Genomic DNA, 72,089 nt, shown 5'->3' with positions numbered 1-72,089 from the left:
GACGAAATTTATTTTAAAGGGGGGAGAATTATAACATCCCTATTTGTATAGCCTGGTATATTTCACTGTTCCGGTGACCAGTGTCAGTCCGAATAATTAAGGGGATTAGAATCACATCTAAGACACCTAGTTAAGCCCTGAACACAAATAATTAGTAATTATCAAATAGTTAAGTATAAATAAGAAAAACAGAACACAAGAAGTTAAATGAGCTGGGAGTCACAGCGATGGGTGACCTTCTTGGGAAGGACTACGAGATCGATTTAAACTCAAATTTCAAACCGTAAAATGCGACACCGCGGTCCTTAGGACTATTGCGAACACAGTGGAAAAGAGAAAATCAAGAAAAAGAGTTGTTAAGCAGGTCAAATAATTAGGTCAGGGATCTGAAAGAAATATTGAATTAATTGCAAACCGGATCGAACCGGCGAGGGGTAATTCACCCCTAGAGCTTACTCCTAACCTAACTGTCCAATAAAATCAAAGAAAAGAAAATTTCGGGATCAAGAATTAAATTGAAGAACTAAAGAAAAATAAATGAAAAAAAAAAAGAGAAAAAGAAAAAAGTTAGAAAAGTTTATTACATCATGCATGACATCATGCATGATGCAATAAACCTAATAATTAAATATTAAAAATTTGTGGGATAATTATGTATTAATTAAGCTAAAATTTAAAAGAAAAGAAAAAGAAAAAAAAAACACTCTTCTTCCTCACCATTCAGCTGGCTCACCTCTCATCTCTCTCTCTACACATTTCTTCATCTTCTCACTAGATTTCTCGCAAGTCTTCACCATAAAACACTTAGTAGTCTTCATAAAAAATTATCCTAACCTCTTAAGAAATCACTTGGAAGCATAAAGAAGAAAGGAATTGGAAGTAACAAGCTTGAAGATTTTCCCAAAGAGAGGTTAATGCCCTTTAATCTATTATTTTCATGTACATTGTAAACTAGCTTAAAGATGATAAAATAAGTAAGAAACTGAAGGAAATTATGGGTGAATTTGAGAAGTGTAATTTTCAGCCATCAAGTAGTGAACTAGGGTTTGCTTGAGTTTGATTGAATTATAGGTGAACATGAGCTTTAATGAGTTGAGTGATTATGTTTATATGCTTTGATTTAGTAAAATGTAACAATTAGTGAGTTAGGGTTTTGGCACCTAGGGTTTTGGGAGGAAAAATGTGAGAAGTGGCCAAATGATGTGTTTGACCTTGCTTGAGTTGAAAAATGGTCATGTATGACCAATTGTGGTGTGTTGGAAGTGTTGGAATTAAGTTTGAATTCATATTGGTTATGGTCATTCTGCAGGCAGCATGACCAAGGTCCCTTTCAGGGATCAAAACTGAAAATTTGAAAACCCAATTGGTGTGAGGCCAATTGGGAATGAAACTAGACACAAAATGGCACATTTTTCATTTAGGAATCATGCCCAGAAAGTGACCATAACTTAGTGAACAAATTGGCCAAATCCAGATTAGGCAAACTGACCTATACAAAAATGAATGGATACCTATATATTTGAGCTAGCTAGCCTTGTGATGTGACTTCTCATAAGCCTCTGGCTATTGAGATGATTATTGTTTCGAATGGCATGATAGAACTGTGTGTTTTTATGAAATTTTTTTTGAGACTTTCGAAATGAAATTGTTTGGATTAAAAGCTTATAAATCATGTTTGTATTTATTTCTCATATTCAGTTCAATTTTTTAATAAGTATTATTTAAATTCTGCATAATTGTTATTTTAGTATGTTGTGCACCACTGAGTCATAGTACTCAGCGATGGCTGTTATTGCTGTCGCAGATATAAAGACTAAAAGAGCAGCAGAGTGAGCTGCTAATGATTGTGGAGCCACCTTCCCTGAAGTTTTATCGGGTATATTTTATACCCTGATTGTAATAACTATTTTGATGTATGTAAATGTATGTACAAGTAGAACTAGTCATGAGCAGTTGTATAAAGTTTGTAATAATATTAGTTTAGATTTTTCTAATGTAAATTTTGGATGAATGTAATTTGTTTTAACTTTAATGAAAAATGAATGAAAGTATTTTGTTTTAATTTGAATGAAATTACTTAGTATTATTGTGGATGATATTTGAATTGGAAATTATTGATTTGAATTTTGGAATTTGAGAAATGATGTTGAAATTTATCGTGGTGGACGTTTAAGTTGTTGAATTGATGAGATAAATCATTGGAAGTATTTTTTTCAGGTATTTGAAGAACGGTTTTATCAAAATACAGACGGCACTCTGCCGAAATTTTTATAAAATTTGCGAAAAAATAAAAAGGAATAAAAATTTTAATTAGTTTTCACACTCTAATTAAATGTTTTAATACCTATTAGAAAATGCTCACCACTTCTAAAAAGTAAGAAAATAATTTTAAAATCCCTTGTAGGGTACTTAATGAGTTATCGGTATGTGAAGTTTGGTAGTTCATTAGGTATTCTACGGGATCATGTTATGCCTTACAGTGGGGTAAGGTGTGACACAATATCTTTCTTCTTTAAGTCTAGGACTTCTGACAATCTGATGTAGCTTTTAGTCTGTTTGAATAATCCTTATTTTCTTTCACTATCGTTCTGTCACTTTTGTTCATTCATTTTTTTTCCTTATAAGGTGACCTTATTAGCCATATCAGAAATACTTATCTAATCCTTGGCCACAGACCTCATAACAGCTATCTCGCCATCTCTATTCCTGACTGGCCTATGTGCCATGTTGCACCATCTTGTTCACTTTTATTTAACTTACTACTCATTAATTCACTCCTTTATCTTCCCCACAACTCAACTTTGGTTTCTTTATTATTTAGTCTTATTCTTTTTCTTGACCCAACTGTCGTGTCAAAAGCAAGTACCTCTTATCATCTCTAATAAATCCTCTACACTTTAATATTACTCTGAATTGGTCTTCTAACCATTCTAGTTAGCACATCTACTAATACTCGTGGCATCTCTTTATTACATTTAAACCAAATGTTCAAATTTTCACTTCTTCATTTTATTTTATCTATCGATATTCTGTGACTTATTTTTCACTGATTTGCAATCATTATCTTCTCTCTTTTACTTAACTATAAACTATTCTCTAATACCTTAAGAAGGGAGTCTACGGGACTCTTTTTTTTTCCCATACCATTCCAAAGTTTCGCACCAATCATAATCTGATCCTTATGACCCTCACAATGAAAATTATGCCCTCCCTAAGGAATACTTAGGCCAACTATTTACTATCGCACTACTGTTTCAGTTAGAACATTATTTCATAAATCATTTTTTTAGTGGTACACTTCAATTTGTAAGAAAATATGACTATACTCTTGTAGTATAACTAAATGCAATAGAATACTATATCTACTGCCTTACCACAACTGTATAAAACTATCTACTCTCTTTTCATACAATAAATTCTTTAAAGTATTATATTCCAAGTTGTGAACATCAGCTATAGCATCCTGTCTCCTTCAGAGGAATAAAGTTGTACCTTATACGTTGCTGCTACACAAATAAGAAATTATTTTTCACTAAACTTTAGGCAAAAGGTCCATTGCAATACCAAAACAACTGTAAGACCCCATATCAGAGAACGAATGATCTCATCCTATAGGTGTTACCTTTAATTTATGACTATACTAAAATCTATAGTCTCATAGCAATTCCTAATGTACTGTGGTTCATGTTAAGGTAACTGAGTCATTGACTCTAGCCACCTCACAACTGTAACCTTCAGATATTCTAATTCTAGGGTTTTAAATTCCGAGTTAGGATTTTCAAATTCATTTTCAGCAATAGAACTCTGCTCTAGCATCACTGTACCAAAGCAGAAGCCATTTGCAACTATTTTTATCTTGGTATACTATCGGGCAGTACGTAGCTCTATACAATAATCCTAAGTCAGTACTGTAATATGCAGCCTACAGCATAAACATTAAGAATATTGCATAGTTACTACGATACATCCCAATAAATCAAACATTCCTATATCTTATCCCTCTCGAATCCACTGATATCTTAAACTTATTCTAATTATGGTATCCACTGACATCTATCGACAGTAATACCTTTGCCCTCATATAAGGCAGCTTCATTGTTATAACTCACTTTTAGGTTCTCTTGCCTTACACTAAATAGGCACACTAATTAGCTCTATAATTTATCGTATTCTAGGAGATGTCTCTCCTTAACAAAATCTTTCAAAACTGACTCCAATCACACTTATTACCGTAGTTCTTATCCTAAAGGACTAATCACTAATAAATCAAAATTTATTTCCATGCAAAGGAATAGTAGCAGAACATATAATTTTAGCACTATCATGTGAATGAGTAGAGCCAGAATCAAATAGTACATAATCATTCCTTTCAAAAATTGAGAACATACTGGTAACTACGTCTGAAGTCTCTGCTTCTTTCCCTTGGCGCATAGAGTACACCTTGGCTAGTGCACTACTCTGTTCAAGTTGGTTCACTGTGCCTTGGCTTTCAGTAACACCGCCTCTACCTCTGTCTCTACCCCTACTAACTGTAGGGGGCACAGATCTACGGAAATGCCCGATTTTACCACAATTGTAACTCCAGTGGTGTAACACCTCTCTGTAGCAACTCCGTACATTCTACTGTTTTGGTGACCACTGTCGGTCCGGACAGCTAGAATGTCCGAAAAAATATTTAAACTAAAGTGAGGAATCATAATTAACTCAAATATTAATAAGAAAAATTTAGAAAAAAATTTTAGAAATAAAATATAACCAAGTTAAATAAGCTGGTGCCCTAGTGATGAGTAATCCGGTGGGAAGTTGCGGTTCTCCCAACTAGGAGCCCTAGACCCAAGGAAAAATTCATAAAATAATTTTTAGGACTCCAAAGAAGGGTCATTGAGATTTCTATGGCATTAGAATGCCAAGAAAATGCTTAGAAAAATTTTTAGATAAGTACAAACGATTTTAGCTCAATAAGCTAAACGGAGGGCATTTTGGTCATTTCGTCTTTAGAGATGATTTTTGGCCAACTTGTCCAGTTAAATAAATAAATTATATGACATAAAATATGAATAAATATTGCTTAAAATTAAATTGAAAATGAGTAGAAAAGAAAAGAAAAAGAAAAGGATAAAAAAAACTCAAATTTTGACATCATAATGATGTCATTAAAACTCCCATCCAATTAAAACTTGACAAACCCCTTTTTAAGACATAAAAGAGAATAAATGAAAGTAAAAATGAACCCATCTTCTTCCTTTCTAAAGGCTAGCTGAACCAGCTCCATGGACCCTCCACCATAGTTCCAGCTTCAAAGCTTGAAACCCTTGCTCATCTCACCCCAAAACCCTAAACACCCTTCACAAAAATTAACCCCCACATCAAGAGTAAGGTTTTGATTATCATAAAGTGAAGAAATTCCAAGGTTTATACAAGCCAATAAAGAGACCAAAGAGGTTAGTGCATGTTAATTACTTAATCTTGTTTATTTCTTAAAATTTAGTTTGAATATGAACAAATCATTAAGAAATTGAGATAAATCATGTGTGAAATTGAGAATGGAATTTTGGCTAGCTTTATGGGAGTGATAGTTGATGGTTTTGATGGATTTAAAATGGCTTAGAAATGGTGTTGATGTGTAGACATAAATTTGAAATGGAATAGTATGCCTAATTGGCATGTGTTGTGTGAACCTTGAATTGGAGCGAGGGTTTGGACACAAAAACTTAGATCTTGTTCATGTGTTGGTGAATGAAAGTTTAAATGGTCAATTAGTGACCATTTGGTTGTGTATGATGAAGAATTGAAGTGAGTTATAGCTTGGGATTTGAGTTTGGTTGAGCTGCCTTGTGTGACCTGCAGGTCTAGATGTGAGTCTAGCCTGTTTGGGCAGCTATAACTTGGGTTGTGTAGGTTCAATTGGTGCAAGGCCAATTGAACATGAAACTAGACACATAATGGCACAACTTTGGTATAGAAACCTTCCCCAGAAAACGAAACCAAGTTGTCCTAAAAATTGCCCTAATCCGGGTGACTTGCATTCTGCCTGGGCAAAATAACCATATAAACAGTGTTTATTTATTTGGTCGTTGGTCATAACTTAATGTAGAAAGGTCCAATTGACCTGAAATTTTACCAGCAGAAAGCTGAGATATAGACCTACAACTTTCATGAACACAAATCCAAATTCTGACCATAACTTAGTCAAATTGCCAACCAAACTTAGGTTACCAAATCTGGCAGAACCAGTTTTGCCCAGAATTTTGGATTCTATCCAATCTAGTCAGTTATGGTGTTTAGGCCATAACTTGAGCTACAAAACTCCAAATAGAGTGATTCAAAAAATGAAATTTAACTAGATAAAATAAGGAACAACTTTCATGAAGACAATTTTTCCAAATTCCTACTGTACAAATGACCAATGGAACAGTAAATATGAGGCTTGAAATCTGAAAATTTTGAATAACTAACACTAAGCTTATAAATGGTATTGGCAACCAATACCAACAACTTTAGAATACAAAATGTGGTATATTGAGAGTATTAGAACCAATGTACCTATTGTCTATGCAAAAGTCAACATTTTAGTTGACTAATGAAATGAATAGTAACACCTAAACTTAAATTTCAAGAATTGAAAATTTTAAAAGTGTAACATTCCCTAGTACCCCTAGCAAGATTGGTTTGGATAGGTTGGCATGCCAATAGGGTTCGGTTAGCAGTACTGCACATGGCATTATGCCATTCTGTGATTTTATAGCTTTTAGCCATTCTGACATTGTGATGATACTTGGCCTTGTGCCTAATATTTATTACAGCTCATTAGTTGTTCTGTTGCACATCGGGAGATACATATGTGACCGATGGTGTGACGGCCTGAGGTACTTGATACCCAGTGCCAGTTTACCCGTTTATCCAGTCCAGTCATCCAGTATAGGTTACTTGGGCAACTAAAAATGGAAGTGGATAAATTTAATGAAATTATGAATATAACAAGTACAAAATAAATAAGATTACCAATAATGATCAAAAAATTGTCTGCATAAGACATCAAAACATGCACTCCATATTTACTTTCTGTTATTTCTTTTTATTTTATTATTGGAATCACTAAGCATTATTGCTTAGCGCGTTGCTTTTTACCACGCGTAGGTTCTGGAGAGACCGACCGAGAGCTCAGTAGACCACAGACTGGGTGAGACCTTCTGCAGATCTGCATAGTATCTGTGTCACCTCACCGTCATCAGTGCATTGGTAGGACACTAGGTTTTATTTTGGCATTTTGTAATTAACTTTTATTTTCTCACATGTAATTAAGACTTATGTAATGTATTTTGGGTATTGATGTAAATAATGAAAATTGTGTTTATGAATGAAAAAGTGAATATTTATTTATGACTCTTATATGAATATCATATGAAATGAATGAATGAGAAATGGGAGTATATTTGAGAAATATTGAGATTTTGTTGATGAAATGGAGTTTGGGATTGATTGAAAATTTTGGAAGTGTTTTTCACAGGTTCTGAAGAACTGTTTTATCCATTTTTAGCCGGCACTCTGTCGGATTTTCTATAAAATTTGCGAAACCTCAAATAAATTATAATTTCAATAAATGACTTAAATGAATTATATTTCACAAATTGTACTTCATAACTATGAAAAAAATAAATTAGGAAGAATAAAAATGATTGAATTAAAATAGGGTGTTCCGGTACACTGCGTGGCATATCTTGCTCGGCTACACTATAGACGGGTAAGGGGTATCATAAGTGGCCTTATAACAAATACTCCCATGTAGCTTACCACTTGTCTTAGAAGTACAAATTGATAATGCTTCTCTGATCATTTGCTTATTAGTTTTGGGTGACCTCTGTGCTGCTAATCTGTCTCTACCATATCTATGAATACTAGGCCCCCCAAAGTCTTTTCTCTTTCTCAAGCTGCTGCCTGAACTGTGGCCAGCAAGTTTCACACCCTTCCCCTTTTCATGCTGCTTTTGTAGGGGTTGGGTTTGTACTTAGGCTTGGGCCAACATATTATTAACCATTTGTTGAAAGAACATTGTCATCTACTAGGCCATTTGTTTGTATAAGTGGGACTGGAACAGCCAGGCCTCCGACACTCTGAGGAGTTGAGGCCTCACCTTGTACATCAGCTGCAACAGACTGTTCTACTGTCTTATCCTTCTCTTTCATATCTTTTCACAAGATTTTCTATCTCCTGAACAACCAACACTAGGAGATTTCTCCCCGTCAGTTCATATTCATGATGCACATGTACTATATGTATCAAACATTTGAGCAGTTGTACTTATCAAAAAGTATTTTGATTTCACAATTCAAAATTTACATTAAAAACTAGCTCTGATACCACTAAAACATATTACACGTTACCCCTCCGTAAGATGTAGCATGATCCCATATTATACCCAATAAATTACCGAACTTCGCCTATCGATAATCTATTAAATATACTACAATGGATTTTGGCAAAAGAAATTCATTTTTCAAGTTTGGCGTGGTGATAAAAAAATTAATTGAAGTGTTTTCAATTCAAGTACGTGTCATTAAACTTATTTAGAAATAATTAAGTATTTTTAAAATTTTACGAAAAGTCCACGTGGTTACGGCTAAAAATACAATAAAACAGTTCTTCTAAACCTGTAAAAATCAATTTATAAAAATTATGTCATACTCAAATTGAACTTAATCAACATCAAATCATTTCATTTCATTCTCAACAAAACTCATCATAAAGAAAATAATTTATTATTTACAAGACTCAGAAAGAAATTTAAATATTGGCATTCATTGATGTAACAAAATTAATTTTACAAAAATATACATGTAAATAAAATCTCAAAATAACATTACAATAATTACGATCTCATAATTTTATTACAGAAGTTTTTATGCAATTGCTCAATATTTGTACAAACTTACATATAGCTATAAAATACATCAAAAAGAAATTACCCAGGGTACACCTATAATATACCCACAGCTAATCTGACCACAGTCTCAACACGACTTCAAATCATAGTTTCAAGTAATCTCACTCGGTTGTTCAATTTTTTCTTTCACCTGCGACAGCATACAAAGCTATTACTGAGCGGTGAACTCAATGGTGCATAACTTGTCACACCTTATCCCTGGTAAGGCATGATTTATTCTCGTAACATACCTAATGAATTACCGAACTCTACCTACCGATAACTCATTAGTTATGCTACAAAGGATTTTAAAACAAATTATAGCTTTTTATCTTATCAATTCTTTTGCGGAAAACTACATGAGAATAGTTAAAATTTCATGCAAACATTCATTGGAAATAATAATAGACTAAATATTGCAAAAGTTACATTTTCATAGGTCTCAAAGTAAAATACAAAATAGTTACAAACTCAAAATGTGATAGCAATGCAATGCTTTTAAATATAAACTACTCAATGTCCATTCATTCATACATATAGGTACAAAATACATTAAAAGGAAATTATAGGGGTATACCTATGATATATACCTACAATCAAAACCAAAATGCTGCTCCCAAGTCTCTCACTCAGCAGCCTTCTCCTTTCCCTTTCCTGCGACAGCATAAATAAGCTATCGTTGAGTATATCACTCAGTGGTGCACAACTAATAACTTTAAAACTTAAAATAAAGTAAAACTAGTCAAGGCATAATAAATCACATCTTTCTTAAGCATTGAAAGCTTCACGATAGTTCATAAGAGCCATTTATTGGAATAACATTTCAAATGAGAAATCACACTTCATAAATCACAATTCACAAGGCATTAGTGTTGCCAACATCAACACACAGTTTAGGCCATGACACAAAATTTCACGATCAGTGCCGTGTTGTACACCACGACAAAGCAATATCAACCTCACTAACCATTATTAATGAGGGAAGGGTTAGCTAGCTGATGAGTACTCATGTAATCTTACCCCACTAACCATTATTAATGGGAGACATAATCAATATCAATTATCAATCCCAAGTAGCCGTTACTACTGGGGAGTTTCGAAAGGGACTGTCATGCTAACTGTACTTTCAAAATAGTTTCCAAAAATTTCTCACTCAAAAATCACATTTATAAACCAATAAACACATTTAAATTCATCATAATATCCAAATAAAGGTGGCAACACCCAAATTTCTCAAATGCAAGAGAAAAACTATATTTCAGTTAAAGTAAACTTGTTCAAAGCAAACTCATTCAAATAAACACATTCTAAACATTTTACAAGTTTAAAAATGAAGAAAATGTTAGTCATCCACAAACCTTCAATAATTCTCCTTCCTTGTTACCTACTTCTCCTTGTCCGTTCCAACTTCTTTTTCTACTGAAAATACAAAAATATAATAGCTCAATACTAATCTCAATTGCTGCCAAGAACTCATTACATGAATGTTTAATGTATCCCAAGTTAGCTTTGCAAATTTTAGAAAGTTTTGGTTTTGGATAGCTTAGTGCCCCAATCTTTGAACTTAATTTTTACCTAGTTTCGATCATATTTTGCTGAGGTGTTCTTCATGAAAATTGTTCATCTGGGTCTTAACTTTGTTTCCCTTTTTGAATTGCCTAATTTGGAGCTGTGTAGCTCAAGTTATGGCCAAAACACAGTTACTATTTATGTTACTGTTCACCTGCAGTTTCAGTTCTGGCAGATTTAACGATCCATATTCGTTCAGCAATTTGATCAAGTTAAGTCCATAATTTGGTCTAATGTTCTTCATACGAAATGTTCTACTATGTCTTAGGTTTCCATCGATTCAAGAATCGCCTAAATTGAAGTTTTCTAGAAAGAGTTATGGCCATGCAAAATTTACTATTCATATGATGAATCTGTAAATTCTAGATTTTCTGCAGATTTGATGATTCTACTTTGCTTAGCAATTTGATTGGGTTAAGTCCATAATTTAGCCTTAAGTTCCCCATATGAAATGTTCTACTATGTTTTAAGTTTCTATCGGTTTAAGAATCACCTAAATTGGAGTTTTTTAGAGAGAGTTATAGCCATGCAAAGTTTACTATTCACGTGCCTAATTCTGTAGGTTCTAGAATTTTGTCTCCAAGTTCAAGCCAAGTTTTAGGCAATTTCTGGGCAGTTTCTGGGTTGGGTCTCTTCATGAAAATTCTAGCCCTATGTCTTAAGTTTCATTTCCAATTGGTTTTAGACCAATTAGAGTTGTGTAGCTCAATTTATGAGCTGTCAAACACACTGAACTCAGTGTGCAAATTCTGCCCTAGGTTCAAATTTTTATTTCTTCAATTATTCCCACTAACCAACCTCAATTCACATTTAATTCACCCAAAATTACTATAGTTTAGTATTGACACATCAATGGTACTTCCTAGCACAAACCTCACAATTTTTAAACACCAAAGTTTGCAATTTTCTCTAATCCTACTATTTCATTACTTCCATTCATCAACCCAATGTCAATTCAAAATAAACCTCAAATGACCATAATTTAACACCACACACACCAATTTCACTCTCTAGCACCAAAACCCAATTTCCCCATGAACCCTAATCTTTCATAATTCAATTTATGCAATCCCATGAAATCTTACTACTACCAATCATGTATACTACTTCAATTTAACTTAGATTTACTATCAATTTAACTAAAATACATCAAAAGCCTAATTTTCCCTAAGTTGGCCAAAACCCTAGTTTAGATTTCCATACATGTTTCCTTTCAATTTCTCATGTTATTTCATCACACCCAAACTTGATTTAAAGCATACTTGGTAAATAAAGCATGAAAGAGAGAGCTTACCTCACTTGATGATTTTTCCCACTTCCAACTCTTCCAAATCTTGTTCTTCTTCTAATCTCTTGTTTTCCCTTGCTTTTAATATCTAAATTAAAGATTAATTTGATGTTCTCTACCAACTAGATGGAAAACCCATTGAGGACAAGTGGGGAGATCATGGGTTGGGAGAGATTGTGAGTGGAAGATTGAAGAAAGAGGAAATAAAAGAGAGGGAGAGGGAGAGAATATGGGGCGGCAACAATGGGAAAGAAAGGGAAGAAATGGCTTTTTAATTTGTCTTATCTTTTATATATATTTATTCCCAAAATTAGTTTATTTCAATTAAAAATTTTAATTGTGTCAAAAATATCATAAAACTTACAATTTTATTTCCTTTCATTTCTTTTTACATTTACACTAAATTTTCCTCAATATTTCTTCATAATTCAATAATTTATGTTCCATTTATTTTTAGTCCTCAAGGTGTCTTTGAATAGTACTAGTCACATACCAAAAATGGTACTATTCAAAACTCGGAGGTTCAGGGTGTTACATAACTAATAATTCAAAATTTGAATACAAATCTACTTTGACAAACCATAACAAAGAGCTTGAAATTTTCAAATTCTTCATAATTCATAAAATCAAAGTCAATATTTTCAATCATGCAAATCGTTTGTTTAAATAACATTTTGATCAAGCAATCACAATTTATCTCATCACAATAAAGCATTTAAAATGTTCACATTTCTCTTGAACCATGAAAAAAATATAATATTTTACAACCATTAACACACATTTGTTTCAATCCCATTTTATCAAAATATGCATAATTTAAGGGTGTTAAAAACATTCACACAGTTTAGAGCATGATACTAAAACAATGTCGGGTTGTACAACATGACAAAGCCAATTCTCCCAATAACCAAAGGCTAAAGGGGACACAAGGGCTAGCTAGCATATATGAGGACTCATTTAATACTTCCTCAACTAACAACACACCACAACACTTCAGCTAGAGAGGGAAAACTCAACCCCACAAGTGAAGGACATCACAATCAATATCATCTCACTAGGCAAGCTAATGAGGATTACAAATTATGTTGCCATGCTAATTGTGGTTTCAAAACAATTTCAAACAATTTCCATTCAAAGAATCATATTGCAAATCAAGTAAATACATTTCACAATTACAAAGAAAAAGCATAATTCATTCATACAAAGTTCACTCAAATCAATTCCAAATTTAAAACATAGTAAAAGAATAGTTGTGCACAAACCTTCTTTGACTATTCTTTTCTTGGCTTAATCCTTCCCTTCCTTGGAAGTTTCTTTGTCCACTGAAATCACACAATTTCTAAGCTTCAATACTCATTTCAATTATCTTCAATAGTTTATCAACTAAATGCCTAAGGCATCCTTAAGTAGATTTTGAAATTTCAATGTATTCTGGGTCCAGAGCTGTTCTAGACCCTGACTTTGCAACCCCATTTTAACCTAGTTATGGTCATAATTTGACGAAGTGTCCTTCATGAAAATTGTTCCTCTATGTCTTAGTTTTATTTTCCAATTTGAATCACTTCAATTGGAGTTTTTTAGAGGAAGTTATGGTCTAATAATCATTCGGAGGTCACAGGGCCAATTTGCCAAGGAGCAGGAATTCCAGATTTAGGATTCCTGATTTATCCCAACAATTCCCTTATCTTGTCCTATGAACTGGGTTCTGGTCAAAAAATAAAGTTTGTAGTCCTATGTCTTATGAACATTTTGGTTATTGAATCACCTAATTTTCATTTTTGTAACCCAAGTTATGGCAATTTTTCCAAAACTGGTAGAATGGGCAATTGTCCAGAATTTTCAGGTTAGTCCAGAATCAGGGTAGATTTGCTAAACCAAATTTGTCTAGCAATTTGATCAACTTAGTGTCATAATTTGGCTCTATGTTCTTCATAAGAGTTGTTCTCCTATGTCTCAGGTTGCCATTGGTTCAAGATTCACCTAATTTGAAGTTTTCTAGAGTGAGTTATGCCTAATTTACTAAGTACTGTTTATTTGGTCATTTTTTGTCAGGTCCAGAATTGCAATCCGAATTCAAGCCAAATTTAGGGCAACTTATGGTCATTTTCTGGACAAGATATCTTCATGACATTTCTAGAATTATGTCTTAGGTTTCATCTTCAATTGGCCTCACACCAATTAGAGCTATGTAACTCAACTTATACTTATTCAAACCTACTGGACTCAAGGGTCCAGAATTCTGGCCATTCAACACACTACGAATGCCTTAATTCCTTTCATCAATTCCACACCAAATCACATCCACTGTGCATTATTTGACCTTAATTTTGCCTTAGGAACACTAATTGCACTACATATCAAGGAAACCTTAATTTCACCAAAACCCTAATCTTCATCTTGCCAAATTCATACAATTCCATGTAAGCTCACTACCCCAAATATATATACAACATCATTTAACCAAGAATTCATGTTCAATTCATTTAAAACACATCAAAACCCTAATCTCCCATGGCTGGCTGAAATTCATTGCCCCCCCCCCCCCCCCCCCCATACATGCATGATTTTCATGCTTTCCCATCATTCTCCCCGTATTCAAACTCTATTCCATGCATATGTAATTAATTTAAAATTATAAAACACTTACCTCTAAGGAAGCTTTCCAATCTTCAAAATCTTTCACTTGTTTCTTCAATTTCTCTCTTCTAATCTTCCACCCAAGGTAAATTATCAAGTTTTTATTAAAGTGGCTCTGCAAATTATGGAATAAAACTAGGGTTTTAAGAGCTTAAATTGATCATTAATGGAGGAAAATGGAGAGAAAGGAAGAGAGGGATTTGGCTGGCTGGTTTTAGAAGGATAAGATAATGTGTTTTACTTTTATTTTTATGTCTTATCTCTTATATTTATCCCCAAAATTAATTAATTTAAATTATAATTTTTATTGGTGTCATGCTTAGGTCATGATGATGTCATAATGGAATTAAAATTAGAATTTTTCATTTCTTTTTCTTTTCTTTCCCTACACTTATTCATTTTTAATTCCTTTTTTAATATTTGATCTCTCACAATTTAATGGATATTTAGGTCAAAAGTCATCTCTAGGGGTGAATTGACCAAAATGCCCATCATCGGGTTATAGTCCATCTTTTAATAATGCCTGATGAGTCCTTAGGTTCTAATTCATTTATTTATACTTATTCTCCTTTCCTTTCTATGATTTTCTCATTCCCAATAATTTCACAATTAACCCTTAATTAAAGATGCCATGGGATCCCATACGTATTTAGGATAGCAACTGAGTTCGCAGCCGTTTCTCGGATCGGTCACCCATCATCAGCACTCTAGATTCATTTAACCTATTTATGCTTCATTTCTCTTATTTTAATTCAACCTCATTTGATCTTTATCAATTTTATTTATGTCTCTTCTGTGTAAATTAAATATAGTCCTAAACATTCTAGCCGTCCGGACAGACATTAGTCACCGGAACAGTAGGATGTACAGAACTGTCCAATGTGAGGGTGTTACAAAATATATAAAAATGTATTTAGTTATGTGACACCCCTTACCCGACTACAGTATAGCCGAGCAAGTTATGCCACTCAGTGTGCCGAGCACTCTATTTTATCTTAATTCATTTTTATTCTTCCTTTTGAATATAACTTGTGAAATATAATTTATTTAAGCCATTTATCGAAATTATAATTTATTTGAGGTTCCGAGAATTTTATAGAAAATCCGGCAAAGTACCGGCTAAAAATGGAGAAAACAGTTCTTCGGAACCTGTGAAAAACACTTCCTATGATCATATTCAATCATCTCCTCACTCTCAAACTTCAATATCAAAATCTCAACATTTTTCAATTTCAGTTCTTAACAACCTTTTCATTTCTCAAACATCCATTTCTCATATACAAACAATAAATAAATGCTCAAATTTTTCATTCATAACCATAACTTTCATTATTTACATGAATATCAAAGTACATTTCATAAGTTCAACTACATTTGAGAAAATAAACATTATGTTACAAAATACCAAAATGACACCTAGTGTCCTACCAATGCACTGCAGGTGGTGAGGTGACACGGACACTATGCAGAACTGCAGGATGGACTTACCCAATTTGTGGTCTACTAGCTCTCGATCAGTATCTTCGCACTACGCGTTGCAAAAGCGACGCGCTAAGCATAAAGCTTAGTGGTGCAAATAATAAAATAGAAAGAAATAATATACAAATAAAAATCATAATTTCTTAGCCATTGTGTTCATAAGAACTGAATAATTACCAACTTAATGTTTAGTCGAGGGCTAATTACGTTTTATGATATTAACTTCTTCATGCATTTTGTTTATTTATTTTCTTCATGATCTTGAGTTTCTTTGTATTCTATCGTAATCATTTCTGATATTTTATTTTCGTATTTTCTTTAACAATCGGTTCAATTACGCTTATACTTTTCCATGCCCAAGTAACCTATACAAATTGACCGATGGATAAACGGGTAAACTAGCACCGGGTACTGTACCTCGAGTCACACACCATCGGTCACAATGTGTCTCCCGGTGTGCAAACAGAATGGCTAATAAGCCATATAAGCAATAAGGCATAAAGCCAAGTAAAACATCATAATCAGTATAGCCATAGGCTATCACATCACAGAATGGCAATGAAGCCATACATCATACGCGATCGCTATCGTAACCCTATTGGCATGCCAACCTATCCAAACCAATCACATTAGGCCTACTAGGGCATTTGATACTTTTGAATTCTTCAATTTTTGAATTTCAAGTTTTTATGTCACTATTCACTTCAATAGTCAACAAAAAGTTGACTTTTGCATAGATCATAGGTGCATTGGTTTTAACACTCCCAATGTACCACATTTTGCATTTAAAACTTGTTGGAATTAATTACCAAATCCATTTCCAAGCTTATTTCAAGTTTTCATGTCACTATTCACTTCATTAGTCAACTAAAATGTTGACTTTTGCATAGAAAATATGTACATTGACTTTGGCACTTCAAACATACTACATTTTTCATTTAAAACTTGTTGGTTTTGGTCACTTTCTCAAAGCTTAGGTCATTTTGGCAAAATTGCCAATTTTCGATTTTGGTGCTCCGAAGTTGCACTATTTCATTGGTCGATTTACTGTTGGAATTTGACAAAACTTCCTTCATAGAAAACGTTCCTTATTTTGTCTAGTTGAATTTCTTTTTTTGAATCACTCCATTTGGAGTTTTGTAGCTCAAGTTATGGCCAAAATAAGTTTCATCGCTCACGTGTAATCGCTCTCACGAGATTTTGGGTTTTGTGATTTTGGTCCAACTTTGGTCAGTAATTTGACCAAGTTAAGTTCATAATTTGGTCTAACTTTCTTCATATGAAATGTTCTACCATGCCTTAGGTTTCCATCGGTTCAAGAATCGCCTAAATCCGAGTTTTCTAGAGAGAGTTATAGCCATCCAAACATTACTGCTCAAATGAAAATCTGCAGAGTTGCAGGTTTGAGCGATGAATCGTGACTGCCATTTGGGTTAGGTTCTGGTCATAATTTGGGGTAGGTTTCTTCATGAAAGTTGTTTGTCTATGTCTTAACTTGTTTCTGTAAAAATTTCAGCTCAATTGACCAAATCTACAGTGAGTTATGGCCAAATTGGTCATTCTGCAGGGGCTGTTTGCAGGGTATCCGTATTGGGGCCAAGTTTTGGTCCTCTTGCTTTGGTCTTTTGGGCATGGTTTCTTCAGCAAAAATGTGCCATTATAAGCCTAGTTTCATGTCCAATTGGACTAACACAGCCCAAGTTATGGCAGTGCAAAGGACTGAATTTTCACCCCTATGTCTTGCCCTAGGGCAGCCTGCAATCCTCACTTTGCAATCTCATTTTTCTGTCCATTTGTTGGTCAAATTACCTAAAATGGTCACTAATTGACCATTAAAATGCTCTCTAATAATTTCCTAAGCCAAGTCACATTTTCACCTTTCCAAACCCTAATTCAAATTCATGGTTTATGCCATGTATCTTAGTAGCTACCAATGCATTGCTCATATGTTTATCACTTCAACATGGTTTCTATTCCACTCTAAGCTCATCAAAACACTTCCCCCTATTCCATAGCTAGGGCAGCCAAAATTCAAGATGTTATACACATAAGTTTTTGTTAATTTAAATCACAATCCTTACTAGTTTCAAGTCTCAAACCATGAAAATAATGAGTTTTTAAGATATAAATGCACTAACCTCAAGTGGCAGAATTTTTCCCTTCCTCAAAGTCTTGATTTCCTTTTCTTTTTGCTCCCACAATAATCACCAAGATGATAGAATGAATTTTTGTATTGGTAGTTAGGGTTTTTAGTGGAAGAAAGCTAAGAAAGATGAAGGATGAAAGGTTGTTAATGGTGGAATGGGTAAGAGTGAGTGAGTGGGGTGAAGAAGAAGAGAGGGAGCTGGTTTTGGGTCTCTAGAATTCTGCCTCATTACCCATTTTTATTTCATTTTAATGGACTTGCTTAAATTTGATTGGCCAATACACTTTTAATTACCTAAGCATGACATCATAATTCCCAATTAAGCTCCTTTTTCTTTCTTTTCTTTTCTATCAAGTTTCAATTTAATTTCTAGCAATGTTTCTTCATATTTTATGTCATATTAATTATTTACTCAACTGGACAAGTCGGCCAAAAATCACCTCTGAAGGCGAAATGACCAAAATGCCCTCCGTTCGGCTTAACGGGTCAAAATTGTCTGTACCGATTGAAAAATTTTTCTAGGTATTTTCTTGGCATTCTAATGCCATGGGAACCTCAATGACCCTTCTCTGGAGTCCCAAAAATTATTTTACAATTTTTCCCCCGGGTCTAAGGCTCCTCGTTGCGAGAACCGCAACTTCCCTCTAGGTTACCCATCGCTTGGGCACCGGCTCATTTGACTTGGTTGTATTTTATTTCTAAAATTTTTACTAAATTTTTCTTATTAATATTTGAGTTAATTATGGTTCCTGACTTTAGTTTAAATATTTTTTCCGGACGTTCTAGCTGTCCGGACCGACACCGGTCACCGGAACAGTAGAATGTACGGAGTTGCTACGGGGAGGGTGTTACAACTCTTCCCCTCTAATTTAAATTTCGTCCTCGAAATTTACCTGACTTAAGTAATCGAGGAGTTGCTACCTCCTTGTTTCTTCACTTCCTTGTATCGCCTCATCAGTGTCTGGGTTTGGCTCTTCCTGAGCTTCCATAGCATATACTTGTGGTGCCACCCTGACTTCGGGCTTTTCAACTGTCTCAGAAACAATCTTCTGTGTAATGTCATCCGTTTCTACTCTACCCAATCTTTTACCCCTTTGAACTATAGGGGAAGGTCTATCAACTTGTACCGGAGCTATTGAACCACTCCTCTGAGGGCAATCTCTTATGAAATGATCCGTAGCCCCACATTTGAAACACTCTCCAGTTAACAGTCGACACTCCCCTCTGTGTCTTCTACCACAATGCATACATTCAGGCTTTGGGGTTGATCCCCTTGTTATTGTTCCCGGGGAACTAGCTATAGATATTCCAATCTGGCCTCTGTGGCCCTGTGTCTGATCTTGTGAACTAGAACCCTTAAACTTCTTACTATCAGTTGGTATACTTGACTGTCCTGGGCCCCTCTTCTGCTATCTCTCCCTTCTGGTCTGCTCACTGATTCTTACCTTTTCAACCTTTGTTGCAGCTTCCACTAGCTTGGTAAATTCTGTGATTCCTAAGGCAGTGAGCTGGATCTTGATGTTGTCATTTAGTCCCTCTTCAAATCTCTTGCACCTTTCGGCTTCATTAGGGACTATCTCCCTTCCATATCGGCTCAATCTTACAAATTCCTTCTCATATTCGGCCACTGACAACTGTCTCTGCCTCAGGTTAATAAACTCTCTTCTTCTCTCTTCTAGGTATACATTACCCACATATTTCTTCTTAAATTCTGAAAGAAAGAAGTCCCAAGTTCTGACTTTGGCTGCACTTCATCGACACAGTGTCCCACCATTCGTAGGCATCGTCTTGTAACAAGGATACAAACTTCTAAGTTACGCCTGGGTGCAGTGGAGTTGTTTTAAGACTCAGCCTGTTCAACCAATTTTCGGCTGCAACAGAGTCATCTTCTCTCTTGCCATAGAAATCCACTGCTCCAAACTTTCTTAGCCTTTCCAGATGTGATTTCTGCTGTGGAGCTGGTGGTGGTGGTGGTGCTGGCATTACCCCGGCCATTTGTCTAAAGAAATCGGCCATTTGCTGAAACATGGCCTGTGGAGGCTGAAAGGTGCTCGCTTGAGTGGCGGAGCATTCTCTCATGCCCCAGTCTCACCGGGCTTTGGTGGAGCATGACTCTCCACTTCCTCCTCGACTGCTCTCTGAGATGAAGGGTCCATATCCTATTCAAAATAAGAAAGATAAACAGATCTGCATTAGTGTCACCTCGACTCTTACAAATGCAATGCATGGTATGGACTCAATCTAGGCCCAGAAACGCCTAAACCGTGCTCTGATACCACTAAATATGACACCCCTTACCCGACTACAGTGTAGCCGAGCAAGTTATGCCACTCAGTGTGCCGAGCACTCTATTTTATCTTAATTCATTTTTATTCTTCCTTTTGAATATAACTTGTGAAATATAATTTATTTAAGCCATTTATCGAAATTATAATTTATTTGAGGTTCCGAGAATTTTATAGAAAATCCGGCAAAGTACCGGCTAAAAATGGAGAAAACAGTTCTTCGGAACCTGTGAAAAACACTTCCTATGATCATATTCAATCATCTCCTCACTCTCAAACTTCAATATCAAAATCTCAACATTTTTCAATTTCAGTTCTTAACAACCTTTTCATTTCTCAAACATCCATTTCTCATATACAAACAATAAATAAATGCTCAAATTTTTCATTCATAACCATAACTTTCATTATTTACATGAATATCAAAGTACATTTCATAAGTTCAACTACATTTGAGAAAATAAACATTATGTTACAAAATACCAAAATGACACCTAGTGTCCTACCAATGCACTGCAGGTGGTGAGGTGACACGGACACTATGCAGAACTGCAGGATGGACTTACCCAATTTGTGGTCTACTGGCTCTCGATCAGTATCTTCAGTACCTACGCGTTGCAAAAGCGACGCGCTAAGCATAAAGCTTAGTGGTGCAAATAATAAAATAGAAAGAAATAATATGCAAATAAAAATCATAATTTCTTAGCCATTGTGTTCATAAGAACTGAATAATTACCAACTTAATGTTTAGTCGAGGGCTAATTACGTTTTATGATATTAACTTCTTCATGCATTTTGTTTATTTATTTTCTTCATGATCTTGAGTTTCTTTGTATTCTATCGTAATCATTTCTGATATTTAATTTTCGTATTTTCTTTAACAATCAGTTCAATTACAATTATACTTTTCCATGCCCAAGTAACCTATACAAATTGATCGGATGGATAAGCGGGTAAACTAGCACCGGGTACTGTGTACCTCGCCGTCACACCATCGGTCACAATGTGTCTCGGTGTGCAAATGTAATGGCTAATAAGCCATATAAGCAATAAGGCATAAAGCCAAGTAAAACATCATAATCAGTATAGCCATAGGCTATCACATCACAGAATGGCAATGAAGCCATACATCATACGCAATACTGCTATCAGAACCCTATTGGCATGCCAACCTATCCAAACCAATCACATTAGGCCTACTAGGGCATTTGATACTTTTGAATTCTTCAATTTTTGAATTTCAAGTTTTTATGTCACTATTCACTTCAATAGTCAACAAAAAGTTGACTTTTGCATAGATCATAGGTGCATTGGTTTTAACACTCCCAATGTACCACATTTTGCATTTAAAACTTGTTGGAATTAATTACCAAATCCATTTCCAAGCTTATTTCAAGTTTTCATGTCACTATTCACTTCATTAGTCAACTAAAATGTTGACTTTTGCATAGAAAATATGTACATTGACTTTGGCACTTCAAACATACTACATTTTTCATTTAAAACTTGTTGGTTTTGGTCACTTTCTCAAAGCTTAGGTCATTTTGGCAAAATTGCCAATTTTCGGTTTTGGTGCTCCGAAGTTGCACTGTTTCATTGGTCGATTTACTGTTGGAATTTGACAAAACTTCCTTCATAGAAAACGTTCCTTATTTTGTCTAGTTGAATTTCTTTTTTTGAATCACTCCATTTGGAGTTTTGTAACTCAAGTTATGGCCAAAATAAGTTTACTGTTCACGTGTACTGTTCCTGCTGAGATTTTGGGTTTTGGCAGATTTTGGTCCAACTTTGGTCAGTAATTTGACCAAGTTAAGTTCATAATTTGGTCTAACTTTCTTCATATGAAATTTTCTACCATGCCTTAGGTTTCCATCGGTTCAAGAATTGCCTAAATCCGAGTTTTCTAGAGAGAGTTATAGCCATCCAAACATTACTGCTCAAATGAAAATCTGTAGAGTTGCAGGTTTGAACAGTAACTGTGACTGCCATTTGGGTTAGGTTCTGGTCATAATTTGGGGTAGGTTTCTTCATGAAAGTTGTTTGTCTATGTCTTAGCTTGTTGCTGTAAAAATTTCAGCTCAATTGACCAAATCTACAGTGAGTTATGGCCAAATGAACAGTTACTGTTCATTTGGTCATTCTGCAGGGGCTGTTTGCAGGGTATCCGTATTGGGGCCAAGTTTTGGTCCTCTTGCTTTGGTCTTTTGGGCATGGTTTCTTCAGCAAAAATGTGCCATTATAAGCCTAGTTTCATGTCCAATTGGACTAACACAGCCCAAGTTATGGCAGTGCAAAGGGACTGAATTTTCAGTCCCTATGCTGCTGTCCTAGGGCAGCCTGCAATCCTCACTTTGCAATCTCATTTTTCTGTCCATTTGTTGGTCAAATTACCTAAAATGGTCACTAATTGACCATTAAAATTCTCTCTAATAATTTCCTAAGCCAAGTCACATTTTCACCTTTCCAAACCCTAATTCAAATTCATGGTTTATGCCATGTATCTTAGTAGCTACCAATGCATTGCTCATATGTTTATCACTTCAACATGGTTTCTATTCCACTCTAAGCTCATCAAAACACTTCCCCCTATTCCATAGCTAGGGCAGCCAAAATTCAAGATGTTATACACATAAGTTTTTGTTAATTTAAATCACAATCCTTACTAGTTTCAAGTCCCAAACCATGAAAATAATGAGTTTTTAAGATATAAATGCACTAACCTCAAGTGGCAGAATTTTTCCCTTCCTCAAAGTCTTGATTTCCTTTTCTTTTTGCTCCCACAATAATCACCAAGATGATAGAATGAATTTTTGTGTTGGTAGTTAGGGTTTTTAGTGGAAGAAAGCTAAGAAAGATGAAGGATGAAAGGTTGTTAATGGTGGAATGGGTAAGAGTGAGTGAGTGGCGTGAAGAAGAAGAGAGGGAGCTGGTTTTGGGTCTCTAGAATTCTGCCTCATTACCCATTTTTATTTCATTTTAATGGACTTGCTTAAATTTGATTGGCCAATACACTTTTAATTACCTAAGCATGACATCATAATTCCCAATTAAGCTCCTTTTTTTTTCTTTTCTTTTCTATCAAGTTTCAATTTAATTTCTAGTAATGTTTCTTCATATTTTATGTCATATTAATTATTTACTCAACTGAACAAGTCGGCCAAAAATCACCTCTGAAGGCGAAATGACCAAAATGCCCTCCGTTCGGCTTAACGGGTCAAAATTGTCTGTACCGATTGAAAAAATTTTCTAGGTATTTTCTTGGCATTCTAATGCCATGGGAACCTCAATGACCCTTCTCTGGAGTCCCAAAATTATTTTACAATTTTTTCCCCGGGTCTAAGGCTCCTCGTTGCGAGAACCGTAACTTCCCTCTGGGTTACCCATCGCTTGGGCACCGGCTCATTTGACTTGGTTGTATTTTATTTCTAAAATTTTTACTAAATTTTTCTTATTAATATTTGAGTTAATTATGGTTCCTGACTTTAGTTTAAATATTTTTTCCGGACGTTCTAGCTGTCCGGACCGACACCGGTCACCGGAACAGTAGAATGTACGGAGTTGCTACGGAGAGGGTGTTACAAGTTAACTACCTTATTAGAATTTGATTATATTATATATTTGGATGCAATCAACCTTAGGCAACTGACATGGAAATCTATTGGCTCTTGCCTACTGTTTACATAGTTTGGTTGCTCAAGCTTGAGGTTTTGGCTACCGAACCTACATTTCCCAAAATGCCCATTTTGGGTTTATTTCTTTATTCTACCCTTTCAATCATTCTAACATTTATTCTCAAGGTCATTATCATCATTTTTTTTTTTAGGTAAACTTTTTCCCTAAAATTACTAGTTTAATCAGTTTATTCTTTTTCTATATCAATTAATCCATTTAAGCCCTAGTGTTAAATATTACTTTAATATAATCCTACAATCCTATTTACTTTTATTCTAGTTTCCTAATTAAAAGAGTATGAATATAAGGGATTCTTACTTGTAATACTCTAAGGACTTCCTATTTTTTTGTATTCTCCCCTTTTTCTTTAAATTCTCCTTTTTTATTCTTTTTAGTAGTCTTAAAACTATGGTGCATTTTGGTTTCTCTTATTTTACATGCAACCACACTTTTACGTATCAAGCCAATAAATTATTATAAGTTCTCCATTTTATAGTTTTTTTTTTCTGTTAAGAATAAAATATTTCCCATCTAAGAATTTTTGATATGTGGATAAATTCCAATTGCCTCACCATAATGCACTAAGATAGGTCTTCAAAAAAGGTTAGGAATATATAAGAGGTATGAATCTCCATCTATAATTAAATATCTAAAACCTTTGATGTAACACCCCAAGGTTCGGTAATGCGTTCTACTGCTCCGGTGACCAGTGTTGTCCGGACAGCTAGGATGCCTAGAACTACACTTCAATATGAGTGAGGAGACATAAAATAATGAAATACAAGAAAAGAAAATACAAGAAAAACAAAGGAAAAATAATAGCAAAGAAAGGTAATCAAGTTAAACGAGCCGGGAAACCTAACGATGGGTGACCGCACTGGGAAGTCACGGCGTGGACCGTTGACTAGCCCTGGACTACGGGGAACCCTGGAAAACATTTTTAAGACTTAAATAGACCCTTATTGAAGTATAAATCTCATTAGAAAGATTAAAGAAAAATTAAATAATTAGTACAAAGAAAAGTGAGAAATCGAAAAACAGACAAAACCCGGTATTACCGAAAAATCGGGAACGTAAACCAAACAGGGGCATTATGGTCATTGACACCCCGAATTGTCTTTTGACCTAAATGTCCATTAAAAATAAATAATATTACACTTAGAAAATAAAATGAAAAATTAGTTTAATGGTACTTAAAGTAAATAGTTAAAATCATGGGTTAATGTGGGATTAAGTGAACAATTAGATTATAAAATGATTAAAATTGTGAGTGGACCACTAATGCATAAATTAAATACATAATAGGGCAGCTGTAACTCCACTAAACCAGCAGAAATATTCATCTTCTCCAAAGCATTCAAACTTGCCGAATTGAAGGAAAGGAGAAGAACTCCATGGGCGTTTGCATGCAAGCTTGATCCATCCTCCATTTTCAACTCCAATCTCTTAGGTTCCTTCATGAAAAATGGTCTACACATCACAAGGAAGATATTGATACCAAATTTGAGAAGTTTGGTGAAGGTTTAGCAAGTTACAATTAAAGGTAAGTTTACATTTTTGAGAATTCCTTTGTTAAACTTTATGTTCATGTTATGGGTGTTAGTTTTGTGAAGGAAATTTTAAAGTTTAAATAGTTATTGAGATAGCCATTTTTGGACAGCCATGGGGTCACGCATTTAATGATTTATTATGCATATAATTGATGAGAAATAATGTTGATCATGGTAATTTAAAATCCTAGTGAATTATTTCACATATATATGGTGATTTATGCACTTGGATGGGAATTGGTAAATTGTAGGGCACTTTGATGTTGAAGGACAATTTTCGGCAGCTTGGGAACACTTGAGTAAATGTATGTACTCATGGAAGTGTAGGCAGAATATTGACCTAGAAGGATTGATGGATATGTATGGAGATTGATATTGTAAAGTGTATGTAAGATTTGTAATGGTTAGGTGTGTATGTAATGGTACTTAGAACTTGTAAATGTGAATTATATTTGGTGTGTTAAGGGTAATTATAATCTGCCTAAAGTAATGTTAGTGTAAAGTAGAATATGCTTTTGGTAATGTACCAAAACAGATTGGTAGAGAAGTAAACAAATTGCAAGGTAAATGTGTGTAATTGATGTGTGTTAAGCAAAGTAACCAAGGGCAGTGTACATTTTAGCCAATAAGTTTAAATGTGTAACCTCAATTGGTATGAGACCAATTGGAGGTGGAACTAGGCACAAAATGTGCCAACTTTCATTGAGAGAACATACCAAAATTCTGCTTGCAAGGTGATGTGAAAAATGACCAATTCGGATTAGGTACACTTGAGACCTAAAAACTGACCATTTGGGCAGCAGTGAGTGTTTAGGCCATAACTCACTCAAAACAAGTCCAATTGACCTGAAATTTTAACCATGAATAGTTAAGACCCATACCTACAAGTCTTATGAAGACACCAAAACCCAGAAATGACCAGAAGCAAGTCAAAAAGCTTGCACAAGTTCGGGTCCAAAAACTGGCCGAACCAGAGTTGACCAAATTGACCTAAAATTGACCTAAATTGATACCATTTGACCAGCAATAGTGTAATGACCATAACTTGGTCTACTTAACTCGGATTGACCTAAAATTTTGCACCGCGGTCCATAAGACCTAGCTCTACAAGTTTGTAGTTTCGATCGAGACCCGAAAACTGAGGGAACTAGATCGTCCGGCTAGGTCAAACCAGTGTCCCGGAATCTAGCAAATTGCAAGAAAATGCACTAAACAAGGAAATGAGTTTGGTAAAACGTACCAACCCTAAAACCCTATCGAATGTGACATATTAAGGACACCAAAACCTAATTTACCTTAAACGCATCGAGGGTCGGTATATTAGGTAATTGAGCAAATAATAGCCTTCAGTGAATTACTTATCGAACATTATCGTTAGAGACAGTTTAATTTAGTACTGAAACACTTCAAATTGTGTTTCTCAGTTACCAAAGACTCAGGAAAAGGGAAGGAAACACTGAGTCCAGACCAGGAGACAATTATCAGAGGTTTGTGCACAACTAGTTTTTAACTGATTTTACTTTGAATATTTCATATGATTAAATGACATATTTTTCTTATGTATTATGTTTAACAAGCATTGGATTTAATTCAATGATTATTGAAAATTGTTATAGTATGTATGAATTCACTTTGTGAAATGGTATTTCCACAAGTATTAAGCATTGTTATGGATTGAATAAATTATGTTTTAGAAAATTGTGATAGAACATGTTTTGAATTGTGATGGCAATTTTCATGGAAAAATGCAATTGTATGATTTGAATTGTGATGAGCATAAAACTTTATTGGATATTGAAATTGACTTTGAATCGAATTGTATTGTGATTTATGCTCACTAAATGGATTGTGATATTATTTTATATCTCACTATAGATGCTTGACTAGGTTATTACCCATCTCTCTCATTTGTTGAGAAGACAATGGAGTTAGTTGTGTTTTGATTACCATGGTACATGCACAGGCTTAGATTTTCCTCTAATTTGAGGTTAGATCTAAGTTTATTTTATCGTTATGGCCCTTGCGGAAGATTCATTATTGTGATGGTACTGTGCACGATGATTCGACCTCCCCGACCATAGGGAGTTAGAATCTGATTCGACCTCCCCGACCATAGGGAGTTAGAATCACATCGAATATGGCCCTTTCGGATTAGTCTTGCATGATTAGTGAGATAAAGAATGATTTTTGAGATAAAGAATGAGTTTTGAGATACAGTATGATTTTTGAGATACAATATGATTTTTGAAATACATAATGATTTTTGAGATACAGAATGGCTTTTGAATGGTAAGAAATTGTGATTTCAATTATGGTTTATGTATAATTGATTTTGTTGAATTACTTAAATGGTTAGTCATGGTTTGATAAATTGAATTTTGTGATCAAAGTCATTTATAAAAATGATTTACATTATTGGCAACGAATATTTTGAGTTTTGAAATTTGATGAGTATTCAGATTCCTAATTTATTTACTGTAAATTTTGTCAATGTATATTGTACTATGTTTTAAATTATAGTTGTGCACCACTGAGTTCACCACTCAGCGATAGCTTTGTATGTCGTCGCAGTAAGAAGAGCATAGAGCGATAAGTAAATTTCCTTGAAGATATATTCAGATCACCTGGGTATATCATAGGTATACCCATGTACATAGGTTTTGATGTATGCATGTAATAATATGTATGTAAATTATTTGAGCAGTTGTATAGAAACTCTTGTAAAATATTTTGGTTTGTAATTAAATGTACATTATTGTAAATGTAAATTTGAGATTTCATTTACTTGAATAGTTTTGTATTATATTTCTTGTATCTCAGTCTTTGAAAAATCACTGCGGATTTGAGTTGAGAAAAATGTTGTGTTGAGAAAAATGTTGGAGTTGAGATTTGCAAATACATATTGAAGTGCTTTTACAGTTTTTCAAGAATCTGTATCCAAAATACAGAGGGCACTCTGCCAAAATTTTTACAGAAATTCCAAATAATTTAAATGTGTCAATTCTATCACTTCAGTTCAAAAAGGTTTTAACACCTGTAAATAGTGCTCACCACTGTAAAAGAAGTAAGAAAAGTTTTGAAAATCCCTTGTAGTGTATTTAATGGGTTATCAGTAGACGAAGTTGGTAATTCATTAGGTATACTACGGGATCATGTTATGCCTTACAGAGGGGTAGGGTGTGACATTTGACATGAGATTTATTCATGGCTAGGTTTACTGATTGTCATTTTGATGAATAAGTTTTCATGACATTAGGGGGAGAGAATAAGTAGCTAGAAAAATAAATTATTAGAAAAGTATTATCACATTTGTTATGTGACACCCCTTACCCGTCTACATTATATCCGAGTAAGCTATGTCACACGGTGTACCGGAACACTCCATTTTATCTTAATTATTTTTATTCTTCCTTAATTAATTTTTATCATAGTTTTGAATATAACTTGTGAAATATAATTCATTTAAGTCATTTATTGAAATTATAATTTATTTGAGGTTCTGAAAATTTTATAGAAAATCCAGCAGAGTACCGGCTAAAAATGGAGAAAACAGTTCTTCGGAACCTGTGAAAAACACTTTCAATAATCATATTCAATCATTCTCAAACTCCAATATCAAAATCTCAATATAATTTTTATTTTCAACAACATCTCCATTTCTCAATCATTCATTTCTCATGGTACTCATATATAAGCAATAAGTAAATACTCAAATTTTTTCATTCATAATCACAATTTTCATTATTTACATGAACATCAAAATACATTACATAAGTTTCATTTACACAAAAGAAAATAAAAGTTAGTTACAAAATACCAAAATGAAACCTAGTGTCCTACCAACGCACTGAAGATGGTGAGGTGACACGGACACTATGCAGAGTCACAGGAGGTCTCACCTACCGTGGTCTACTGTGCTCTGGTCAGATCCCGGAACCTACGCGTGGCAAAAGCAACGGGCTAAGCAATAATGCTTAGTGGTGCCAATAATATAATAAAAAGAAATAACAGAAAATAAATATGTAGTGAATGTATTAATGTCTCATTGTAAATAAATTTTCTTTGAGTATTTGTAGTCGTACTTATTTTGTACTGGTTATATTTGTTATTTCATTACATTTATCCACTTTCATTTTTTTGTTGCCCAAGTAACCTATACTGGACGACTGGACTGGATAAACGGGTAAACTGGCACTGGGTATCAAGTACCTCGGGCCGTCACACCATCGGTCACATATGTATCTCCGGCAGTAAACCAACTAACAAGTGTAATAACATCAGGCACAAGGCCAAATCTCAACACAATGTCAGAATGGCTAAAAGCCATGAAATCACAGAATGGTATAATGCCATGTGCAGTACTGCTAACTGAACCCTATTGGCATGCCAAACTATCCAAACCAATCTTGTTAGGTATACTAGGGCATTTGATACTTTTGAATTTTACAATTTTTGAATTTCAAGTTTTGGTATTACTATTCCCTTCATTAGTCAACAAAAATGTTGACTTTTGCATAAAAAATAGGTACATTGGTTTTAACACTCCCAACATACCACATTTTGCATTCAAAATTTGTTGGTATTGGTTAACAATACCATTTCTAAGCTTAAAATTAATGGAGCAGAATTTTTAGTTTTCATACCCAATTTTTACTGTTCCATTAGTTGCTGTTTCAGTGAGAATTTGGGAAAATGATAAACATGAAAGTTGTTCCTTATTTTGTCTAGTTGAATTTCTTTTTTTGAATCACTCTATTTGGAGTTTTGTAGCTCAAGTTATGGTCCAAAAACCACAACTGGCCGGATTGGAATTTTTCTGGACTGACCATATCTACAGTGCAGTGAACAGTGATTGCAACTGCCTTGTTGGATAGATTCTGGTCATAATTTGGGGTGGGTTTCTTCATGAAAGTTGTTGGTCTATATCTTAGCTTGTTGCTGGTAAAATTTCAGGTCAATTGGGTCATTCTACACTGAGTTATGGCCAAATGAACAATCACTGTTCATTTGGTCATTCTGTAGAAATTGGTTGCAGGACACCCGGATTGGGGCAAGTTTTTGGTACACTTGGTTTGGTCTTATGGGCATGGTTTCTTCACCAAAGTTGTGCCATTATGTGTCTAGTTTCATGTCCAATTAGCCAAACACCAATTGAACCTACACAGCCCAAGTTATGGCTGTCCAAACAAGCTGGACTCACATCCAAACCTGCTGGTTTCACTAGGCAGCATACCAAATCAGTTTTCTAATGCTACAATTCACTCCAAGTTGTGGTCAATTTACCTCAAATGGTCACTAATTGACCATTAGAATGTTCATATACCATTTCATGAGCAAACCCTAATTTTTTTCGAGTCTCCAAGTTCTCAAAGTTTAATTTATACATTAAACTTGCAATTTCAACTTAAATCATATCCTTAAACATGAATTGAGTGAGAGAGAGAATAAATTGGGCACTAACCTTGTTGTGTGCCAATCCAAGCTTGAAAAACTTCTTTATTTTCACTTCTTTTTGCTGCCCAAGTATTGCACAAATTGTGATGACCAATTTTTGTGAAGGGAAGATGGGGTTTTATGGTGGGATGAAGGGAGAAATCAAGCTTACAAGGAAGCTTTCATGGAGGTTGAAAGAGGTGAGGGAGAGGGCTGCCGAAATTTGGAGACGAAGAGCAGAAAGTTTGTTAAATTTTTAACTCATTTCTTTCCTTTTTAATTGGTTTAAGAGTGCTTGTTAACATGTGATTGGTGGAGGCCTTTTTTATGACATCATTATGATGTCATAATTCAAGTTTTCATTCAATTTCTTTTCTTTTCTCTCCTACCCATTTTTAATTCAATTTTTAACAATATTTATTCATATTTTAGATCATAATAATTATTTACTTAACTGAACAAGTCGGCCAAAAATCATCTCTGAAGACGAAATGACCAAAATGCCCTCCGTTTGGCTTAACGGGTCAAAATTATCTGTACCAATTGAAAATGTTTTCTAAATATTTTCTTGGCATTCTAATGCCATAGGAACCTCAATGACCCTTCTCTGGAGTGCCACTAATTATTTTATAATTTTTCTCTCGGGTCTAGGGCTCCTAGTTGCGAGAACCGCAACTTCTCACTAGGTTACCCATCGCTAGGGCACCGGCTCATTTAACTTGGTTGTATTTTATTTCTAAAATTTTTCCTAAATTTTTCTTATTAATATTTGAGCTAATTATGCTTCCTCACTTTAGTTTAAATATTTTTCCGAATGTTCTAGCTGTCCAGTCCGACAATGGTCACCGGAATAGTAGAATGTACGGAGTTGCTATAGGGAGGGTGTTACATGTTATCTTGATCTTCACATAAGAAAGTGTGAAATAGAAGTTCAAAAGATAATTTATTTACAAAATTTTGCAAATAAAGTTACCAAACATATTTACTAGCCCAAAGAAAGTAACTAAATCTCATCGACAAGTTGCAAATGCTCGAATTAGAATTAATTTCCTTGAATGACAAACTGCTTGTGCTAATGAGTCTATAACATGCCTGAAGCATGGCCAACCTATTAGTTATAAGGATAAAAAATCCTCAAAAATGAAAAAGGTGCAAAATTTCAAGATGGTCAAACTCTAAAAGAGATCCTAGACATGATGATGTGGACCACCGCAAGTGCACAAGTCGTTCAAGTAGTATAGAAAAAGATATTATTCCCATGAAGAGTTTTTTTTTCAATTAAAATTTTTTATATAAAACAAACTATGTTAAAATTTTATTTTAATCAAACAAATAAAAGAAATTTGGAAATTTGAAGTTTAAGATATGAAAATGCAAAACTTAATTCAAATAATGACTAATTTAATAATGTCACACCCTACTCCTCCGTAAGATGTAACATGATCCTGTAGTACACCTAATGAATTACCGTACTTCGCTTACCGGTGACCCATTAAATATACTACAAGGGATTTTAAATCAATTTTGGTGAAACTTAAATCATCAATTAAAATCTGGTGTTATAAAATTTTTTAAAATTTCGACAGAGTGCCGGCTGTATTTTGAGAAAAAAGTTCTTCAAACTTGAAAAGCAAAACACTCCCAATATGTTTTCTCAAATACAACTCCAATAAACTTCATTTCATCTAATAATTCAATCTCAATAATCAAATCATTTCATTTTCAAACCAACCTCATCATAAAAGAAACATTTCATTGATTACAAGACTCAAAAATTAATATTACAAAACTATACAGGTAAATGAAATCTCAAATTTACATTACAATAATTTGTATTTAATTACATGCCAAAATATTTTACAAGAGTTTTTATACAACTGCTCAAATAATTTATATACATATTATTATATGCATACATCAAAACCTATGTACATGGGTATACCTATGATATACCTGGAGTTGATCTGAATGTGTCTTCAAGGAAGCTTATTCACCTACTTTATGCTCTTTTCACCTGTGACAGCATGCAAAGCTATCGCTGAGTAGTGAACTCAGTAGTGCACAACTATAATTTAAAATATAATACCATATATATGTTGACAGAATTATAATAAATAATTTGGAAATCTTGAACTTCATAAAAATTCTAAAGGTCAAAATAATCGTTGCTAATAATATAATCATTTGTTAAAATAACATTGATCAAGAATTTCAATTTGTCAAATCACAACTAAACAATTAAAGTAATTCCAGCAATTTATGGAAATAAACATTAATTTCAATAAAATCAAATATACATAAATCATAATTGAAATCATAATTCTTTACTATTCAAAAACCATTCTTTATCTCACTAATTATGCAAGACTAATCTGAAAGGGCCATCTCCGAGGTGATTCTAACTCCCTATGGTCTGGGAGGTCGAATCGGATTCTAACTCCCTATGGTCGGGGAGGTCGAATCATTGTGCACAGTACAAACCACAATAATGAAACTTTCGAAAGGGCCATAACATAAAAACTTAGATCTAACCTTTAATAAGAGGAGAATCTAAGCCTGTACACGTACCATGATAATCAAAACAAAGCTAACTCCATTGTCTCCTCAACAAATGAGAGAGACAACCTAGTCAAGCATCTATAGTGAGATATAAAACAATATCATGAATCTCTTTGTCCTTTTTGTGAGCATAAATTATAACACAATTCGATTTAAAGTCAATTCCAATATCCAATAATTTTTATGCTCATCACAATTCAAAACATATTCTATCACAATTTTCCAAAACATAATTTATTCAATCCACAACAATGCTTAATACTTATTGAAATACCATTTCACAAAGCTAAATTCATACATATTATAACAATTTCAATAATCATTGAATTAAATCCGATACTTGATAAACATAATACATAAGGAAAATACGTCATTTAGTCATATGAAATTTTCAGAACAAAATCAATTAAAAACTAGTTGTGCACAAACCTCTGATGAGTCGCCTCTTGGCCTTGACTCAGTGAGTCTTTTCCCTTCCCAGTGCCTTTTCTAACTGAACACACAATTTAAAGTATTTCAGTACTCATTTAAATTATTTATAATAATAAAGTTTAATAATTAAATTTTATTAATACTATTCCTTTCATTAGTCAACCTATAATGTTGACCTTTAATGCACCCTAGGTGAATTAGTTTTAAAGTCACTAATATGTTTCATTTTTCATTCCTCACATGTTGATATATGTTGCCAATTTCATTTCAAAGTTTATTGCAATTATTTAGATTTCATAGCCAATGTTTACTGTCTATTGGACCAAGCTACAGTGTAAATTTAATAGATTTCTCTTTATTAAATTGTTTCTCATTGTGTCTTCTTTAATTTCCTTTTTGAATCACTCTATTTGGAGTTGTATAACTTAAGTTATGGTCAATTAACCATAACTAAGTCAAATATAAATTTTAGTTTCCTTTTTAGGCATTTTCAATTTTGATTTTACTAATTTATTTGGACTGTTTGTAATCACATTGAGGTCTAGCATTCTCCATAAGTATTGTTTCCCTATGTCTTAGGGACAACCAGAAATTTTGCTTACCATTTTTCAAGTCTTATAGAATTCTTTATAGACAAATTGTTAACTTGGACTCAAAGGTCCTATATTGGCATGGTCCTCAATTAGGTCAATGGCTTTGACCTTAAATTCTGACCTTATACATTTATAATTTGAGAAAGTTGTCTAAAACAATATTTTAGGTCTCTTTCTTAGCTTTCCAGATTGGTATGGCTCATTACATTAGGAGATTTCTTGTGGGAGATATGCCTATTTGAATTTTCTGGACTTAATGGTCAATTGTACTAATTCCAGATTTAGTGTGTCAACTTAATCAACTTAATTGACCTAGTTTTCTTGTTTTTTGGGTTTTGGTCAAATACCAATATTGTAGATCTATGTCTTATTGAAATTTTGGAACTGATTTCATGTCATTTGGAGTTCTATAGACCAAGTTATGGTCATTTTACTATTGCTGGTCAAGTTGCACTTATATTGCAAAGTTTAGGTCATTTTTAGGTCAAAGTCAATTCGGCCAGTTTTTGTAACCTAACTTTGGCGATCATTTTGACTTGGTAATTGGCATTTCTGGGCTTGGTGGTCTTTACTAAAGTTGTAGCCCTATATCTAAGCTTTCCAACGGTATAAATTTCAGGTTATTTGGACCAGTTTTGAGTGAGTTATGGCCAAAATACTAACTACTATTCATATGGTCAAAATTCTGGATTTTCATGTCATGCAATTCCAGATTTGGTCATTCTTTTAGGTCACTTCTAGGCAGAATTTGGGCAACACTTCCACATGAAAGTTGGCCTATTTTATGTCTAGTTTTGCTTCCAATTGGCCTCATACCAATTGGGGTCACACAAATTCACTTATAACCTAAAATGCATACTGCTCTTACTAACCATACTTTGCATTGAAAATTGGCACTTCTAATGGACATCATTCACATTACATTTGGGTTAATTGTCCAACAATAACTCAATTGTTCAATATCCAGCAACAAAATATGTGATCCAATAATATATATTTACTCAATCCCAATCCAATTAGGTCAATTGTTCAACCAATCATAAAATTCTTAAATAACCAAATCAAAACCTAAATTCAACTAATCAAAATGAACCATACACATGACATCAAGTACTAGTACATGAAATTAACTTAATGAACTTCCCAAATAGTAATTTACATATAAGAATTAAATAATCTCCTATGTCTTTCATGGCTGCCCAATTCAGCATTGCACAATCCTTCAAAATCTACTTGAAAATTCTAACTCTAAACATCAATTCCTCACTTACACATAACATCATAACCTAATTAACTTCATTACCCATTAATTACATGTAAAAAGAAATCAAGCTCCTTCAATATACATGGCTGCTAAAAATAGTACGCATCATTAACTCCTCAAATCCTTCAAATTTCTTCACCATTTAACACTTCTCAACCTCCATACAAACTTTAATGAAGCAAGGAAAGGAAAATGGCACTTACCTCAACTTGTGCTTCACAAATCCGTGGAATTTCTTCTCCTTTTTGCTGTCTTTATGTTGCCCATGGTGTGTAGACAAGATTTAGTGAAGACACTTAGGAAGAAAGTGACTTGATCATGGGTAGATTGAAGTTTCTTTCATGGCCGGCTGTGGAGGAACCTTAAAGAATTTGAGAGAAATGGAATTCGGCTATGATGAAGAATGAAGAAGAAGATGTTAGTGCTGCCCTCTTTGTCCACTAATGGCTTTAAATATGTCCACTAATTCCCCCACTAAGTATAATTAACATTATAATAATCCAAGTTTTCCCTAATTGCAATAATGCCCTAAATTTTTCACTATTTACATTATATGTCAAATTTCTTATTTTCATGGCATTTTCAAAATTTAATACTACTAATTTTTCATGGACATTTAGGTCAAAAGTCAACTCTAGGTGTTAAATGACCAAAATGCCCCTATTCGATTTGTATTCCCGATTTTTCGATAACACCGATTTTTATCGATTTCTTGATTTTTCATTTTTCTTTGGACTAATTCATTAATCTTTCTTTGATATTTCTAATGTCAATTACACCTCTATAAGCCTTTAATTATGTCCCAAAAATTATTTTTGAGAGTTTCTCACGGTCCTGGGGTCGGCAATTGCCTTTGCCATAACTTTCCGGTGCGGTCACTCATCGCTACGGTACCGGCTCATTTAACCTGGTGTTGCAAGGGTTTTGCGGTTGCCTGGACGAACACTCACCGAAATTGGAAAAGTGAGGAGTCGCCACTTTAATTTTTAGGGAAATTAAAGAAAACCATTTGTGAAAGTAAATTAAAATGAAACCACTTCAAAAACAGAGATTCTAGGTTTGGGGTCCGTAAACGGGTGGGGAAGGTGTTAGACACCCCACCTCGTCCCTCAAAGAGGGTAAGCAAATTTAACTTCACGTCCTTTATAAATTAGAATTGATAGTTAGGAGGGTTTGAATGGAAATGTTAATCCTTTTGACAAAAGGAATATTTGATCTTTCACTAATCCGGATTACTCAGATACATAAATAAATGAGACAACCTTAGTGAGTGGCTGTTGCATATTGGTTTTATTTTGGGGATTATTGTGCATATAAAGAATTCGGTTTGAGAATCGGATAAGAACTCTCCTCCGACCTCTTTCATATATTCATTAAAGATCTTGATTGAGAATCGGATAAGAACTCTCCTCCAATCTCTTTTAGATTAAAAAATTTTGATTGAGAATCAGATAAGAACTCTCTTCCGATCTCTTTTAAAATATTTATTTAAATTTTGGATTGAGAACCGGATAAGAACTCTCCTCCGATCTCTTTTAAACATTTTTTTTTAAATTTTAGATGAAGAACCGGATAAGAACTCTCCTCTGGTCTCCTTTTAAATATTTATTAAAATTTTAGATTGAGAACCGGATAAGAACTCTCCTCCGATCTCCTTTTAAATATTTATTAAAATTTTAGATTGAGAACCGGATAAGAACTCTCCTCCGATCTCCTTTTAAATATTTATTAAAATTTAGATTGAGAACCGGATAAGAACTCTCTTCCGATCTCTTTTATTTTAATAGGAGTCGGATAAGGACTTTTCCAATCTCTCAAAATTTGATTACAGCTACCCGTCACGAAATCCTAGAACTAAAGGTTCTGGCATTCAAAGATGCCGGGGCTCGGAATAAGGCTTCTTTTAGCTCATTGGTACCTTGTGACTAGTCAGGGGATACCAAACTGAATTTTCCGACCTTCCTATGTGGTCGCCTTACCAGTACCTTTTGATACCCGATCTATCCCATTTATTTATCTTAAGGTTCTGTTTTACTCTACCTTGTGACGTCTTACTCAATTGTCTTTTGTGTTATTCTAGTGATTCGACCTTACTATTTTCTGACTTATTATTCAGACCTTTCATTATTTTAAAGAGACCCTTAAGATACAGTTGCCTACATTTTATCCAGCCACTTATACGCTACTCGAGACTAGAGGACTTACATTCAGGAATAACAAAGATTAACAAAAAGAATGGACTGGTCAACAAGGAAGTAAACTCGAGAATGACCTTCTTCGTGTTCTTTAGCGCAATATGAACTTGGAGAAAATTATATATATATATATATATATATATAAAGAACAAAGGAAATATGTAAAATAAGAACGAGCACTTAATAAAAAAGCAATATGAGCACTCACCTGTAGGGAGTCGGATCTATTGAACTAACTACGGGATCACAGAACGTAATGGGGCCGCGGGCTGGTAACCTGAAGACTAAGGTTTGCCTTGAAATGAAGAATACCTTGCTAAAATGCAGTCCGATCAAAATTATAACCGAGTATGAATGAAGTTGAGCTTGGACAACGGGAGTGGAAATAAAGATAACAAAGACAGAAAGTGAGAGTGTCACAGGATAATGAACGAACTGAAAATGAAGAGTTTCAGTATTCAGAAATCCCTTTGCAAGAAAATACTTCAGAAAACTGGTTTCAAAAGTTTTTCTTATGAAAGCTCAAAAATAGCAGAGTAACGAGCTGAATTAAGTTTCAGAGTCCTTCCGCTATATTCACTATTCGTCCCCCCTGAACAGTTTTCATGCAGGTATTTATAGGAACTGGGTGCTCCCTATGAAGGGTCAGGATTTGTTTTGAGGGAGATGGAGGGTTAAGATTTTGAAGGACATGATCTAAGGCTCGGGAATTAAAGAGAATCAGAACGGACGGCTGAGATCCCTTCCGGAATATTTGTCCTTTCTCTCTTTTAATCTGACGGCCCAAAATTTTCTTGTCAAGAGCGATCCAAAGGCTAGGAGTGAAAGGCGCTGGTCTTGTCGTCTTCTTCTTTGATCCAAGGGCTCCGGGCTCGTCCTTACAAATGAGATTAACGGTGGAGATTGGGATGTACAGCACTGTCATGACATACTCTGGCATTTGTCAGTAATGCGGGTGATTCTGAGGCGTGTGGTGGGGATCTCGTTTGCAATGCTTTAACTACCTCGGCTCTGATTATGACGACAATTAGCGGAAGTTGTCTTATTCTCTTTACTATCCGACCTCCTCTCCTTTCCGGTCTTCCTAACACGCTCCTTTTCCGATCTTCCTAACACGCTCCTTTTCCGATCTTTCATGCCGGCCTCCCTTCTACCGATCTTTATCATTCCGGTCTTCCCTTTTATCGGGTTCGGTCCAGTCAAAGCATTTATTTCCCTCAATTCTCGAGGCGCCCGCCTCGTTTTCTGCTTAGCAATAAATGCTCAGACCTCCTCTATATATACCTTCAACGGGGAAACCTTCTGCATTTGATTTTCTCCCCTTCTCTCCTCATTTTCCTGTTCCAGCTGCTCTGGCAACACTCACGGACATGATGACCGCTTTTGATCTTTTTCCGATTGCCCTCTTTGTTCCTTGCTTAAAAGTTTACGATCCCGGTGATTGAGGAATCATGATGACCCTATCTGATGACAGTGAGAGAACCAGACTAATTAACCGATCTGGATCGAGGACTTCGATTGTGTCGATCTCGAGTCGTTTGACCGATATGATCGGAGAACCGATTTCGGGCGAGAAGACTGCTAATATTCCCCTTAACACCGATGATTGCTCCTTGGCGTTCATCTGGCTTCTCACCACACTGGGTGTTCCGATAGTGGCTCGGTTTCGAGCGGTAACTTTGATGACGACCTCTCTCATTCTCATGAGAGTCATAGTCCCCCCATCTAAGCTGTACATCTATCCAATGTCAACAGTCGGTCTCCTGGTCAAACACATCTTTTGACTCAGCCACAAGACTAGGCTTTGACATAGGCCTTTTAGGTAGGATGTTCCACCGATCTCTAAAGATCACCCTTATGATGTAATCAGACCTTTAATGTAATCCGATCTCTAGAGATCGCCCACATGATATAATCAGACCTTTAATGTAATCCGATCTCCTGGGAATAAAATTTTATTTTGTCAATTATCATTTTTATTATCATTTTATTGGTTATTCTCTGATCTCAGAAGTAGTTACCCGATCCGACTCTTAATTTGAATGACCTTATCCGATCCATAATTCAAAACACCTTAATCTGCCGCTCTATAGTTAACCGATCTCTTTATGGAATCTTCGGAATATTCGTGAGACGTGTCAGAAAAGACTGGCGGATCTTGTTGACCGATGCGCTGCTTGGGACACCGTGAGCATTAAATGCTCGGACGGGTATAAATAGGGGAAGGGTTAGCCAGTTGCTCCCTTATGTCATTTTCAATCTCTCACAAACAACTTCAAAATTCTCTCATTTTCTCAAGCTCTTCCGACACCGATCAGACTCCGGTAAGGGTTTTGATCTTTCTTTTAGTTTAAATTCCCTATTTCCTTTGAAAATGAGCGGCGCCGAGGGTCAGAGAGCGGCAAGCCCCCCTTCCGTTCAAATCTCGTGGTCATCTGATGAAGTGGAGGTGGTCGGCCCAAGCGTGCGACCTGAACCTTCTAGGGTCCCTGTTCCAGCTCGAGGGCAAGCAGCACCATCAAGGCATGTACCTTCTTCAGGGAGGGAGAATCTTCCCATGGACGAGTTGCCATCGGTCCTTCAAGAAACCGATCTGCAGTTGTTCAGCCAAGAGTATAACATTCAGCCTGATTCCTACGAGTTGATTAGGTGTCACGGCGATCTTTGTTCCGATCACTTCTTCGAGGAGAACGATATGATCATGATCTACGAAGAACAATTAAAAGCCGGTCTATGGTTCCCTTTGGACGACTTCTTCAAGGAAGTTTTAAAATATCACCAAGTGTGCATCGCTCAAGTTCACCCGAACTCGTGGCGGATCTTAGTAGCCTTCCGAGGCCTATGCCGAGCTAAGGGGCTCCGACTTACAGCTAAGGTGTTTGCTGAAATGCACAGGCTAACTCATCGAAAGGACGACGAGTATTGGTTCTTCCAGGCGAAACCCCATTGTGGGCTTTTTACCGATTGCCCTCCTCCCTGAAGAATTGGAAGAACCGCTTCTTTATCCTGAGGAGTAAAAATCCAAACGGCTTTAAGGGCTTCCTTCGCAGCTAGCTGCACCAGGGCCCTGTACTTCCGAAGCGCATCACCTTAAATAGAGAAGAAGGCCTGATAGTGATGGAGCTAAAAGATCAGGCGGGCAGAGAGAAGTTCTCTTGTTTGGACGCAGCTACTGCCGAACGGAATTGATCACTGGCGAAGATCGCGGGCTTCAGCTCTCTGACCTCGGCCTCGGTATTTTCTATATCTTAGATCTTTGGACCTTAGCGATCTCACTGACCTCTTCTTTGTGCAGGTATGGCAAGCGGTGAAGCCTCAAAGGAGAGCCGGAAGCGAAAGAGAGAGATCTCCTGGAAGGTACGGGAGATGAAGCGAGCTAAAGCCCTGCAGACACCCAGCCATGAGCCCGGGGAAATACAAGGAGGCTCATCTCAACCTTCGGGGCAGCCGATCCCCGAGGTAGAAGTGATCCGATCTCCTCCTCGCCAAGAAGAGCCACCTCCACCTCCTCCAGTCGCTTCGAGTACGGAAGGGGGTCCTTCCCAACCTACCTCAAGGACCCTTTCCTGCGGTGCTCAATTGCTGATCCATTCCCTAGAGAAAAACCAAACTGTTCGGGAGAATCCGGGTTTGGCCAAAGTTTTGGGGGCTTCTATTTGCCTTCGGGAGGATCGGGACAGGTTGTCCCCGGACAATCTTGATGACATCCTAACCCGATCCATGAGCCTGAACGTGGAGTGCTTGGTGAATCAGCACATTGTCCGGGAGAAGGCTCACCGCTTGGGTAAGGAGGTCGAGAATATGGGTCATGAAGTAGCTTCCCTCCGATCCCAACTCTCATCCGCTCATAACTACATATCTGAAATTGAGGGGCGGATGAAGTTCTACGAAGATAAGCTAGCCAAGCAAGTTCATGTTCTGGCCGAGCGAACTCATGTCCTTGAAGAAGTTCAGGCGCTCCGAGCCGATGAAGTTGCTCACCTCACTGAGGAGCTCAAAGCAAAAGAAGAAGAGATAGTGACAAGGGAGGCTGGCGCTTATGTGAATGCTCACAGGGATCTCCTGGCCGAGCTCAAGAAGCGGTACCCCGAGGAGGACTTCTCTTGGATGGTAGATCTGGCTCCCCAGGACGAGGGTGAGGATAGCGAGGAGGAGGCTGAGGGTGAGAGAGGAAATGAGCAAAATGTAGATCAGGCTGGGGGCGATCCTCCAGCCGAATGACTTGTACAAACTTTAATATGAAATGAAATTCGCTTTTTGTTCAGTGAATGGATGTGATCGAAAAATCTCTAAATTACTTAAGCACTTGATTGTCTGAGCATATTAAAACAACTAAAGGTGATTATTAATCTAAGTGTAAGAGGTCGGAAAACACAATAAGCATGAGATCGGCAGGGAACCAACACTAAACGGGACTTGATTAAAATTGGAAATTTGGCTTGAGCACTTAAGATCGAGATCGCCATTAAACCGGATTGGAACCTTAACTTGATTATTCCTAAACTTTTAAAATGAAGATCTAGTGCTGGTTCAGTTTCATCTGACAAGAGAGATCGGGAATGTAATTGACTATTCAAGAGATTTGACAATTGGTTTGAGAGATCGGCAAGGCTTTAAAAGACATGGGGACTTAGTATTGATTTGATTCCTTTTGAGGAGAGATCAGAAATGTGATTGTTCGGTAAAGAGAGATCGGAAATGTGATTGTTCGGTAAAGAGAGATCGGAATCGGGAATGTAATTGACTATTCAGGAGATTTGACAATTGGTTTGAGAGATCGGCAAGGCTTTAAATGACATGGGGACTTAGTATTGATTTGATTCCTTTTGAGGAGAGATCGGAAATGTGATTGTTCGGTAAAGAGAGATCGGAAATGTAATTGGCTAGCAAAGGGAGACTTAGTGCTGGGGATCAGTTTCGAAATTTATTGATTTTGGGGATAGGCCAAAATATGGTGTCGACACCTAGTTTCATTTTCTCTCTTTTATTTTTTCTTAATTTTTCTTGCATTTTCTTATTATTTATTTTATCATTTTATGCTTTCTCACTATCACTGAAGTGTAGTCCCAGACATCCTGACTTGTCCGAGCAGACATTAGGTCACCGAAGCAGCAGAATTTACAGTCTACATAAAGTGAGGGCGTTACAAATAATCGGCTAAATAAAGAAAATAATAGTATTAATAATGAAAATTGATAAAATGAGATTTAACTAAGCATTCAAAAGTGAAATTCCAAGCAACAATTGATAAAAGATGATTCTAGAGTTAAGAGATCATATTTAAGTCATTTTTAGATTTTCACTAGTTAGCCCAATCTATGAAATTATGGATTTAAAGGAGATCAATTTTAAAATCCTTTGAAATCTCTTTCGAGTAAAATAAAGTGTGCCTTGATTAATTAAATCCTACTTTCACAGAGTTTAAAACTAACCCAAGCCCATTAAAATCTTTAATCAACCTATAAAACTCTCTTAATCCTTAGTTTATTTCTAGAACTAAGCTAATTAAGTCTAATTTCTTGATTATCTATCACTTGGTTTTCTCCTTTCGATTTTTCAATTAAGGATTAAAAATATAACTTAATGGGACCCTACATTAAACATGTCAATAAGCCCACAAGAAATAGATTAAACCTCATCAATTTCATTAAATTGGGATTAACCCAGTTTAAATCCACAAAATAACTCAAATATTACATCCCTAACTCCAAAACCAAAGAAAACTACTCACAATTCATGTTCACTACAAGAGATTTTGTGTGGAAGAAGAAATAAAACATGAAAAGTAAACTTAAAACTAAAACCCCCATGTTTTGTGTGAAGAATCTGGTGAAGAGGAGTTAAAATCCCAGCTGGTGTGTGATAATAGTGTGTCTACTCTTCTTTCTCTCTCTTCCTTTAATAATTTTCTTCTTATTATTCTCCTTCTAGCAGAAAGTGATGTAAGGATACTTAAATACCCCTGACAAAAACCCTAGAATTGTCTAAAAATGGTGTGAGGTGAGGTCACTACAAGTGTGGGATGATTTGCCACTTCAGCCAATTAATGAGAAAATGTATGGCTGGAACTATGCCTATGCAACATCTTGTGCAGAGTCAAGTTTGGAAAGGATGAGTGAAAATGGGTTTGCATGGCCATGCAGGTCCCTGTGCACATTTCGACAAGCTCTAAAGGTTCCCCGTGATACTGCACAGGCAGGTGCACAAGCTATGCAGGTTTCAGTGAGTCTTTATAATTTTCTAGTCTACTACACAAGCAGTTGCATAAGCTGTGCATAGGGTTGTGCATCTTTCGATGGATCTCAATTCGTCTTCTGTGATAGTGCATAAGTAAATGCATAGATTGTGCAACATCCTGTACAACTCTCTATAGGTTTTAGCTATTTTCCGAGCTCACGCATAAGCAGGTGCACAAGCTATGTACTATCCTGTGTAACTTTCGGTAGGTCTATAATTTCTCTATTTTTTTATATGCGGATTGCATAGGCTGTGCAGCTCTTTATGCAACTTTTGGCAACCTTCAAATTTAGCAATTTTAAGACTTCATTTTTAACATCTTTGTACTTAGAATTCATCCTTCAAATGTGCAATTGACTCCTAAACCCTCAAAAACACCTTTTAACCTTCAATTCAAGAACAAGTGCAAAAATTAAACTAAAATTAACAAATATGAAAAAATAATTAAATGACCAATAAAATTAACTAAAACTAATCAATAAAAAAGTAAAATGACTATAAAATCTAGCCTAAATAAGTATATGATGTGCATATATCACATGACTAATAAATTTTCAAAAGAAATTTAGGTACCTAAGTCAATGAACATGAAAAGATCTCGATAAATTATTTGTTGTTAGAACAAAGATAAAAATAAAATGAAACAAACCTCAACTATATTTTGCATATAATGTATCACTTAATATTGTGAAAAATAATGAGGATCTTGAACCTAAATTTGTAGAAGAATGTAAACATAGAAATGATTTGCTAAAATGGAATAACATAATCAAGGCAAAATTAAATTCACTTGAAAAATGTAAAGTTTTTGGACTTAGTTTAAACACTAGAAGATGTCGAGAAAGTAGGATACAAAATGGGTATTTGTGCGAAAAATGGGAAAAAAATGAAATCATCATATTAAAAAGCATGATTTGTTGCATAAGGTTTTTCGCAAATATCTTACATTGATCATGAGGATATATATTCTACTATAGCATATGCAATTACATTTCAACATTTGATTAGTTTGAAAATTCATGAAAAATTTGAAATGCATCTAATTGATGTATTGATTGCCTATTTATATGGCTTACTTGATAAAGATATTTATATGAGAATATCTAAAGGATTCATGTTGCCTAAACCCACCCCTCCATAATTTAAGTTGCTTGAAGCACACAATTTAAATTCTCCAAAAAAAGATTTAGTCAATCGTATAGAGTTTTATATAGATTAAATTAATAAGAATGCATGTGATATAAATGCCTTAATGAATATTTATTGAAAGAAGGTTATAAATATGTGTCCATGTGTTTTTATAAAAAAATTTGCATTTGAATTTGCCATTGTTGTAGTTTATGTTGGCGATTTAAATATTGTTAGAACTCTTGAAGAGCTTTCAAGGACTGTAGATTATTTGAAAAAAGAATTTGAGATAAATAATAAAAAAAACCTTAGGAAAATAAAGTTCTATCTTGGCCTGTAAGTTGAGGATTTTACAAATAGTCTTTTTCCATCTATCAACTTATATACCAGGTATTAAAATGATTCTATATGGATAAAGCACACCCATTAAGTACACCACTCATTATGAGATCACTTAATGAGAAAAGGAGCTTTTTTCGATCTTGAGAAAAATATAAAGAAATTGTTAATTCTAAAGTACCATATCTTAATGCAATAGATGCAATAATGTATCTTACTTGTTATATTCGACTTGATATTGCATTTTCTATAAATTATTAGCAAGTTATCGTTATTCTCCAACATGAAAACAATGGAATGAAGTTAAGTATATATTTTGATATCTCTAAGGTACAATGGATATGGGTTTATATTATACTACCATATCAAAATTAGATTTAATTAGTCATGCAGATACAAGTTATTTATTTAATCCATATAATGATAGATCTCAAACAGACTATTTATGTACATATAGAAGTATAACTATTTTATGGCATTCAACAAAGTAAAATATAGCTTCTACTTCTAACCCTATAGAAATTTTAACAATTCATTAAGTAAGTCGAGAATATATATGCTAATATTAGTAATTCAACTTGTTCGAAGTACTTGTTGTCTACCTGCCAGGAAAGAGAATCTCCAATAATACTATACAAAGATAACACTACAAGTATGAATTAGTTGTTGAGTGGTATATTAAAAAATACAAGATAAAACATGCTTCACCAAAATTCTTTTTCACTCATAATCCCCAAAAGAATGGTGAAATTGGTGTTGAACAAATTCTCTCAAGTAACAATCTTGTTGATTTGCTCACCAAAGCATTTCCTGCAGTAAGTTTGAAAACTTGGTACACAAAATTGGAAAGGGAAGACTCAAAAATTTGAAGTGCTATCTTCATGAGAAAGAGTAATGCATTTCCCACTGAATTTTCTTGGTAAAAGTTTTTAATGAAGTACGATGAATAATGTATTATTTTTTCTTCGCTAATTTTTTTTTTCTTTTAAGGGATTTTTTTCTAATAAGGTTTAACAAGGCATATACTTAATATATAGACATCTAAGAGGAAGTATTATGAATAATATAATAATGAATGTCCTTAACCCCAATAATTTATTAACAAATTGAATTTTATAACTCCCAAAATATTACATTCACATAATTAGATATATACTATTTTCTGCATGCAAGTAAATTGCAATTGATAGCATTCTCTCATTTTTAAACTATTATCTTTTTGTCTTCTATCAATTTTCTCTTTATATATTTAATGAAACTAACTATTTGGTCCTTATATTTTGAAAAATCTATTTAATCCCTATATTTTATTTTCGTTAAACTATTTAGTCCCACTATCAAATTTTTTTATTAGTCAAATAGTGATTAAACTACTATTTAGTCTCTCTATTCAATAAAACTAATTAACTAATTCTTATATTTTGGAAAAATATATTAATTAGTCTCTGTTATTTGATTCGTTGACTATTTAGTCTTATAATTATTTTTTATACCTAAACTACCTTAATTTTCTCCCTTTTATTTTTCTCTTATCCTCCTTTATTTTTCTCTCTATGTTTCTTCTTCTCTACATCCACACCCTTCTCTTTTTTCATCTATTGATAAAACTGGTACAAGTTGTCTATACAAATATGTTGATTAGTTTCTTTAAACTTATAAGTAATCAAACAAAATTATTTCTAAGTAGAAAAAACACAAAATTATGCCCAAGGAATTGGAAATTAAAAAATATATATATAAATTTAGACTTACTCTTACATAGTAAAATTTCTATTTTTATTGAAGATAATATTTTTCAAAATAATATATTTTTTAAAATACATAAAACAACTTATTAATTTCACTAAAATAGAAGGATTAAATAGTAGTGTTTTTCAAAATTCATAGATCAACTAATTAATTTTCTTAAAGTAGGAGAACTAAAATAGTAGCTTGAATGATATAAATAATGAAAAATTTAACAGAGGGACTAAATAATTTAACGAAAATAAAGTATGACTTATTTTTTAAATACAGTAATCAAATAGTTAATTTTATAAAAATACAGAGACTAAATAATAATTTTCTTACTCTTATTATATTTCTCATAGTTCTACATTCATAATTAAAATTAAATAATTATTTTATAAAATATTTATTTACAATAAAAAACTAATTACAATTAAAAAAAAATAACACTTTGAAATTTTAACTTAAAATAAGTTATTAAATATATTTTGTAATAACTTTTTTATTATGAAAAGTATAAATTTTTTTAAATTAAAAAACTATTTTCAATGCATTTTTTTTATATTTTCCTTTCTTATAAAAACTAAAATTTTTGTTAAATAATGAAAAATAAAAAACAATTATTTTTCAGGCTCATAAAAAACACAAACGCTGCCACCACCAAATCTAAAGAGCACAAGATGGCAAACTCAATTGTAATAAACGGTGGTAGGACTTGACAGCTAATTGATGGAGGAAAAGGAAGCTGCTTTGTTTATTTTCTTTGTACCTATCCGCAATTTCGTTTTCGGAAGATACTAGTAATCACATATCAAACGATATAAAGATGGTAAGCCTACTCCGGTATCCACATAATAAAATTTTCTCGCAGTTATTGAGCTCTCCATTCATTTTGTTGAAAACATAACAATAGAGGAAATTTTGCAAATGTTGTCAGTGCTATCCATTGTATTCTGACTGCAATTTTGTTTTCAGAAGCTACTGGTATTCACATATCGAACAGTATAAAAGATGGAGCCTAATCTGGCACCTACAGAAGAAAATTTTCTCACAGGTGTTGAGCTCTCCAGTCAACTGCAAAATTATCATCATTATCATCATCGCTTGACGACTCTTCTTGACTATACTCTTTTCCAGCAGCACTAGAATCTCTGCTACGCTTGGCAGACCTAGCAGCCATCAACTCCTTTCGCTTCTTCCTCAGCGATTCAACTTTTTCCCTATACGTCCTGGTACAATAAATAAAGGGGAGAAAATATTAGCCAAGAAAAATAACAAAGAAATTGTTGACATGACTAGGCAAGAACTTCACTGCTGTTGGCAAAGAACCGAACTTACTTTTGCTCCAATGATTCGGCCTCTTCTAACATTTCAGCTGCATCAATCTGTAGTTCAATGCAACATATTAATAACAAAAAGTTGAACTACAGGTAAATGTTTCAAGGAAAATTTAAGAAATTCTGCTGACCTCCTCTTCTTCTAAACGGTCATCCACTTCTTGCAAGTCTTCTTGGATCAACTTCTCAAATTCCTTGTACTCATCTCTAACCATGATTTAACACAAGTTCAAAGTTACCATCTGTCTTCCATATAATGTTGAAGAAATAGACAATGTAAATAAAAAATAACATACAACAAATCAATAAAAAAAAAAAAAAAACCCTAATTCGTTGGATCTAAACGTATCATGAAGGTATCTAGAATAAGAATTATATATAGCAGCAGCACTAACTTCCACAAAAGTTATTTTCAACATCTTTTCTGTAATTTACAGCAAATATTATATTTTCTTCTCCCTCTTATCACCAAATGGATCAGCCAACTGTATAGTTAATAACCAGTTAACAGAACAATTGCATTCCGGTGAAAAAAGAATGCATCAATAATAATAATAATAATAATAATAATAATAATAATAATAATAATATCTAATCATTGAGATGCATACATAAGATATATGTCAAAACTTACTTAACATCTGGCTTAACAGGCTTAATGCCACGAGCAAGCAAATCTGCTTCCTTATCATCAAAGAAGCCTTCAGGAAGAGCTCCCTTCACTTGCTTTGTTTCTGAACCAGTAATTTCTCTTGGCGTACGCTTTTGCTCCCTCGCATGTGCACTGGCTTTTTTTTGCAATTCATTACCAGTAGGTAATCCATCCATCGCATTTTTTAAAGACTCCACCTTACCTTGAGCAGAAACACCTGACTTTTTACGTGAATCTGGATTCAATGACTTGGCAGCATCTGTTCTCGAAAGGATATTTAATTAAATGTCAAAAGAAAAAAATCTATAAAGACAAGGAAGTGCTAATAACAAAAACTTTTAAGGATAATATTTTGAATGTATGAGGAAAAATGTGGATCAGAACCACAGGCCACCCGATCATATATGGATAATACACCATATATGTTCGATTTTTGGATATGGCTATTTTAACCACAAAATCTTTTCCTTCATTTAAGAAACTGCTGGATCCCACCACCAACACCCACCCCTAATCACAAATTACTTACAAGACATAGAGACACTTAGCACTCATAATCCCTTGTTAGGAATTAGGTATATTGAAAATTCTGCCAATTTTCCCCTATTTTCAAGCAGCTGTTTCTGCTATTGCTGTCTGCAACTGTCTTACAGGAGTATAAAAAAGGGTGAACATTTTGCATAACTAGAATAGGACTCCTAAATAAGACTTTCATGAACTCTAATAATGCACAAGGAAAGACCTCACCTAAGTGAAGCAAACCAATGAGCAGACTTATGCTATTACTTATTCCTACACATGTGAGAATGATTGGACTATCTGCAACTTGATCAAGGAAAATCATGTGAACTTAGAAGCCAGCTAATGAACTTAAAATAGGCCTATGAATAAGACTACGCATGGACTGGAAGAGAACAAGACAAGATAAAACTAGGACATTGGGCTGAGCACAGGTAACAGAGATCTTGAACCGAAATCCCAAACCCAAAAAATCTCTATTACTATAGCATGGGCACCAAACTAGACCAAACCAAACCTAACTCGGTTTACTATTATGGTATGTTTCTAGACATTTATAAATATCCTGACCAAGAATAGTATTGAACTGAAATGTACCGAGAAGAAGAATAAACACCATTCCGCATTTTAAACCCTGGATGAGCATTACTGTCTAAGATAGCTGCTGTACTAATTGAGTTGCTTTGCAATCTTTATCATAACTCTGAATCAGATTATCCATCCATGTAGGGGTAATAAAAGAGTGTATGGTACCACAAAATGACTCCTGCCTCCGCTTGCTGGTCTCCTAGATAGGGCATCCACTGCCTTATTTTCAACCCCTCTTCTATATAAAATTTGATAATCAAAGCCCAACAAAGAAGATCAGTGAGAAGTTTGCTAATTATGCCATAGTTTTTCACAAACATCCTGCAGTACCCCATCAACCCCAAAAAAACTCCTCAATTCTGTACCAGAAATTGGAGTTGGCCATTGCAGCATAACCTGATTTTTTTTAGGATCAATAGCACCACCCTCAGCAATTATAATGTGCCACCAATACTCCATTTCTATTTGCCCAAAGGAACATTTGGACTGTTTAGCATGAAGCTGCTGTTCTTTCAAGATCTTAAAAACCTCTTCCAAATTCTGCAAATGAAATTCCCAATCCTTGTTGTAAATCAGAATGTCATCAAAAAACACTAACACAAATTTCCTTAGATGAGGTTGGAAGATCTGGTTCATTAAGGCTTGGAATGTGGCTGGTGCATTTGCCAACCCAAATGGCATGACATTAAATTCAAAGTGACCATGGTGAGTCCTAAATACTGTCTTAGAGACATCTTGAGGCTCCATTTTGATCTGATGATAACCAGCCCTCAGATCAATCTTTGAAAAATACTTAACCCTATTTAATTCATCCAGCAAGTAATCTATCATGGGGATAGGAAATTTGTCCTTGACAGTTTTCTCATTCAACCTTCTGTAGTGTATACAGAGCCTCCATGTACCATTCCTTTTTTTTTTTTTACCAAAAGTACTAGTGATGCAAAAAGGCTCATACTTTGTTGGATTACTGAGGAAGCTAACATCTTTGAAACCAGCTTCTTAATTTCAGTCTTTTGATAATAGGGATACCCATATGGCCTAATATTAATTGGTTGAGTATTAGACTACAAAGGGAGAGCATGGTTGTGACTTCTGAATGGTGGCAGCTACTAAGGCTCTTTAAAATCCTCATGATATTTATTTAACATAGACTGCAGCCACAAATCTGCTACTGCAACTTCACCGAATGTCCCCTTTTGAGGGGCTGAAGATGATCCAACTTGAAACTCCACTATATATAGTAAAGGAGATTGAAAATCCACACCATTCCTTCCAAATAAGTCATTAGAATGACATAACACAGCATCCTTCCCTTCCCTATGCAATTTCAGTCCTTGTAAAACCACTTCTTTCCTCTTTCATAAAGGAAATCCTAGAGGCTTAAAAATCAAAAAGCACTGGATTAAAATTGCTAAGCCAATCTACTCCCCAATGCTAATATTCTAATGTCAAATTGAAACTTACAGGACTGAATTTTCTACATGAACTGCTGACACTGATTGACCGCACTTCAATTTCCTCCCATCAGGTACTGCTATTGTTGTAGCAACCATATCCACCAATTCCAACTTAAGTTCCTCAGCCACTTTCTTGTCAATGAAACTACTATTGCTACCACTATCAATTAAAATCACCATTTCTCTATTTTTATAGATCCTTAGAATTCTGATAGTTTATGGCCCTTCACTCCCTTCAACTACATGGACAGAAAGCATAGTTCACCTTGATCACCCACATCTTCCATTTCCTCTACCACTTCATGCCAAACCTCCTCTCCATTCCCATCTTCCTGCTCTCCAACTTGCAAGGCTGCTAATGTCTTAGTTTTACATTGATGGCCAGGAAGTACTTGTCTCCACAATCATAATAGGGCTTGGATTGGAATACGGAATTTGTGTTGTTCTGAACAGTAGGTTTGATAAGGTTAGTATTGTAATTTTGGTTAACAGAAGAAGTACTTCCAATAGAAGTTGGTTTACTAGTAATAGGAGCAGAATTTATTTACTGGTCAGATCTGGATTTTGCGGTTTAAGGGGGTAAGGAAACATTTGAGTAGGTTTGGAATAAGAATTATAAGGAGTCAAATTGGAAGACATAGATCTGGGGTTGGAATTGAAGGTTCTATTCTTTTTGGTATCCCATAACTGTTCTTGCAGCCTAGCAATCTCTACTACATCAGCTGAAGTGGCTGGCTTCATCATTCTCACCATTAATCTAATTTCATCCTTAAGCCCTCCAATAATGACAGAAAGAAAATAAGTCTCCCCTAAATCTGGCATAACCCTTTCCATCCTTATCCTCAAAGAAATCTTGATATTCTTCTAAGGAATTTTCTTGCCTAAGCTTCATAAATTCTTCCACAATATCTTCGAGCCCTTGTTCCCAAAATCAACCACAAATTCCTTTCTCAAAGTCCTCCCAAGATTGGTTTCCTCCTCTATTCTCGTTATGAAAACAGGCATTGCCTATCAACCAAAAACAAACTAGAAATTCCAATTCTCTGATCCATAGGTACTTTATAAACCTCAAAATATTTCACACATTTCCGTACCCAAACCCCCCGCCCCCCCCCCCCCCCCCCACCAAAAAAAAAAAAAAGGAAAGAAAAGTAACTAATTCAATTTTAGGCAAGAAAGGATTCATTCCTTCATTGTTATAGCAATTTCCAAACTTCCTTGATCCTTCAACTGCTGATTAAACGGAGGAGTAAGTAACAGTCCCTGCTCTCCACTTCTTTAATTCCAGATCCAGCACCATCTCCTCCAGCAACATCTCATATTCCCTTATCCTTACTCAATTTGCTCATAAAGGCTCTAATATCCCCTCACAATGCATCATCATCCCTAGCTGACTGATTAATTTGCTCCTGCATTTTCTCCATCTAATCCGAGAAACTTCTTATCTTCTTCTCCGATTCTGCCAACTTAACCATCTCAAGACCAACTACAACAGATCTAGTCATTGTTGCAATCCACAAAAATGAATTACCCACTCAATTTGCCCTCTCTGCTACCAAATGTTAGGATTGAAACCCTAACAGAGAAGAAGAATTTAGGAAGGAAGAAGAAGTAGGGAAAGAGAAAATAGAATCAAAAAACAGAGAGAATTGTTATTTCTTGGGAAAACAGCAAAATGCCTTTACAATGAGCTACAGCTGAGTTTATAACTACTTGGCAGCTACTTGACAACCATTTCCCCGCCAACTACAACTAATACACTCAACTATTTAACAACCATTTCTCCTGCCAATTACAACTAATACAACTAATCCTTATTCTGCCTCGGCCTTCTCCTCTGGTATGTAACACCCCCTTAACAAATTAAAGTCTCATCATTAGTAAAACCAACAGCCCTAAATTCATATTAATTCAAATCAACAATTGAAAATGCATTTATTCTACTAACCACATATCCACTGAAAATTCGGCAAAGTCTCCACTGCAACAAGACACAATCTGTATAAAATTGACATCCTTGCTTGCACAAATATTTCATACAATTTTCTTCCCCATATTAATATCAACCGGAGCATCTAATTCAGGTTCCACAAAGTTGGTCCTAGGTTTCAGCTTAAAAGTAATTTACTAGGAGAAAGATCACAAGTTGATTTATGGTTTTATGAGTAGATTAATTCAATTGTTGACTTAAAAAAAATATCTAATTAATCAACATGTAGTACCGCATAAATAATTATTAAGTTTACTTTTTTATTTGCAAATTTAATTAATAGGGATTTGAATGGCCTAATTTAAGATAGACCATAGATTATTGCCTTGAAAATCTAATTAACTAAGGGGTGGCCCCTTAACCACTTAGAATCTCATCATTAACAATAATCAAAGACCAATTAAAATCCATATTAATTTGATTTATAAAAATAAAAAAACAAGTCTATTTGTAATAAAAAAAAAATTAATCTATCTCAAATTAGGGACCTAATTTAAGATAGACATCAATTACTATCTAGCAAGTCTAATTGGTTAATGGGTGGCCCCCTTAACGATTTAGATTCTCATCATTAACAATAATTGATGATTAATTAAATCCAAATTAATTTGATCTAAAAAAAAAAAAAAAGAGTTTATTGGTAATCAAAATAAAATTCAATAATTTGATTGACAAATTAAGTTAATAGGGATCTCAATTTAATCTATCTTGAATTAGTGACGTAATTTAAGACTAATGAGTGACCCCTCTAACCACTTTTAGAATCTCATCATTAACAACAATTGATGATTAATTAAAATCCATACTAATTTATTTATATAAAAAAATAGAAAAAGGGATAAAACAAACTAATGAAATGCAAAGCATTTATTTTTATGCACTGTTTAAAAAAAACTTCATGTTATGAATCTACAAAATTTAGAATACTCAACTCAACTCAACTCAACTCAACTAAGCCTTTATCCCAAAAATTTGGGGTCGGCTATATGGATTCGCTTTTTCCACTCTGAACGATTTTGGGTTAAATCTTCAGAAATGTGTAATGCTTCTAAGTCATGCTGTACTACTCTCCTCCAAGTCAATTTAGGTCTACCCCTTTTTTTCTTTCTATCCTCTAGCCTAATGTGCTCTACTTGTCTAACTGGAGCCTCCGTATGTCTACGCTTCACATGACCAAACCACTTCAATCTCCCTTCTCTCAACTTATCTTCAATTGGCACCACTCCTACCTTTTCTCTAATACTTTCATTACGGACTTTATCTAGTCTAGTATGACCACTCATCCACCTTAACATTCTCATCTCTGCAACTCTTATCTTAGATGCATACGACTCTTTCAGTGCCCAACACTCACTACCATATAGCATAGCCGTATGGTCATGCGGTAAAATTTCCTTTTAATTTATTAGGAATCTTACGATCACATAAAACTCCGTGGCACGTCTCACTTCAACCATCGGCTCTAATCATATGACTAACATCCTCCTCACATCCCCATCTACTTGAAGGATGAGCCTAGATATTTAAAGTGATTACTTTGGGACAGTGCCACTCCATTCAAACTAACTCCTTCCCTATCACCGCTTTGGCCTTCACCGAACTTGCAATGCATGTATTCTGCTTTTCGTTCTACTTAACTTAAAACCCTTTGACTCTAGAGTACTTCTCCAAAGTTCTAGCTTCCTATTGACTCCTTCTCGTGTCTCATCTATCAGAACAATATCATCCGCAAACATCATGCACCAAGGAATACTCTCTTGTATATGTTTCGTCAGTTCATCTAAAACTAATGTAAAAAGGTAAGGGCTTATGGCTGATCCTTGGTGTAATCCAATTGAGATCGGAAAATCTCTTGTGTCCCCTCCCACTGTGCGCACAATAGTAGTTGCTCCTTCATACATATCTTTCAATACTTGTATGTACCTAATAGATACCCTCTTTTGTTCTAACGCATTCCATAAGACCTCTCTTGGAACACTATCATAAGCCTTCTCCAAATCAATAAAAACCATGTGTAGATCTTTCTTCCCATCTCTATATTTCTCCATCAAGCTTCTAATGAGAAAGATCGCTTCCATAGTTGAACGACTGGGCATGAATCCAAATTGATTGAGAGAGATAGAAGTATCATGACGTAGTCGATGCTCTATAACTCTCTCCCACAACTTCATAGTATGGCTCATGAATTTAATTTCCCTATAGTTTGAGCAACTCTGTATGTCTCCCTTATTTTTAAAAATAGGTACTAAAAAACTCTACCTCCATTCATAACGCATTTTCTTTGAGTTTAGAATCTTATTAAATAATTTAGTTAACCATGCCACTCCCATATCTCCCAAATACTTCCACACTTCAATTGGTATTTCATCGGGTCCACAGGCTTTACCTACTTTCATTCTCTTAAGTGCTTCCTTTACTTCTAAAGATCTAATCCTTCTAGTATAATTTACATTCTTTTCTATTGTTCTATAATATATATTCACGCTATTTCCATTTTGACTATTATTAAAGAGATCATTAAAATAATTTCTCCATCTTTCTTTAATGTCCTCATCTTTCACCAACACTTTTCCTTCTTTATCCTTAATGCACCTAACTTGATTGAGATCTTGACAGTTCCTTTCTCTACTCCTTGCTAATCTATAAATATCTTTCTCCCCTTCTTTAGTTCCAAGTTTCTCATATAACTTTTCAAAGGCCTGTGCTCTTGCTTGGCTAACTGCCTTTTTTGCCTCTTTCTTTGCTATCTTGTACTGTTCATATGCCTCATTATTATCACATTTAGGTAATTTCTTATACCATTCCCTTTTTCTCTTCACCGCCTTTTGTACTTCCTCATTCCACCACCATCTCTCTTTTGAGGGTAATCCATGTCCTTTAGACTCCCCAAGTACTTTTCTAGCTACTTCTCTAATCTTTGATGCCATCTGTATCCACATATCATTGGCCTCCATATCTAGCTTCCATACTTCAGACTCAAGAAGCTCATTTTTGAACTTCACTTGCTTTACTCCTTTGAACTCCCACCACTTTGTTCGAGCTACACTATTTCTTCTGACCTTACTTGAATTGTTCCTAAACTTGACATCCAAGACCACCAACCTATGTTGACTTGTTAAAGCCTCTCCTGGAATGACCTTGCAATCCTTGCATAGAGCTCTATTTGTCTTCATGGTTAAGAGGAAGTCGATTTGGCTTCTATGTTGCCCACTTTTGAAAGTCACTAAATGTGACTCTCTTTTTATAAAGTAGGTATTTCCTAGTATTAGGTCGTATGCCATAGCAAAATCCAGGATACTTTTTCCCTCCTCATTTCGACTGCCAAAACCAAAACCTCCATGAACATTCTCATAACCTTGCCTATCACTTCCTACATGTCCATTCAAATCTCCACCAATGAAAACATTCTCTTCATTCGGTATGCTTTGCATTAAATCATCCATATCTTCCCAAAACCTTTGTTTACTCTCACTGTCTAGTCCTATTTGTGGGGCATAAGCACTAACTATATTTATTGTTTCTCCGTCTAGTACTAGCCTTACTAGTATAATTCTATCTCCTACTCTTTTCACAGCTACTACTGCGTCTTTCAATGTCCTGTCTATGATTTTACCCACTCCGTTCTTGTTTCTCTCCTTTCCGGTAAACCACAATTTATACCCTGAATTACCCACTTCCTTACTTTTCTCTCCTACCCATTTAGTCTCCTGAATGCAAGCAATATTCACCCTTCTCCTTTCCAAGGTATCCACAAGCTCCATTAATTTTCCTGTAAGTGATCCAACATTCCAAGTACCAACCCTGATCCTCCTCCTATCCTGCTCCTTCCTAATTGGTCTCCTTCTATGATATCTTCTATTATTTTCTATGTCTATCTTGTGTTCTGTTCCACTATTTGTTCACAAAATTTAGAATATATAAAATAAAACTAGGAGCCCTGCATTAGAAAACCCATCACATGCAAAGGGTTAAATGCAATCACATTTATTCACTGCACATACAAATCTTCGTTAATCTGCCATTGAACCTTAGATGAAAGATTGACTAACAAGATTCTAAGAAAACTTTTCATATTTAAAACAACCATAAGAATTAGATTTTGGGCTATGCATACAAAAATTGTTCAAACCCTTGGTGAAAGAAAGAATAACAGGGTAGAACACATATTCCATCGATAAATGTTACAACCTGGGTCATTTGCTAATCCCAACAATTTTAGACAGCTAAAAAGAAGAAATACAAGCTTTAACCTCAAATAAGCCATTCTAATAGAAAAACTAAAACATTCCAGACCGAATCTAACATCTGGATGAAATGCCCATGACAAATCTCTGGTGTATTCATGAAAGAACACTAACAAAACAGGCTGTGAAGCCATTATATCATAAATATAAACAAGAACAAATTTAATTCAATTGACAGATAAATACTCACAAAAGGATGCAGATTCACAAGCCTATTATCAGCTAACAAAACAGAAACAGATTTTTCCAAGGAGTAAAAGGAAGACCAATTTCAATCGGTAATGCTAGTGCACAAAAGAAGGAATTCTGTTTCCAATGAAACAACTGAATATAACACAAAATGTGATGAATCAATATTCTTTATATAAATGGAATCTACAGAGCCAGGACCCCAGAGTAAAAAGAAAAAAAAAATTGAAAGCAACAGACTAACAAGCAACCTCAAGAGTTTTGTTGTCAAAAAGGAAAAAAAAAAAAAAAAACAATGATAGAGCAGAATATGTCTCACCCATAGCAACCCGAGAATAATTTCAACGTGAACAATCGGTACAATGTCAGGAATAGGGGAAGAAGCACTGGGTTTGGGCTTTTGGCTGTCGTTGTTCAGGTACGTCTAGGAGACTTGGGTCCTTGCTGGTCCGTTTCAGATGGATACGGCAAAACTAAGGGATTTGATGGGTCTGTGCAGATATTCTTGATGGGTCGATTGATTTTGTGGAGTGGAATGGAATTGAAGATGAGAATAAAGGGAAACTGATTTTGATGCGTAAATGGCTTTGTGACCAGAGTAAAAGATGTGAGGGAAGAAGGAATAATGGTTTGTGTATATGGGTAAAAACAAAGGTGAGAGTGAAATGGGTTTCAGCTTTGGTGGCGTGAAGGAGATGAGGTGCTGGTGGTATTCGGCTTGACAATCTGGGCTTAATGGAATGCAAGCGGAGGAAGCTGCTGTGTGATGGTGATGATGAGTTGGAACAATGTGAATGTAACAAGGTGGGTTTTGGGCTTTGTTAAAGAAGGAAGAAGAGAAGGGAAGAAGGCAGTCTCTATGAAAAGCCAGAAGAGATATCTTTTTTTGGCTTTTTTTTTTTAATATTTCTATCAATTTCTTTTGTTTTTTCCTTTCTAAATTGTTCTCTTAAAATTTCTCCCCCCTCTTGAACAATAAAAATTAAGTATTCATATATGGTTAAAACCTTAAAATAAAGAGTTTAGATTTTAGATGAGAAAATTAGGTTTGTACAGCTTTGGATTCGATTCAATTTTAGAAAAAAAAATATAATATTAAGGGTATAAACTTAGCAATTTAAAAAAAAAATTAACTCATGGTATTTTATACAATGTACAAATGATTTATATTATTTCAAAACACATATTTTAATTATAACTAAGTTGTTAAAAGACCTATTTGCTATTAAAAAATAAAAACCTTAAATAATAAGAAAAAATAAAGATTTTTACCTAAATAGACACAAAATCAAATTTAACACTAAATCTGGGAAGGAAAAATCACCAAGAGTCGATCCTCTTGTCTGTCCACACGAACAAGATAATCAAAGCACTAATCTTGAACCAAAACTTATTTGTGCTTTCTTTCTTGTCTTGGCCAAAGCTTGCACAAAGGTGGAGTTTAGAGTTTTCTTGGTTTTAACCTTATGGAAGTATAAAGAAATATTTCATCTACCTTTAATTCAAGAGTGAAAACGTCAAATGTCTCTTGCGTTAATCACAAGGAAGAAAATAGGAGAGTTTGGTTTGAGAGAAAATGGAAGATAGAAAAATTAATTCTCTTCAAAATTAAAATCCAATCTCTAACAATTAGAGATTTTAATTTCCTAAAGTCAATTAGTGGTTGATCACTAATCATTACTAACTTTACAAGTGTCTATATCTAATTCACTAATTAAATGTATTTTCTAATTTTTATTTAGCCAATTTTCATGTTAATATTAATTAGGGAATTAAAATATCATATGTTACACCTTACCCCTCCGTAAAGCATAACATGATCCTGTAGTATACCTAATGAATTATCAAACTTCGTCTACTGATAACTCATTAAATATACTATAAGAGATTTTAAATCTTTTCTTATTTCTTTTTACAATAGTGAGTACTTTTGACAGGTATTAAAATTTTTTTTAACTGAAGTGAAACCAAAGTTAAATTACATAACAAATCTGCAATATCAATTCTATAAAAATTTCGGCAGAGTGCCGTCTATATTTTGAATAAAACAGTTCTTCAAAAACCTGTAAAAAGCACTTCCAATATATTTGTTCAATCCCAAACTCCAATAATAGTTTAACACAAATAAATTTCTCAACATTTGTCAAACTCAATTCAACATCAATTTTCAGTATTTCCAAAGATAGACAACAAAATAACTGAGTAGTTCACAAGCTGCGAAAAGAGATAAATATATTACAACTTTACTTTACAACTTCTCAGGACCAAGTACAATATATACATACAATGCACATACATTACAACAAAAATTACAAAAAAAAATTGGTATACTCAATATACCCGGCATGATCCCAAAATGTAGCACAAGCAGCCTACTCTATTGCTCTGTCTGTCTGTCTACCTGCGACAGCAATAAAAAAGCTATCGCTGAGCCAATGTCTCAGTGGTGCACAACATTAAGAAAATGCAATTTAAAACCATAAACCATAAATCATATAAAATGTGGATACTTAAAATCATAGTTAAATTCAAAAGACAGAGAATGTCATAAAGAATTTAAACTCCATTTCACAATGTATCAATGAATATCAATAAATCACACACACAACTTAATCATGAATCCAAAGTTCAATTCGTCCCAAAAGCCAATGGCTAATGAGGAATAACATAGCTAGCTAGCAATTATATGAGTACTCATCCTATTCGTCCTCAACAGGCACACACCTCAACACTTCAGTCAGAGAGAGAATTCAAAGTCAATTCTTCTCACTAGACAAGCTAGCGAAGAATTCAATCAAATATACATGATAGCTGTGGTTTCAAACAATTTGCAATATTTTTCAAGCAATAAGTATCCATCAAATATCATTCAAACAAATTTTCCACAATTTAAGCAATAACATACAAATTGTTATAATTTATTTCAATTGAAAATTCAAAAGAAATAACTGCTGTGCACAAACCTTTGATGAGTAGCCTCTTGGCCTTGACTCGGTGGTTCTTTCTCCTTCCCTGAGTCTTTGCTAACTGAAACACACAATTTAAAGTGTTTCAGTACTCATTTAAATTGTTTCTAACTATAAGGTTCAATAATTAAATTTATTTAATACTATTGCTTTCATTAGTCAACCTATAATATTGACCTTTGATACACTCTAGAGGAATAAGTTTTAATGTTACCAAATATGTCACATTTTATAGTCCTTTAGTGTTGATATATGTTACCAATTTCATTTTCAAGTGAATTGCATTTTATTGTAATTTATCGGATTTTAGTATGCTATTTTGACCTAGTCGGATGACCTAGTTCCCTCGATTTTTGGGTTCTGGTCCGAATTACAAACTTGTAGGTCTATGTCTTAGTAAACTTTTGCCACAAATTTTAGATCATTTGGAGTTTACTAGACTAAGTTATGGCCATTTTACTATTGCTGGATAGATTGTACTAAAATGGCAAACTTAGGTCATTTTTAGGTCATTTCCGATTCTGGCAGTTTTTATACCCGAATTTGTGCAAGCATTTTGACTTGCTTATGGTCTTTTTTGGGCTTTGGTGTCTTCATAAGAGTTGTAACTCTATGTCTAAGCTTTCCATGGTATAAATTTCAGGTTATTTGGACCTGTTTTGAGTGAGTTATGGCCAAAAAACTGACTGCTGTTCAAATGGTCAATTTTCATGTTCGCAAAGTCACTAATCCGGATTTGGTCAATTCTCATGTCACTTTCTAGGCAGAATTTAGGTAGGCTTTCTTCATGAAAGTTGGCACATTTTGTGCCTAATTTCATCTCCAATTGGCCTCATACTAATTGGAGTCACACACTTAGGGTTATAGGCTCATTTGCATACTGCCCTTTACATGTCTCTCAAACACCAAACCAATCACACATTCACCAACTATATCTTCACTTCCCAAACAATTCTGCACTTGTACCATACCATACCCATTCATTAGTTTATATTATAGTAACTTTGGGCAGAATACAATGACTTTACATACACCAAATACAACTCCTAATTTACAATATCCAATTCTAAATAATTTTTTTCCACATAATACTCCTAACCAATACATATAATTTCCACTACCAAATTACATACATTATCACTACTATTTCATATACATATGCTGTCACTTTTTGTACCATAATTCAATAACTTTTCATGAATTTAAATACTATCAATTTTCATCATGAGGCTGCCCAAGTAATACATATACATCAAGCTTCCATTTTAACTTTTCAAACTTACAATTCAAACTTTATACATGGTAAATCACTCCTATACATATAAGCACTTAAATCAATACATCAAACTACCATTTACATGTAAAAACAAGCTAAACATGTTGAACTTCCATGGCTGCCGAAATGGAACATCACCCTAACTCATCAAACCTCAACATTTCTTCCATAAATCAACTCACCACAACACCCACACAAGCTTTAACAAAGAAAGGATGAAGAAATGGTTACTTACCTCTTATAGACTTCCTCAAAACTCCACTAAATCCCTTCTTTCTTGTTCCCTAAGTGCCGCCTAAGGTGTGGTGATCACTTTTAATGAAGAAACCTTAACCATTGGAAGCTTGGATCATGGATGCACGGAGGACTTCAAGGTGCAGCCATGGAGTTCCATGGAGAATTAGTTTCGGCTGGATGGTGAGAGGTTGAAGATGAGGTTGTTTTTTATCCAAGAAGGCTTATACATGGCCACTTAAGCATGGTTAGTGGAGCACTAACCTTGCTTAATTGTTTAAATAATCCAAAGTTTCTTACTTTTGCAATTATGCCACCAACTTCCACTATTTTTATTATGTACCACAATTTTAGTTTTCATGACATTTTCAAAGTCTAATATCATTTATTTTTAATGGACATTTAGGTCAAAAGGCAACTCGGGGTGTCAAATGACCAAAATGCCCCTCTTCGGGCTGTATTCCCGATTTTTCGGTAACACTGATTTTTGTCGATTTATTAATTTTTTATTTTTCTTTGTACTAATTAATTAATTTTTCTTTGACATTTCTAATGTCATTTATACTTCAATAGATGTTTATTTAAGTCTTAAAAATATTTTCTAGGGTTCCCCACAGTTCAGGGCTAGTCAACGGTCCTCACCGTAACTTCCCGGTGCGGTTACCCATCACTACGGTTTTTTACTCGTTTAACTTAATTACATTTCATTGCTCTTATTTTTTCTTTGTTTTTCTTGTATTTTTCTCTAGTGTATTTCATTATTTCATGTCTCCTCACTAACATTTAAATGTAGTTTCAGGCATTCTATCTGTCCGGACAGACACTGATCATCGTAACAGTAGAACATACCACTGAATATAGGGGTGTTACAATTCTCCCCCCCTTAAAATAAATTTTATCTCAAAATTTTACTGGGTTTTAGTCTCTGAACATCTGTGGGTGCTATCTCCTCATGTCCTCTTCACGTTCCCAAGTAGCTTCCTGGCCTGAATGATGGTTCCACAACACTTTAACCACGGCTATCTGCTTATTCCTCAGCTGTTTCACCTCATATGCCAGAATCTGTATAGGTTCTTCCTCATATGAAAGGTCTGGATTTACCTCAATCTCTTCAACTAATAGAATATGAGATGGGTCAGATCTGTACCTCCTTAACATGGACACATGGAAGACACTGTGTATCCTTTCTAGCTCTGGAGGTAATGCCAACCGATATGCTAAAGGATGAAGGAACGGAAGCGTGAAAAACACAAGATTATACCATTGAATTCAAAAATTTTCACCTAGGGTCACAAGCACCATGCAAGATTTATTTTTATCTATTTGATTTCAATGATAAACAACATATTAAAACTCTTTTAATATGTTTTTGGATCTGTATTTGCCATTTAAGATTTTAAAATTAATCAGATTAATTTTAGAACCCTAGATTAAATCAAGAACGATTACACTAACCTCTTGATGTGTTGCAGCGTGTCTGCGCCTTTGAGATTCGTCTTCAGGACACCAGATGTTGTCCCTCTAGCTTGTCCACACCAAGAACACCTATGGCAGCCCTTGAACAGCTTCTAAAGCCTTTTCTATTAATTAGAAATTCAAGTTCTGCCTTTTAAGAGATTAGAGATGTAAACAGGACACTAGAAACAATTTCTAGTGTTCTTAATTCAAGAGATTGATGGCTAATCTCTTTGAATTGATGAGAGATGAAGAGAAATAGCTGGAGAGGCTCAAAGTGGCGTGACATATGAGAGGAGAGGCTGCTGGTTGTGTTTTCTTTTCATAACCCCACTTAAATAGCTAGGTTAACACATTAAACCCTAGCCACATGTCACCTTTTGATTAGCTCTAGGTTTAAGTGACCCAATCACATTGTGCCAAGTGTCAAACCTATATTTAATCTTGATTTTAATCATCTTACATGATTAAAAATATTTGGCAAGCTTATGTGTTATGCCATGTGTCACCATCTCATGGTGCCACGTGTCACACTGCAAAATGACCAAAATGCCCTCGTGTCTTAATTTTGAGTTCTTAACCCAAAATAATTATTTTCTTCTTCTAATTAATTTATATCAAATATAAATTAATTAATTAATCTCTATTAATTAATTTCTCATCAATTAAATTCATATTTAAACACTTTAAATATAAATTTAATTTATACTACACATCCAATAATCTAGATTTGGTTTCAAGTCATGCTAGGGACTTTGCAATTTTAATGCAAACCAAATCTATTTAATTAATCAATTAAACTCTTTAATTAATTAATTAAATCATATTTAAATAGGTGATAACTTGTGTATGTGTGTGACTTACTAGGCTCATCACTAATTGGCAATGAGACATGATATCTACTCTTAATATCATCGAACTCTTTCTTACCATAAATGATTTCTCTAAATCATTTTATGAACCTCATAGACCATGGTTAACACCTAGCATAGCATGCCATGGCCACCCAATTAGTAATAAGATTTACCTTAAATGAACCTATAATCATATGTTACCATGCACTAGAATCTCTCTGTTACAAAATCCCAACTCAAGCTGGAGTCATGGTTTATGTCAAACTCCATTTGCTATGATTATTATGTTCTCTTTTAATTCCAGTTCTTGATTTTAAGATTTTTCTCATCGAAACTCTTTTACGAATAAATCTATCTGTCTGGCCAGAACTTGAAACATCAAGAACAATTAAATGAACATAGGATTTTAACTCTATTTACTTAGAGGAACATATTCCTTCTTGATCAACACCTACCTCCATATATAACTAGCGAGAGCCAACACATGCCCATATACCCATACATAGTACAAGTATGAAAGCGATATCAAACTCAAACTACCTATATACAAGATAATCGTGCTATCTCAGTCTAAAGATTATATGCATGATATGATTTATGACAAAACATTGACAAGAGTAAACTCCATGTGCATGTCATAAGCGTCAACTGGTTCGGCCTACTTATCATTTATAAGTGCCTATCATGTTTGTTATATGGCATGAGACTCACCATTCCATCTTATTTATATCTCATATAAATAACTTGGGAACAAACATGAATACAATCTTTACGGATAAGTCATGTCCTTATTATGAAGTATCCTCGATTGTGAACCTATTTATGATACTTTGTGCTAGAAATATTGTCACTCATATTCTTAACAACTTAAGAATAATATTTCTAACAAAATATCAATGGACCTTTTCTATTACACATAAATATATTATGTAAGCGGAAAAGTGGAAATGCCTTTTATTATTAAAAATATGTACAAGATACATACTAAATGATATGCTCTAGGGCATACTACTAACAATCTCCCACTAGCACTAGAGCCATTCATTACAATATCTTAGACCTATCTTCTCAAGATGTCGGTCCTAGCGAGTCTGTGACATAGGCTTAGTGAATGGATCACCGGATTTTCGGTGATGCTATTTTCTGCATGGCTACATCGCCTCGCCCAACTATTTCTCCGATAATGTGGTAGTGTCTTTCTATGTGTTTGGATTTACGGTGAGACCTTGGTTCCTTAGCTCAGTATGATGCTCCATTATTGTCACGGTGTAATGGAGCTCACGACTCAATGGAAGGAACTCTTGTAAGTTCTGTCATGAACTTCTTTATCCAAACAACTTCTTTTGCGACATCGATGCAACAATATACTCGACCTCGATGAGTGGAATCTGCGATCGTGCTCTGTTTGGAACTCTTCCAACCGATCGCACCTCCATTACAAATGAACACATATCCAGAGGTAGACTTTCTATCATCGATATCGATTGGAAATCATAATCGGTATAACCATCCAATTGCAAGTCTCCACCTCCATAAATCAAGAATAAATCCTTAGTTCTTCTCAAGTACTTAAGGATATTCTTGTGACTATCGATGTTCCAAACGGATTGGATTGATACCGCTAGTCAAACTAACGACATATGCGATATCAGGCCTAGTACACAACATTGCATACATTAAACTTCCAATAGCGAAGCATATGGAATCTGGCCATCTTATCTCTTTCTTGGGTGTCTTTGGAGACATCTCTTTAGAAAGGTGGATACCATGTCTCATGGTAACAATCCACTCTTGCAATCAAGCATGTTAAACCTCTTAAACACCTATTCCAAGTATAGACTTTGGGATAAACCAATTATTCTTTCGCTCTATCTCTATAGATGCGAATCCCAAGAATATAGGTTGCCTTCCCTAAGTCTTTCATGGAGAATGTATTTGACAACCATACCTTTATAGTCGTCAACATACCTGTATCATTACCCATCAACAGTATGTCATCCACATATAAGACAAGGAAAGTGATAGCACTGTCACTAACCTTCTTATATACACATGGCTCATCCTCTTTTTTGATAAAACCAAAGGATTTAATGGCTTCATCAAAACGGATGTTCCAACTCCTCGAAGCTTGTTTCAACCCATAAATGGATCGCTTTAGCTTGCATACCTTGGAACCATCTTGGGATTCAAATCCCTTAGGTTGTTCCATGAAAATGTTTTCTTCAATGTATCCATTGAGAAAAGCTGTTTTGACATCCATCTGCCAAATCTCATAATCATAGTATGCAGCTATTGGTAGTAAAATCCTAATTGATTTAAGCATGGCAACAGGCGAGAAAGTCTCCTCATAGTCGATTCCTTGCCTTTGGCGAAACCCTTTCGCTACTAGCCTTGCCTTATAGGTCTCTACCTTTCCATCATAACCAATTTTCTTCTTGAAAACCCATTTGTTCCCTATAGGTACAATACCTTGGTGGGTCAACAAGATCCCAAACTTGATTCTTATACATGGAATCAATCTCGGATTTCATAGCATCAATCCATTTTGAAGAGTCTATATCTGATATAGCTTCTTCATAGGTAAGTGGATCATCTCCATGATCTACTTCTTCATGAGTAGACAACTCTTGTTCTTCTTCATGAAGAAAACCATATCTCACTGGTGGGTGAGATACCGGTTGTTCTACGAGGAACGACTTTAGATGTTTCATCAATGGGTATAGGTTGACTAGATGGATCTATATCCATCGATGCATTGGTTGGTCGAATTCTCCTATTCTAACTCTATTTGCCTTCCTTTGCCTCCTTCTTTAACTAACTGTTGTTCAAGAAATGTGGCATCTCTACTTATCACAACCTTTTGTGAAGTAGGCAAATAAAAATAATATCCAAAACTATCTTTTGGATATCCAACAAATTGACCTCTTTCTGATCTGGTCTCCAATTTATCAGTGTTCAGCTTTTTGATATAAGCTGGACAACCCCAAATCTTAACATGCTTAAGACTTGGTTTTCTTCCATGCCATATCTCATAAGGTGTGGAAGAAAGCGATTTTGATGGAATCCTATTCAGAATATATAAAGCTGATTCTAATGCAAATCCCCAAAAGGAGATTGGCATATCAGTATAGCTCATCATACTACGTACCATATCCAATAAGGTACGATTTCTCCTTTCAGATACACCATTCAGCTGTGGCGTTCCTGGAGGAGTCAGCTGAGAAACAATGCCATGCTCTCTCAAGTATTCATCAAATTCAGTACTCAAATATTCACCTCCACGATCTGATCGAAGAGCTTTAATATTTTTTCCTTTTTGATTTTCTACTTCAGATTTAAATTCTTTAAACTTTTCAAAGGATTCATGTTTGTATTTGATCAAATACAAATACCCAAACCTTGATTTATCATCAGTAAAGGTAATAAAATAATGAAAACCCCTTCCAGCCATTTCTTTAAACGGACCACATACATCACTATGTATTAGTTCCAAAATATTTTTAGCTCTTAGCCCTTGTCCAACAAAGGGTAATCTAGTCATTTTTGCCTTGAAGGCAAGATTCACAAGTTGGAGTAGGCTCAGAGCCCAATGAGGATAGAATCCCCATTTTCTCCAATTTTGCAATCCTATCTTCTGCAACATGACATAACCTTAAGTGCCAAATATATTTTGAACTTGAGTTGGTTTTCACCATGGCATTGTATTCTTTTAGATCACTTGCATTCATTTTGTGTTTGTCATTATTATCCAAATAATAAAGACCATCATTCATATAACCCGAACCAATATATTTATTTCCAAAATAAATATTGCAAACATCATCTGTGAATTGAAATTCATAGCCATTTCTAGTCAAACTAGATATAGAAATGATGTTCTTAAAAGCATCAGGTACATATAAAATATTATCCAAACACAAAACATGTCCAAACATGTAAAAAGATTTAGATCCTATGGCTAAAGCTTCAACAGTTGAGCCATTGCCAATCCGGACTCTAATATCTTGAGAATGCAAGCTGCTACTGTTTGCTAGTTCACGCATATCATTAGAAATGTGAGAGCGCACGATATCTAAAACCCAAGCTGTAGATGAACTATAAGTATCATCGAGAATCTAAATAACAAGATATGGACATACCTTAGAAGGGGTATCCTTCTGGTCCTTCATAGAAGCATTATACTCTGGGCAGTTCCTTTGCCAGTGCCAATCCTTTGGGATGTGTAAACACTTTCCTTGCCTTCATCAGCTTTAGTCTTCCTTTTCTGTTTAGCTATTTTCTTGGAAGGAAGAGTAATCTGAGGTTTCTTTTTCTTAGGGACCGTCTTCTTGTTGGTCTTTCCACAGAAGAAGATGCAACCAAAGCTACCTCTTTCCCTTTATTGCCCGCATATTCTTTTGGGCAATAACCAGATGTTGAGTAATTTAGCTAAGGTGCATTCTGTTTAGTCATATGGAAATTTGTCACAAAATTCCCAAAAGACTCAGGAAGGATCAAGGATCAAATCCGTCTGTAGTTGGAAATCCATGTTGAAGTCAAGATGTTCCAACCGCTCAATCACGAATCATCTTGTGGACATGATCCCCAACATTCTCCCCTCGGACATCCTCATACGGAATAGTTGTCTAGATATCTCATACCTAGCATTCTCTTTGTGCTCACCATACAACTCTTATAGGTGAAGGAGGATCTCACTCACACTCTGCATGTTCTCATACTTCTTCTATAACTCATTACTCATAGAAGCAAGCATGCAACACTTGGCTCTCATATCATGCTCTTTCCACTTGTCCAAAGTTTCATGTTCCTCTTAAGTGGCCTCTAGAGGTAAGGGACCAGGAACATTTGAGTCTAGAACATATCCTATATGTTTAAGGTTCAAGACAAGTTTCAAATTTCTTAGCCAATCATATAGATTAGGTCTGTCAACTGTTGTGATCAAGTATGCTTGCAAGGATATTGGATGGTGGTGGTTGTTACGTGCTCATTATTATCGTAAAATTAATTGCGAAATAACTAGATTAATTAGTAAATGTATCATGTAATTAACCAAATATGATTATGGCCTTTTAATCAAATTGGTTCTCCCACTAACTTAGCGAATCCTACACTTCCAAAGTAGAAAACGGAAATCCTAGTTGGATGGATTTCTAGTGGGTGATTGAATTCTTATAATTCTATTGATCATCCTCAGGTACATCCATTATTGGAATTACAATATACTATAAGTGAGCAACTCCTTGAACATCACATCTCATATGAGGTTCAATACTTTACCTAGACCCTAATGCTCAAAATCTCGTACATCCATTATTGACTTATCTTGCATTAGTTAAGTTGATCCCATTGAGCGATAATTATGCAAATAATTTTAATGTCCTCAGTACATCCAATATTGGCCACTAAACCATTTACATATTTACAACATCTCATGCTTAACAATTATTCTTAAGAAAATCTCTTAAATTAATTGCATCTTATGCAACTATTTAAAATTTCTTAAAATAATTGCCCCAATGGAGGGCCTATGTTATAATTACTTTAATTATAGCATTTCCAACTTAATCATTTGTTTGGAAGATTTTATGGTCATTCTATTTACTATTAAGGTCTCACTTTGCACATTATCCATTTAGCATGCATATATCATATAATTGCATACATTCCCATACATCTCATGCATTCATGGATAAGCGAGAAATATGGTATGATCATGGACTTTCTAAGGGATTCAATTCGAGCCACCAAGAATTGAATCAGGCATTCCTAGGTGCATTTCATTCATTCATTTTACAAGAGTTGCTGAAGGAGTACATAATCAACACTTGATATTGAATTCTCCCACCGTCCCACCAATGCTCTTGACCTCCTTGAACTTCTTGCAATCCAATATTACATAGTAATCCTTGGCATACCAAGGCGAATTTACAAGAACTTAAATAAATGAAATTACAACCCAAAAATTATTACAAACTTAATAATACATGCCCAAAATAAATTAAAATAAATTAATTAATTTACAAGCCCAAAGAAACATAAAAGAAATAAATCCAATCACATTGGTCTTTTATAGTCCATGATCATCCATCATGCATATCACTATTTAACAATTAAATAAAATATACATACTTAAATTAAATTGAATATCTCATATTCAACTTAAAATTCCAGATTTGAATATGATTCAAATAAATTTAAAAATTCAGATTTGAATCTCATTCAAACAAATTTAAAAATTCAGATTTGAATCACATTCAAACAACTTCAAAAATTCAGATTTGAATCACATTCAAGCATTTTTAAAAAATCAGATTTGAATCACATTCAAATATTTTTAAAAAATCAGATCTGAATTTTATTGAATCAATTTTAAAAATCAGATTTAAATATGATTCAAACAACTTTAAAAATTCAGATTTGAATCTCATTCAAACAACTTTTAAAATTGATTTGAATCACATTCAAACATTTTTTAAAATTCTGATTTGAATCATAATTTAATTGTGTGATTAAAACAACTAATTAAACACTTTAATTAGTCAAAGAATAGGCCTTAGATCATACAACAATTGCAGAATTAAAAGCCAAACCTTGAATCACCCATGGAACCATTGTTGCCGCCACCAATGGTGGCTACTCCATGTGTGACGCCACATCTCATGATCCAACCAGCAATGAATCTCTTGATCTCATGATCAAACACACAATTAAATTATATAATCAACAATCTAAATGGCAAATATAGTGGCTCTGATACCAATTGAAGGCAGGCGTGAAAAACACAAGATTATACCATTGAATTCAAAAATTTTCACCTAGGGTCACAAGCACCATGCAAGATTTATTTTTATCTATTTGATTTCAATGATAAACA

General features: G+C 34.6%; 1 protein-coding gene across 2 annotated transcripts; it reads right to left on the bottom strand.

Annotated features, from left to right (window-relative positions):
• Window positions 1–48,306: 48,306 nt before the first annotated feature.
• On the bottom strand, window positions 48,307–59,351 carry LOC110672464 (protein ABA AND ROS SENSITIVE 1). Of its 2 annotated transcripts, none has more exons than XM_021835256.2 (5): window positions 58,750–59,351; window positions 49,426–49,702; window positions 48,923–48,998; window positions 48,793–48,839; window positions 48,307–48,683 (listed from the first exon to the last, which is right to left on the bottom strand). In XM_021835256.2, exons 1-5 carry the CDS (start codon window positions 58,751–58,753, stop codon window positions 48,503–48,505), a joined length of 585 nt encoding a protein of 194 aa, XP_021690948.2. In that variant the 5' UTR covers window positions 58,754–59,351; the 3' UTR covers window positions 48,307–48,502. The 2 variants fall into 2 exon arrangements, with proteins under 2 accessions (XP_021690948.2, XP_021690949.2); XM_021835257.2 differs by lacking the exon at window positions 58,750–59,351 and adding an exon at window positions 58,432–58,586.
• Between the last annotated feature and the right edge of the window lie 12,738 nt (window positions 59,352–72,089).

The sequence above is a fragment of the Hevea brasiliensis genome, chromosome 8, assembly GCF_030052815.1.
Source record: "Hevea brasiliensis isolate MT/VB/25A 57/8 chromosome 8, ASM3005281v1, whole genome shotgun sequence".
Lineage (NCBI taxonomy): Eukaryota > Viridiplantae > Streptophyta > Magnoliopsida > Malpighiales > Euphorbiaceae > Hevea > Hevea brasiliensis.
The sequence above is the reverse complement of the archived record's forward strand: the minus strand, read 5'-3'. Positions and strand labels throughout refer to the sequence as shown.

Coding starts and splice junctions, on each gene's coding strand:
- LOC110672464 (XM_021835256.2), bottom strand. Junction 48,999..49,425: donor CCTGTTAAGCCAGATGTTAA/GTAAGTTTTGAC, acceptor AATCATGGTTAG/AGATGAGTACAAGGAATTTG. Junction 48,840..48,922: donor ACCGTTTAGAAGAAGAGGAG/GTCAGCAGAATT, acceptor ATTGAACTACAG/ATTGATGCAGCTGAAATGTT.